This window comes from Lontra canadensis, unplaced genomic scaffold, assembly GCF_010015895.1.
Source record: "Lontra canadensis isolate GAN:19392208 unplaced genomic scaffold, GSC_riverotter_1.0 scaffold64, whole genome shotgun sequence".
Lineage (NCBI taxonomy): Eukaryota > Metazoa > Chordata > Mammalia > Carnivora > Mustelidae > Lontra > Lontra canadensis.
The window spans coordinates 3,955,530-4,027,618 of NW_022631058.1; positions in this window are offsets into that span (position 1 = coordinate 3,955,530).

Below are 72,089 nucleotides of genomic sequence, written 5' to 3' on the forward strand. Positions count from 1 at the left end.
TAGTCTCTTCAACAAATGGTGTTCAGAACATTGGACAGCCATATGCAGAAGAATGAAACTGGACCATTTCCTACACCACACACAAAAATAGACTCAAAATGGATGAAAGACCTCAATGTGAGACAGGAATCCATAAAAATACTTGAGGAGAACACAGGCAGCAACCTCTTCAACCTCAGCTGCAGCAGCTTCTTCCTAGAAACTTCTCCAAAGGCAAGGGAAGCAAGGGCAAAAATGAACTATTGGGACTTCATCAAGATCAAAAGCTTTTGAACAGCAAAGGAAATAGTCAACAAAACCAATAGACATCTGACAGAATGGGAGAAGATATTTGCAAATGACATATCTGTTAAAGGGCTAGTATCCAAAATCTATAAGGAACCTATCCAGTGCAACACCCAAAGAACAAATAATCCAATCCAGAAATGGGCAGAAGACATGAAAAGATGCTTCTGCAAAGAAGACATACAGATGACCAATGGGCACATGGAAAAATGCTCAACATCACTCAGCATCAGGGAAATACAAATCAAAACCACAGTGAGATACCACCTCACACCAGACAGAATGGCTAAAATTAACAAGTCAGGAACAACAGAAGTTGGCGAGGATGCGGAGAAAGGGGAACCCTCCTACACTGTTGGTGGGAATGCAAACTGGTGCAACCACTGTGGAAAATAGCATGGAGGTTCCTCAAAAAGTTGAAAATAGAGCTACTTTATGACCCAGCAATTGCACTACTGGGTATTTAATCCCAAAGATACAAATGTAGGGATCAGAAGGGGCATGTGCACCTGAATATTTATAGTAGCAATGTACACAATAGTGAAAGTATGGAAAGAAACTAGATGTCCATCAACAGGTGAATGGATAAAGAAGGTGTGAGATATATATATATATATATATATATATATATATATATATATATATATGATGGAATACTATGCAGCCATCAAAAATGAAATCTTGCCATGATGTGGATGGAACTAGAGGTTATTATGCTGAGCAAAGTAATCAGAGAAAGACAATTATCAATCAGAGAGAGACAATTATCATATGATCTCCTGATATGAGGAATTTGAGAGGCAGGGCAATGGTCATGGGAGGCAGGGAGGGAAAAAATGAAAAAAGTTGGGACCAGGGAGGGAGAGAAACCATAAGAGACTCCTAATCTCAGGAAACAATCTCGGGGTTGCTAGGGCATGGGGAGAAGAATAGGGTGGCTGGGTTATGGACATTGGTGGGGGGCAGTATGTGCTATGGTGAGTGCTGTGAAATGTGTAAGACTGATGATTTACAGACCTGTACCCCTGAAGCAAAGAATTACCTTATATGTTAATTAAAAAATAACAAATAAACAACAATAAAACAACAAAAAAAATCTTTTTTTTTTTTTTTTTTTAATAAAGATAGGGGACTTGAGACCCAGAAAATTTACAAGATTTGCTCAAGTTTACCCAGAAGTGGTAGGTCCTTAAATTGAACCCATAGCTTTCTGACTTTTAAGTCTTAGTACTATCATTTAGTACTATTTTCCTCATGACCTTAATACTATTCTGTCCTGCACCTTTCATTTTAACGACTTAATTGCTTTCTGTGTAGCCATTATTAAAAATTATTTAAAACTACTTTATAATATTGTTCTCTAGAGTTTTCTTCATGTTTGTCCTTCTCCTCCAGATACTTCACTGATTTCCCTAAAGAACAAAAGTGGGTCATAAAATATTTACATTGCCATTTCACCTAGGAGAGAACTAACAGGGGTGCATTATTACAGCACTAAATAAATAGCAAAGTAATACAGCATAGGCCATATTTTACTACACTGTAATTCAGGTTAGAACTTACATTTAGTACATCTTTCAGACTTCAGTATCTAAACTAACTGAATGAGGAAACAATGCCAATTTAACTAAATGAGGAAATAACGCAAAATAATTATGGAAAATATTACTTTATCTCAAGACTTTCTAATGAAGCAATTTCTTAATAAAACGTCTCTCCATCTTTATAATTTCCTCACTTCTCCAGTAACTATCTTTATATACCTGAAATTTATGGAAATGGAAAAAGAAACCTTGCATCAACCAATACTTGCTCTTGTTCAGGTATTGAAATTCTGATTTACCGTGAGCTTGATTAATTTCTTATGTTATCATTTTCTTTCCATCTTGAAGCTGACTCTATGCAGCTGTTGCAATAAAAATAGAGTAAACAGAGCCTTGGACCTCACCATCTCAATTTCAGATTTGGGTTCTATCAGTTGCTTGGTAATTTCCCTCTTTGACTGGACTCTATTTTGGAGAGAGCTAGATGTCTAGATCATCTACATTGGCACAGAACCACAACAAAAATTCATGCATTCATACTATGTGCGTGTGTGTGTATGAAGTTCTCCTTAAATATGTTCCAGTCAACTAATCAATAAACATTTATTTGTACATGCTCTATATCAAACACTACCAAAATACTATTGGAGATACAAATTTATAGCATAGTTCTTGGAATATGAAGTTAAACTAAAGATGTTAAAATGAGTAAAATATACAAAGATGTAATAAGTATTATGATTTTTAAATATTAGGCTATATCATTTAGCATGATAAATTTCCTAATAAATGGTGTCAATAATAACTTCAGTAGGTATACAGAAAAGGAGAGAGCACTTTTGGAAAGAGGTTTTATGGGAAGACCTGAGTTTTTAGCCCCTGTTCTTGGCTATGGCCACTTTTTTCTGTGGTTTCTGGTAATCTCAGATGCTGTTTCTGTATCAAACCTGCTTCACCTGAACTCTTCTAATCTTCTGCTGTCTCTGATTCTTTTCTGCCTTTTCCCGTGTGACACTTTGGGCCTTCTCTAACTCCCCATCATTGGGACCACCAGTGATAGGCTGGATGTGCTTTCTACAATGCCTATTCTACATGAACATCATGGATTTATCTCAGGTGGATGCTTTTCTCTGCCTCTTTCTCTAAATTACATCCTTCCCTTTGAGAATGTAATAATTCACTGGCCTTGGATTAAATAGTTCTGGGATCAGGCATACTTTTCTGGTCATGTCTTAAAGTATACCAAGACCAAGCAAAACTAACACTGCTGCTTGATTCAGGAAATATCTGCTTCTAGAAGATTAGACTGAATCTACTAATGAGTTTATCATTCAAGAGTATGACTAACAAATTTTTCACCAAACATTGTTTTTCTAGACTCTCATCCTACTCTGTCCCGCAATAAATTTTGCTCAATTCCAACAAGTTCCCCATTTTCCAAGACACATGTTAAATTAATTCAGCTTATGTTCAAAAACACTATTAAACATCCTTCCTTAATTTCTTCACTTTTGAGATGCTAGCAGGACTGCTAAATTGGTGTTCTACATTACTACAGTAGACCTAATAAACTTAGCTTTTTGGGGGAGTCAGTAGTCAGTACTTTCTAAATGGGTTTTCCCTTCTAATACTGTGCCCTCTTCAGCCTCATTTGATCTCAGATGGCATCATAACCAAACAGTTTAAACCATAGAAATTCTAATGATTATGGAATGAATATATTCTAAAAGCAATATGAAGGAAAGAGAAAGAACAGTGATAAGGAAATTGTAAAACCCATAAGTAACTGCAGATTCTGGTTTTAAAAATGGTTTAGTTCTGAGTCTGCAATTACAAGTTCCATAAGTACCTGAGTATTTTTTCCTCTTTAATATTTAACTTTTATAATTACTAAATTAGGTACCAGGCATCAATCTAAGTGTCTTAAATACATAATTTCATTCTATCATTACAACAAACTTTTAAGGTTTTTTTCTTTCCCTCATTTTATGACCAAAGAAACTAAGTCATAGAGAGATTAAGTTAACTTGTCTTTAGGCACAAGGTTAATAATTGACATGGCAAGCAAGGAATAAAATCTAGGTGACATCACAGCAGAAATGAGACTTTAAGCCTCTCTGTTGTACTGCTTTCTTGAAATATATAAAGTTCTGGTTTGTCTTAAAGTTGCATATAGCCACATTGATTGTGACCACATTTAAAACATTAACCAGATGGGTAATGGGTGATTTATTCTTCTTATATTGTGAATTTAAACATAATTTAATAGCTCTCACCATTATCAATTGTGCATGCTGATTCCTTACATAATACTTTTATATAAAATGTATGAGCATCTTTTGTTTGAAAATTCTGAATATCTACATATATTAATTCCATTTAACATTTTTTGTACTTCTATGTCAAATTTGAGTGGTTTAAGGTGAAAATAATACACAATATATATATATTTAAAACTCTTGATTATGATGTGACTACAAAATGCTTAGTTATTTTTAAAAACAAGCATAGATTGTCTAATAAAAATGACTAGAATGAACATAGCAAGATTATTTTTGTCACCCTGTCCTTATTTCCAAGGTTACCCTCCCTGATGTTATGATTTTAATTGCCTTTATATTACTAGACATGGTAGATTAAAATAGTAAGCCATAGTTATGATTAAAGTTTGAGAGAATGGCTTATAATTAATATTACTGAAGTGTGTGAAAGTATATACACAGTGTGGTCTTCATTTAATATATAGACTTGCATTTCTAAAGTATGAATATTTTATGATATTTAAAAAATGTCTGAATTATAATTTGTCTTTCAACTTAAATGGTAAGAGCAACATAACCCGTTTTAGGTATGATAATGTAACCTATGTTCATAAGACACGTCCTCTTCTCTGTGCTATTATACTATTTCCTAACTGACTCCCTTGCCTCTACTACTAACTTTCTCTCTGCACTAGTGACAAAATGATTTTCTTAAAATGTAAAAACAATCTTAAACCTTTTTATTACAATCATTCACTCAAAAAAAAAAGTAAAATTTAAATTCTCTTGCATGAAATTCAGTGCCTTTCACAATTAGACAATAACTACATGATATGAAAACCATTCAGGATTGTTTGTCTGAATTAATATATTTCTTTGGTGTCCTTGTGCTTTACTCCTATTATTCCTTTACTTTGGCATTTGCTCTATTCTCTGGTCTGCTAACACTTTTTTATCTTCAAGATCTATTACTGTTGAAAACTCAAAGATATCTACTTAGTCGAAATTAGGTGTTTGGGTTTCCTCAGACCTTTCTATATCTCTTCATTGAGCCTGTGATTTGTTTCTGTCTTCCTGACCTAGGATATTATGTATATGACTACTATTTACTCTTGAAGGTAGGAAAAGATTTTATTTATCTTACATTTAAGTCAAGTAACCACAGTGTCTTCAAAAATAAGGTGTTTTTTCAAGTTAAATTGTACTAAATGATGGATTCTCACTTACTATTTCTCAGGATTCCATGTGAATAGTGTGGGATGTGCTATTTTTAAAAGACTGTCTAAAAAACCCCAAAGGGTTTTTAAATTTTGTATTATTAAGAAAAAGATACTAAAACTAAAGTGGATTAACTTCATTTAAATAAAAACATAAGAGAAATTAGAACTTCTCACTTTCTAAAGAAAAATGCAGAAGGGAAAAACTTGAAATATTTTTGAAATAAAAACATTAACATGAGAAATAGAATGTGACAAGCTTTAGTATGTATGTAGATAGAACCATGAAAATAAAAGTGAGAAGTGAAACAAGTCAGAGATAAAGAGGAGAAAATAGAAGGTTAATTAATTAATTAAGATAACATGTATAATTGGAGGCCCTAAAGAAAAAAAAAAAGATATTTAAATATTTAAGTCCATAAACTGAGACCATTCCCCAGGTAACAGAAGGCTTGAGTGAACGTATTGAAAGGACATCTGAATAATTGTGGAAAATTAACCAAAAATGATCAACCCCAAGATGCAATATAGACTGGGAATGTCATCACATAACCAGTAAGTACATCTAACTAGAAGATTTTGTCTTCTAAATATCTGTTATCTAATAAAAGAAACCAGGGGTCCTGGAGAAATGGTTGACTCTTTGTTAGGAAAAGACAATACAAAATGAGTCTGGAAGATCCTGTGGCCCCATAAAAGAAGGAAATGATCAAAAAGTGATGGGAAAGTGTAAAAAAGATGTAGGGAACGCTTTTTTCTTCCTGCTAAATTGAAGTAACAAGAAACTGGATTTAACATCCTACCTGAAACATAACAAAACAATATATGAGATAATGGTTTCAAGACATGGGACACAAGGAAATAAAAATGGTGATCCCTGATAGATAGGAAACAAACAAGGTGTGTACTGTGATTGTCCCAGCTTGCACTTGAGTTAGTTTCCAGGTCATCATTGAAGGAGGGGAAACCTAAAGAGCTCACAAGAGCTCCTAGAGTTAAAGATATGCAACTGAGAGTCTAAGGCAAGTAAGATGGCTAGAGTTTATAGGGCAGAATACTGCTGATGGATCTGTTTTGAGGGTTGGGGAATGCATTCAGTGTTCCAGTGGTACACAAATGCTCCCCGGTTTTATCTTGCTGTTGAGCTCTCTCTTGTTTTCTCTGCTCTTGCACATAGTCTTACATTCAGCCAGAGATGTGTGAATAACACTCTTCAGTCTCTCACAAGAGTGCATGCATCCTTGCTCATGTCCCCAGCTTTCTAGACCTCTGCCATCCACATCAAAGCACACTATGTCCGTCTCATTCCCCAGACTGCCCTGATCAATTTCAGACTAGTCTGTCAGTTTTTTGCTTTTTCTAGTCAGGATTGCTACATCACTGGCCTTCTCCATTCATTTTCCATTGATTGGTATTGCTATAATTTCCAGTTCCCAGGAGCATGGAGTTTTTCTGCCCCTCCCAGTGTTGTTGGTTGTCACAGCACTACTTTTACAGTGTGGAAGTCAGTGAGGGAAAAGGGGTAGTATGGGGCAGCTCTGGGTTAAAACTGCATTTCAGTGATTTGTCTTAAATAAAATGCCTCTTGATTTGTTGTTTGCCTCAGTTTCTAGACCTGTTTTTGATAATCTCATCCAGTTTTAGAATTGATTTGTGAAGAAAGATTGTGTGTGTGTGTGTGTGTGTGCGCATGTGTGTGTGTGTTTCTCTCTCTGCAATTCTATAACTCTTTTGGTCAGAGTCCCTGTGCTGTAGTTCCAGACTATTTGGCTGAAATGGTCACACCAAACCTCTCTGGCTGCCATTTTTAGTCAGCATTATAATAAAATATTGGTAAGAAAACTCAAGAAACCCTCCATTGGGAGAAATCTAACCATTGAATTATTTGTAATAAAGTCTTTATATATATAACTCGAGAGGCATTATATTAATCTGTAAATAGTTGTTTTTTAGTCGCAGCTCATTTCCAGTATGTGTGGGCATAGGCCATTCACTTTTTACCTTCAAATCTCAATTTCCTTTTATAAGATAAATATAAACATTCCTTTATATAAAATAGAGTTATTTGCCTAGATTTTGGAAAAGACCTTTTTTGTAAATCTTTTTTTGTTTCAGAAATTTTATAGCCCCATGAGGAAATAGCAAGGATGTCAGTTTTCACAGCAAATACCTAGGAAGACTAAAATAAGCGTGGTTGATATGTGACTTGTTCCCAATCTAGGGAGAAAGAAGATGGGGTTGAATTCCTATTGCCACATGTGGATATTAATATTGTAATCAATACTTAATTTGAGATATATATTGGTTATACATAACTAATTTTAGACATCAGTCATGAAAAAAGTAGTACTTGCCAAAAATCTTTTTATTCAGGATATTGTAAAAGGGTTGAGAAGGGTGTGAAGAAACACTGGGATTATATATATGTCAGATATAATGGCATTGGACTGGCAAAACATAGGCTAATGTGTCTTTTGGATATTGAAACTCAGAGCTTCCCAGACTGGATATTGTGAAGCTTGAACATCATTAAGTTGAACGATTTTCCTTCAAAATTTTCCTTAAATGAATTTAATTTACTTAATTAAAGTAACTAAATATAAAATCTTGTGATGGCTTAAAGGTCAAATGCTTGCTCTATTTTAAGAAGTGTAAAACTATTCAAATTGAATGATTTACTATAAAGGAAATTAAATTCAATTATTCATTTGAGGAAACTGTAAAAAGATTTTCTTTGGTATTTGTAGTCCCTCTTATATACTGGCACTTGATACAGAATTTGCCCTAGCATTGGTCCCTGGCCTGTGACATGATGTAATACATGAACATCATATTTGTTCTAAATGCCCAAGAGTGGAAAAAAAAAAAGTTTTCCTAAGTCAGACTCCAAAAGTGGTAATAATGAGAAGAAAATAATATTTATATATGTTTATATTCTTTATAAATTACTTAAGCACTGCCCTCCACATTAAAGAGGAACCATGTCACTAAGCTAAGATGTAATGTAAGCATAAGATACACACAGGATCCGTGCAAATCAATGGATACTGTAAACAGGTCATCCTAACAAGCTATATCAGTAAACAATCTGCAATTATTATATATTTGTTCATTGGGTTGTTTACACATTTATTATTGGGCAAGTTGCTATGTACCATTGATAAAAAGTAAATAGTCCAAGGGCTAAGCTATTTATAGTTTAGTTAAAAGTTGAGATTGTTTGTGCCTCCTATGCGTTGACTTTAATGCGCATACTAATTATCTGGGGATTTGTTAAAAATGAAGGGCCTGAGATTCAGCATTTCCAACAAGCTCCCAGGTGATTGATGCCAATGCTACTGGTTGATGAATGAGACTGAGTAAAATGAGCTAAAGCATGTCTTCAGTATTCTTATACAAAATATCTCAAGAAGTCACTTTTAGAAGACATGAATGAATGGTCATGTTTTGTGGAAATTTCTCTTTTATACCATAGTTGAATGAATTTAATGAGGTGAAAAAGGCAATAATTACTAATAAATTATTCTCCCATGTACTTTTATTTAATTTTGTATTGTTTAATATTTGTATGCTCACTTGTGGTCTTTCCAAGTTTGTAAGTGCACTTTATTCATTCATTGTATCTCATACTTATTTTTTTTTTTTTTTTTACTCCCCAAACAACCAACCTGTTGTTTTATAAATAAACATTCTTTGAAGAGGTTGAATGCCCATCAAATGCAGAGGCATTTCCTTTGCCAAAAAGGCTTGAAGAATTTGACTTAGATTTGGAAATTTTGGAAGGAACATTAAATAAGCCAAGTTTAAAGAAATTATTTTTGTTCCAAAAATAGATCAATCTAGTCACGGGCACTAAGGAACCAGAAAAAAAAATAGAGTTTTGTTGTTGTTGTTGTTGTTATTGTTGTTGTTGTTGTTGTTGTTGTTGTTGTTGTTTTGTATTTCAAATTTAAAAGCTTTAAAAATGTTGGGCATATTTATCATTTAATGTTTGTCACATGAGTTTCATATGTTAGGATCAGTGTTTGGGTTGAGCATGACTTTCTCTGTCATGCTTGGACAGTTTTTTTTTTTTTTTTCTTCTTCTGCTTTTTTTCTGGGAACATTTTAATAATAGTCAGAATCCAGTCAGTCTTGGCTTTTGCTTTTTACTCCCATCCCTTTTCTGCCATCTTGCAGGCTTGGGTACTTGCCTACAGTTTTTCTACTCCTAGATATCACCAGACTGTTTATTGGACAGATTCTCTTATTTGATTTCATCTTGCTATGAAATATTAGGGTAGCAAAAAAAAAAAAAAAAAAGAAAGAAAAAAAAAACCAGAAATATTAGGATAATAGAGATACTGAAGGAAAAAATAAACTAAAAATCAAAACTTCATTAGCTGTAGTTTGTCTCTGGGGATTGGTAATCACTTCAAAACTGATATCATAGCAAATCACTAAAAAGTCACTCTTAAATAAATTGATTATAAACAACAGGAAGTCATGAGGCAGCTTCCCTAATGAATGAGTTCACCTATCCCCGCTCTAACCCAGAGAGTTGGAGAAGCTGTAGGACAGCATTCCTTTCCTGCTGATTAAAAGCCCAACTCTGTATGTAAATCCTTACTGCCCCTGCCTGTAAGTCTCAGTGAAAGAGGCAGGTGGCAGGCTCAAGAAATGCAAACTAACATAATCAGGAGTTAAGTAAGGGGTACAGAGAGAAGTAAGTTTTTGTCGTTGGGAAAAAGATGGAGGAGCATCATCTGGAAAATAAATATACTTCAATAGAATTTAGTATTGAAATTAGTAGTGTTAAATTTTCAATAGAGCCTCATTAATTTTGGCACATGCAATTAAAATTTTGTGGTTCAGTATGCAAGATGAAGTACACATGAGGAAAATGTTAAGTCAGAGGGTAGGAAATGTATCAGAATGGAAGAGAAACTGCCTCACGTTGGGGAGGAGATTTGGTCCCTCAGGCAAAGGTGTGTATATCCAACAAGCCATTAAAATCTAGGATTATGTAAAAAATCTGCTTGGTTTAATAAAGTTCTAACACATACTCGTAAAAGGACATGCACAGAGAGAAATTATTCTGTCAATCATCAAAAATATAATGCTATTATCTGTAAATGAGAAGAGAAGATTTAGGGGTCAGATCAGGGTGAGCAATTTATGTTACTGTTTCTGCAGTAAATGACAAGGGCTTATAAGAAAAATATAACTGATATTTCAAGTAACAGCAATGTTTCCTTTCTGTATGTGAAAAGTACACATACAGTTTAGGCCAGTGTGATAGAATTAGGAGGTCAGGAATTGGCTTGATTTTTTTTTTTTAAACTTCAGAATTTGTAATTTTATTTTATTTTTATTTTTTATTGTTTTATTTTTGTTTATTTTTATTTTTTATTATGATTTTTTAATTTTTTATTAACATATAATTTATATTAGCTCCAGGGATACAGGTCTGTGAATCATCAGGCTTACACACTTCACAGCACTCACCATAGCATATATCCTCCCCAATGTCCATAACCCAACCATCCTCTCCCTATCCCCCTCCCCCTGGCAAACTTCTGTTTGTGAGATTAAGAGTCTCTTATGGTTTGTCTCCCTCCCAATCCCACCTTGTTTCATTTTTTCTTTCCTTATCCCACAAACACCCCTATGTTGTCTCTCAAATTCCTTATATCAGGGAGATCATATGATTATTGTCTTTCTCTGATTGACTTATTTCACCCAGCATAATACCCTCTAGTTCTATCCACTATTGGATGGATCATCCAATTGTTGTTGCAAATGGCAAGATTTAATTTCTTTTGATGGCTGCATAGTATTCCATTGTGTGTGTGTGTGTATATATATATATATACCTCATCTTCTTTATCCATTCCCATCTGTTGATGGACATCCAGGTTCTTTCCATAGTTTAACTATTGTGGACATTGCTGCTATAAAAATTCAGGTGCACGTGCCCTATCGGATCACTACATTTGTATCTTTAAGGTAAATACCCAGTAGTACAATTGTTGGGTTGTAGGGTAGCTCTATTTTCGACTTTTTGAGGAAGCTCCATGCTGTTTTCCAGAGTGGCTGCACCAGCTTGCATTTCCACTAACAGTGTAGGAGGGTTCCCCTTTTTCTGCATCCTTGGTGGCATCTGTCGTTTCCTGACTTGTTAATTTTATTGGCTTGATTTTTGTCTGCAGAGTCATTCAGGTGACATTAGCCAGTAAACAGGTCAAATATGTGAAGGCTTTATTCATGTATGAAAATACCTGTATGAATGTTACTGACTTTCATACTACTCATTGTTCTTTGGGGGTAGCCATAATTCTGACGTGGTTCACAGAATTCCTCCCTTGGCTCTATATAATCCCTTCCTCTTGAGTGTGGACAGGACTGTGAATATGATGAATTTCACACCCATAATGAGATTACATTCTTTGTAAAATAAAGGGATTTTACAGATATAATTATAGCCCAATTCATTTGATTTTGAGTCAGTCAAAAAACTGAGATATTTTAAGTGGGCCAGAACTAAACAGATGAATTCTTCAAAAGACTTAGCTCCTCCTTGAGTCAGATTTGAAGCACAAGAGAAGTTCTCCTGGTGGCTTTGAAATAACAGTTGAATGGTGAGAGGGTCTTTAGAGGAGGTCATGTTTCAAAGAGTTGTAGGTAATATCTGGGAGGCGAAAGTAATTCCCAACTAACAGCAAACAAACAAAATGGAACCTTGGGTCCTACAACTACAAGGATTTAAATTCTGTCACCAACCTGAGTGAGCTTCTTAAGAACATTGAGTCTCAGATACATGCCAGCCAGAACAATATATTGATTTCAACCCTCTGAGCCCCTGAGCAAGAACCTAGTTAATACATGCCAGACTCCTGACTTAGAGAATCTATGAGATAATAAATGGGTGGTTCTTTAAGCTTCAGAGTAGTACTACCATTTTGGAAGAAAGTTTAGGAGTATCTTAAAAAGCTGAATTTAGTCCTTTTTTTTCTTTTTTTTTTCAAGATTTTATTTATTTGACAGAGAAAGAGAGAGCACAAGTAGGCAGAGTAGCAGGCAAATGGAGAGGGAGAAGCAGGCTCCCCATTGAGCAGGGAGCCTAATGTGGGGCTGATCCCAGGATCCTGAGATTATGACCTGAACTGAAGGCAGATGCTTGACCAACTGAGCCACCCAGGTGCACATGAACATAGTCTTAACATACAATCCAGCAGTTATGTTCCTTGGTACTTACTCAGTTAATTTGAAAATTTATGTTCACACAAAAATTTGCATACAAATATTCATAGTATATTTTTTCATAATTACTATAAAGTGGTAGAAGCAGCCCAGATGTCCTTCCATTGTTGAATGGATAAACTGTGGTGCATCCATATGATGGGCTGGTTTTCAGCAATAAGAAGAAACTAGCTCTCAAGCCATGGAAAGATAGGAAGAAACCTTAAGTGCATATTCAAAATGAAAGAAGCCAATCTGAAAAGGCTATAAATTGTATATGATTTCAAATATATGAGATTTTGAAAAAGGCCATAGTCCAGAGATAGTAAAAGAAAAAATAATGGCTTCCACAGGTTTCAAGGAGGGGAGGAAAGATAAATAGGTGCAGCAGAAGGGATTCTTAGGGGAGTGAGATTTTTATGTTACTATATTGATGTTAACTATATTTATGTTACTGTATTGATATTATGTTACTATAAAGATGGATACATTATATGCATTTGTCAAAACCCAAAGGTAGAACTGTACAACACAAAGAATGAAGCTTAAACTATAGATTTTAGTTAATAATAATGTCTTAATATCGATTCATTAATTGTAACAGATGCGCTGCACCACTGCTAGATGTTAGTAATTGGAGAAATTATGTACATAGGGAGAGTTATTTAGAAATTGTATTATCTGTACTCAGTTTCTCTGTAGATCTTAAAACTGTTCTAAAAAACATAGTTTATTTATTTTAAATGAAAAGTAGCATCTCAAATGTGACTGAATTTTGGCTTCAGCAAGAAGGCATGGTGAGTCTGTGGCACACTATTGAAAAGAGGGTTCTTGATACTCAATTCTGAAATTTTGGCATATAGGATAATGAGATCAGTGTCTCTAAATAATTCTGGTTTCTCAGGAACAGCAAGGGAAAAAAAATGGATTTCTTTATACAATGTCCTGATATTGAAATGTTGGAAATAAATTTGTTAAACATTTTTTGAACATTGTTTTGGAGCTAGATTTAGACCCAAAGCAGACAACTTTTACCTTCGATTATAGAAAATTCACTGCTTGATATAATGGTCAAAAAAAAAAAAAATAGCGGTGGCAGATTTCATTTTGTTTGGTACTCTCAACAAATGAAAACTCAGTAAATTGGTGTGTCATCTTTCAGTATTGCGTCTTATACTGGCCAGTTCCCTACAAGGTGGTCACCTTTGAAGCAATGATCCAGGGATGCTGTCTGGGATCTTTTCTTTTTGGGTTGCTCAAAAATACTCTAATTTAGTGGCAGTGAACTCTTTTCTCAAGCACGGGAAATGCTCTTCCTCTGTCACAGGAGTTACAAATTATACCATTAGAAAAGATATGTAGCAGCTGCATTAGTCAAATAGTAGGTATACTGCAGACTAAGGAGACATTTCCAGAATGAATGGTGGCCTTTAAATCCCTTGATGTCCATCTTGTAATCAGTTAAGCGATAGTACTATGGTATGGCCAACTAACTGTATTTTTCTGACCACAGAACTAATAAGAGGGTTAATTAAAAACCCAAATTGCAGACTGCTTTTAAAGAAGTGAAATTTTACTTTCAGTCACATAAAGCTATTGCAAGGAGAAAAGCAAAGAAGTGCTTAAGTGAGATCCTTAGCCTGTTAGCTGCAGTGAACAGATAAACATGATTTATAGAAGGTCATGCACTGTAACTTCTGTAATTATAATAGATGATTCTTAAAATTTTGAAAATATACTGTACTTGATTATGCTTTAAATATATACTTTCAAATTGGATACAGTTAATCCTAAATTACTGTATATCTGACTAGCAATATTAAAAGTGTTTATAATTTGATACTTAAAAAAAAATGATTGAGCATTTACTGTGAAAAATAACCAGATGGAATTCATAGATAATGCAACAATAAGATTTGGTCCTTTTTCTCGAGGAACTCATACATTACAAAAGAGAGAGATATATGCAATGTCAGGACAGAAGTTTAGGGAAAAAAATGCTTTGGGGACCCCAAGATGAGGCTTTCTTAAGAAGAGGTAGCATTCGAGCTTCAATCAAAATGGAGGGGATTTTAACCAATGAGATGGGTGTAAATACAAATAATGGTATAGACTTTGGAAAATATAGACAGAGCTTTGGGTCCTAGACAGATAATATGTTTGGTGAGGGAAGAAAGGTATAGTCAGAAAAGAAACTGAAATTTTATGTTGTTTCAAGGTAGCCCACTCTTACAAAATAAATTCCAATATTTTAAGCATAAAATTATACTGTTATCCCTGATACCTGCCAGATCATAGGCATTTAGTTTATGTATATATGTATATTTCCAAAGATGCTGCCATTATTAAGTGTACATCATAGATATTAACAGAAAAATTTCATGAATATGAAACTAAGATGATACTTTCTGGAAAATCCTGGGTATAGGAATGTTCTAAGATTTTGAATAGCATATAGTCATTACAATCTACAAAAAAAAAAAAAAAAAAAAAAAAAAAAAAGACTTGTTATTTTCAGGTGCACAAAAATCATAGGAAATGGTCTCATCAGAATCATGAACAAAGTCCTACCTATCCCAGAAGCTCAGGACCACAAAACGGGACTCCATGGATAAGGAGTGAAAAGTTTGTCGAAAGTCAGATGTGAACACATTTGTGTACTGTGAAGATTATAATAGTGTCCTTCCTTCCTCACCATTGTGGCATTTAGCTACTAACATCAGTGTTATGCCAAACACAATAAATGTTTCTGGAGGTACATCAGGAAGCACTTATTCAGCTAACTACTGAGATTTATAATGATGAGTAGATTCTGAGAAGTAAAATGGATGCAGATAAGTTCCTGATATTCAGAATTTTCTATTTACATTTCTCACATGTATTTTATACTATCTGCATATAGTTAATGACATCTATTAAAATGTCACTGAAGTTAGTTGTAACATCAGGATAAATGGATTGCTTGATTTATATATTTATTTTAGAATAATATATATAAGCAATATGTGTTTATTACCAAGCTCTGAAAAATGCAAAAAGGTGCATGGAAGGAAGCAAGAGATTATTTAGAATCCTACTACTCTAAAACAACCGGTATTAAAATTTAAAGTTCATAACTTTAGACATTCAGTCTAAATCAATGGCAGGTAGGATGCCTAGATACAAAAATAACTAGAAGGATGGGGTCAGGTTTTACCTATTATTGTAGCAAGATCATATATTTTTCTCAGTTAATTTGAATTTAGTCAAAGAAAATAGAAGCTAGATCAAAAGGGAAGAAGTTACCAAAGTATAAGATCAAGGTTTCATGACACAATAAATACAGTTGCTGAAAGATATTTCTAAAAAAAGATTCAAATATTTAAAAGATTATTAGAAACTTAAATATGTTTTCCTTTAATTGAATAATTCAAGTATATAGTATTAAGATCATAATAAAGATCATTTAATTTGCTCTTTTATACTTCCTCCCACCTCATTTCCTTTCTATTTCCCAATTTTTAATACAGATATTATTTTTTACTTTCTATAAAATAAATTTTATATTATTAAAATCCCTATATTAAAAGGGATTTTAATATTTATATTTCTTCTTCAACCACATATTTATAGCTGTTTAATCTTAGTTTTGTACTGAATTAATTTGATGTTTACACCATTACTATGCATCATTTTTCAATTATTAATTTCAATTCATCTCTTTTTAACTTGATTTCATCTTTAAATTCCTTTTTATCTTTTTAAAAAAGATTACATGACCCCCATGGAGTAAATCCTCACTTTTATCATTTGAAATGTCTGGCTAGTGTCTTTCTCTTGGAAAAGGTACATGGCTGGGTGTATTTGTGGCTAACCACATTTTTCCCTCCCCAGTCTTTGTAGGCATTGACCCACTGTGTTCTGACTTTTGATATTACAGAAGAGAAGTCCGAGTTTAGTCTAAATTTTTTTTCCTTATGGGTGACTCGCTTTTCCTACCCGGAAGCCTGAACAATGCATTCATCCTCTGTGAATCTCAATAAGTTACCATAGTTTGCCTCAAAGTGGAAATAAAGTCCTAGAGTATTGCACTCCTTTCTTGATACATTATCTTGTTTTCTCTTCCATGATTCCTCAGTATTGTTCCTCTTATATTTATTTCAGAAGTTTAACAGCTTTGGGATGTTTTGATGTCGAACATTTTGAATCATTTTTTGATATTATGCATACAACATGTGTTTTCACAGCATAGACTCAATTACTAATTCCCTAACATTTTTCCTGTATTTCATTTGTGAATAATTTATCTGTTAGTACTGTTTTAGTCAACTAGATCTGCCATAATAAAATACTGCAGATAGGGTGACTTGAATAACAGAAATTTATTTTCTCAAAGGTCTGGTGACTGTAAGGTCCAAGACCAAGGTCCGGCAGGCTTTAGTCTCTATGGACGGTTTTCTCTCTAGCTTGCAGACACTAGAGGGAGAGCGCAGGCAAACTCCCTGATGCTGCTTTTTATAAGGGCACTAATCCCATCATCAGGGCTCCTCTGCCTCATCTAAATTTAATTACCTCTCAAAGACCCAATCTCCAAATACCACTACATTGAAGTTTAGGGCTTGAACATATGAAATTTTGGGGGGGACACAAACATTTAGTGCATAACAAATATATTGAGCTCTCAGTTTCAGGATATAAGTGAAATATAGATTACATTGTTTTATATGGCATTTGTATTTATCATCTTCTCTCTAATTACTTTATTCTGTTTTTCTGTATCCCTTCAGAGTGATTGTCTCAAGCTTTTCTTCAACGCCAGTAATTTGATTTTTCTCCATATCTGTTTTGTTCTTATTTTTTCCAATGTGTTTATCAGATTATGTTATGCTTGATACATTCCCTTTGCTCTGCTTTCTCTTTTTTCTTTTAATACATGTTTTATTGAATTCAAATTTTCACTGAGTTCTAATCAAATTCCACTATTGTAGGGAGCTCTTTTGTAGAATTTGTTTCTACTCCTTTGGTTATGTTTGTTCCAGGCAAAGTTTGAGGAGATGCCAGCTCATTTATTTTTCATCTTGTTCTTAATGCAGGCTGGTAAATTCAGATTAACTATGTATTCTGACATAGTTTGAGTAATTGTTTTTGACTCCTCGTCTAGCTAATCTGGCTGAACCAATAGATATGGTCCCAGCTTTTCCAAGTTTGTAACATAATGTCATTTCCCTTTCTTTATTAGATTGTTGCTGATGAAATTATGGTTTTTAAAATATTTTAAGTTTTTTTTCTTAATTATGAATTGAAGGAGAACCCATTTGTGAGTGAGTCAGCTTTTTTTTTTTTTTTTCTTCCCTGTTTACCCAGCATCTCCAAGGCCATGGAACTAAAAGAGCAGTTATTGCAGGGAAAAATTTTTCTGAGAAGACTCCAAGAGAAGAGAGAGCAAGAAGAAAAATCTTGTATTTGTAGGTAAGTTAACAATGCTTAAGAGAAGGAATAAATTCAAGGTCTTTTTGAAGAACTTGATATGAAGAACAGAGTTTGCATTTTATCTGGATGTATTCCTCACACTTTAGAAAACAGTAGTAAATGGCCAACTAGGTGCATTACAGTCATGATGGTGAATGCTGGGTGCATTAAATTTCTGCCCATGACAGAAGCATGAGTAAATAAGAAAGTTGTTTGTTTGATAAAATATATGTAGAAGACTCAAACACATTTTGTATGGAAAAATGTTTATATGTTAATAATCCATAATAATCTATATGAGCATTATCTTGAAATGAGCTCAATTATTAAGAGGAGTGACACTTATGAACTATGTAAATTGATATCCAGTTAACTTGCTGCAACTATCTTATTAAACACCAATTAAGTGTATTAACATTCTTTACAATTTCCTATATCAATATGAATTTAAGTGTACCTTTATTGCCATTGCAATTTTGAGTTAATTACATAGTTAAATGATTTATCTTTGCATAATTATCAAGCCTTACCCTCTGTTCTTCAAAAAAATAAAATTGATAACTTTATAAACTCTGAAAGTAAGTCCCCCAAACATCACTAATTCCCTAGCTTTGTACAAATCTTTGTTTTGAAGTAAAATGCAGATTGCACATGGTTTATGGTAGCTGGATACTGATTTTAATTCTTCATTTGAAATAAAATATGAAACAACTACATAATGCACCTAAAAGCCATCATTAGATCTTCAAATTATTTTATTTTCTATTATGATTTTATTTTCTATTATGTTAACATCTTCATAGACAGATTTTTTTGGCAACTGAGAAGTTTCTTAATCAAACACGATAAGAAGGAACCTATTAGAATATTACTATTTTAGATCATTTTGGCAAGACATGGTTTATTTTGCTTCACCAATCCCTTGAATATCTAGCATGGTAACAACATTTTACCAAGTTTGAAGAAGTTGAAAACACCTTGGGGCTTTGAGGTCAGATAATTTGGGGTTTAGTGTCTCTCTCAATTTTATATCTTCAGTCATAGAAATCAGTGACATTTATGATATTTAGCCTATTTGCTCATTAGTAAAATGTGGATGGTAACAACTCCTGCATATGCTTATGCTGAATATTATATCTAATTAAATGCATATATGCATAAAATCATAATACTGTGAATAATATTAATGGAATTCTATACTCAGTAAAACCTGGCTTTTATTCCTATTGTATTTTTTTTTATTTTAGACAATTTCGTTGATTTTTATATACCATGAACCTACTGCCAAATAATTTTACACATGATTTATGAATGGGATGGATCTCAGGGCATCTCTTACTCTTGAATGAGGGAAACAAAAAAAAAATGCATGCATATGAAAGACAATTTGGTCATTCAAATTTGGTTATATACAGGACTATTGCCTTGTTTCATTTAACTCATTAAAATAAAACTTAAATGTTTAATTGTCAACCCTATATTTATACAAAGAGAACTTCTTAGACATATATTTACTTATGGTTCAACAGTCAGTGCGTTGGTGAAGCTGAATCCAAATTACTGAGAGCAGGAATGCCAAAAAAATAAATCCTAACTCCATGCTTGACAGGCAGCCATTCTTTGGAGCCATGCACGTATTTTGGCTGTGGTACCTTTTGCTTTTCTGTCTTAGAGTCACAGCTCAGTGCCCAGCAAATGTAGCCTGTTCTTCACGACATTGCTGAATGATACTCACATGTACGTTTTAAATGGAAAGGCGTAACTTTTACTGTGGACTATTTTCATGAACTCTGCCCAGCACCATTTCCTTCATCTCAGTCCTCACTTTACCTCTGTGTGGAAAGACTACATGGAAGCCAGATTGCTTCCCTTTCCTCTCCTTTCCTTGCTTAAGCAGTGATGATCACTTCTCTGTTTGGCATTGTCACTTGTTTCTTTGTTAATCTGTGCCTGTTTAAGTCTTCTATAAAACCTGTAATAAAGTCACCTATAAAGCCATCAGATGTCAGGTACAATAACAAATGACTCTGGAAACAAAAATCACCCTAATGAAATAGAAGGAAACCTAAAATCCTTGACCATGTGCTTCCAATTAAAAATGTTTCCTCTGGCTTGCCATTATTTATAGCATTGTTAATGGTGGAATTCACATGGAAATAAATGTCTTTCTTGCTGGTGATTATTCATGAGACCCATGTGCCTGTAAGTACCTCAAAGAGAACATTCTCTGTGGTGGTTTGAGATTGAGGATCACTGAGAATTGATGGAGAAGGCTGAGGAAGGATTTCACCTGTAGCTTCACAATAGTTTCATTGAGCTCTGGGTCTGACTGATAAGGACACACAATTGTGACCACTCCAGGAAATGTACGGAAATTAGTTGAACAATTCCAGTGTGACTCTGGAATATCAAAATTACAGTTTATACAGATAGTGGCTCTTTACAGTTAACTAAACAACAAAAATAAAGCTCCTTTAACTTGTCAGAAAACAAGCATTTGGATAAAAGTTCTTGTAGAACCCGTAGCCCACATGGCCAGTCAGTAGCAGCCGCATTTCCTTTCTGGTAGTTGATAGCCTACCGTCCTATTTTATTTCTTCCCAGAGTTCTTAATTTAGATAGGAATTTCAAAGATCTCTCCCCATTTCATAACTAACTGTAAAAGACATCCATGAAAAGAGAAAGATATGATTAGTCCTAATGATAGCTTTCATCGTTGACTACTCTTCAGGCATTCTACGTACGCTTCCTTCACAAAACAGCTCTGCGATGTAGGCATTTTTTTTTACAGTGATTTTACATATGAGAAAACTATACCTGAGAGACTAATCACCCCACACGCTGTTATCCAAACAGAACTATTTGTCTCTTGAGCTCATATTCCTTGAGCTACACCATCCTACTGATGAGTTAATTGACTAACCTATGAGTTCATCTTTTCCACATCATTACAGATATCATTCCTATGAACATATATCCCCAAATCCCCACAGTTATCTTGCATAATTACTTTAATACCTTCTTCTGGAGTCTGTATAAGTTTAGTCACTCAGAAGTATCTCCTGTGTTCTCAAGAATATATTGTTTCTTTTAGAGTCTGTATGTCCTCTAATTATCTGTTATTGAAGGATTCTTGCCTGGTAACTTAATTCTACTGGAATTAATGTGGAATGAACACATGAATGCCACAGTGACTTAACCTAATCTGCTGTGTCTGGTAGTACATGCATGGTGTGGGATGGCAAGGTAAACATTCACTGCCTCAAATACTTTAAGTTTCTCTCTTCTTGTGTTATAAAATGTCTCATGAGTTGAAACTCTCATGCATTGTGCAATCCCTTTTCCTTTTTTTTTTTTTTTTTTAACTTTTGCTTTTAACCCCCAAGGAGAGCATAGACAGATATAAGTATCCGGTCCCCTAAACTCATGATACATTGAGAAATAATTATAACAATAGTGATTGTACCAGCAAGAAGTTTTAATTTAAGTAAATATGCTACTTCAGTCTGTTTTATTTCACTCAAACATCCTGAACACTACCTTTTTTCCCCCCCTAAGTTAACAGTGTTCCCTGGAAGTTACTAAAAACTTGCTAAATACAGTCTGCAAAATCCATTCACATATTCTAGTCTTCTCTCTTATTTATCATTATTTTTTATTCTCTAGATAGCACTTCCATTTGTAAACCCTTAAATAGGTCTTAAAAGTTTTCATTATATAGTATTTAGTGGCATGTTCCACATTTCCCAACAATGATTCGAGTGTCTATGCTACTGTAGGTCAGTGTTTAGGGTTTCTTGTACTGCTGCAACCTAGTAAAGTTCTTGCGTATCTTGCCGAAGTCATAAACAAATGCTTTCTTTCTCTTTTATTGAAGGTTTTGTCTATTGCAAGAAACCATTGCTGATATTGTGTGATGGCCTAAAGGAATTTACTTTTTTTGGTTTAAGGCCACGACCTTTCTTTCCTAAAAGTTATTTCCTGCCCCCATTGAATGATCCAATCACTTCTGTCCTTAGTTTGCTGTTTTGGCACATTTTTGGATTCTAGTCTTCCTATATTTATAGATGTATAACGTAGAGTTAGGGGATTAAGTCCAGGAGATAAACTTGTCATCAGAGTGAAGGTGACTGGTAAAACCTCCTCCCACAGTTTTCCTGTAGATTAAGGTGAGGTTTTATAGTTTTCACCAGAGTCTTAAGGCAGTTTATGAACCAAAATAAGACAAAAATGACCTTTTATGCAGATAGTTAGATGTGTTATAAATAGGTAGTCATTTAACATTTAATAGTGAAAACCATAAAGCTTTCAGGAGGTAGTCTGGGAGAATATCCTTGTGACCTGGCATGAGTAAATATTTCTAAACCGAGCACTATCTATAAAAGGAATGCCATTAGAACTCAGAATTCCATTTGATCAAAAGACACCATGAAGAGTAAGAAAATACAAAGCAGGAGAAGATGTTTGCAATACATACATCTGGCAAAAGGACTTATACCTAGAATATATAAAGAAATCCCAGTAAAGCATTAAGAGACGGGCAAATACTTTAGAGGAGAAGCTTAACAAAAAATGGGCAATTCACAAAAGAATACATCCAAATGATTAATAAACATAAACGTAAAATTTGGCAAAATCATTCTGCATTAAATTAAAATTCCAATGAGATCAATGAGGTATCATCTACACTTACCATAATCGCTGAATTTTTTTAAAAAATGATAATACCCCATGCTGACTAGCATGTTGGACAAATGCAAATTATACTACTAATGAGAATATTGTTCAAAATGTTTGTTTGCAGAATCTACTCACAAAATGTTTGCAGAATCTACTAAAATAACACATGTAGCCTAACATTCCATATATACATGTGGATAGAGATGCTATATTATAGTGTGTCTATCAATAGACATGTCCACATTTGTGCATCAAAGAAATGGAAAAGAGTGCAGATAGTATCATTGTTCACAACAGCCTAAATTGGGCTAAGAGCTTCAAATGTTCATCATCAATAGATGGGATAAATAAACCATGGTACAGTCATGCAATGGAACACTATGCATTAATGAAAACAGTAAACTACTGGTACTTGCAAAAACCTAGATGAATCACACACATATGATTGTGAGTGAAGGAAGTCACTTACAAAAGAATACATACTGAAGATGTCCATATATATTGCTATAAAACAGGAAAATTAATCTACAGTGACAAAAGTCACAGTAGTGGTTACTTTCCTGTGGGTGAGTAATGACTATGACCAATTCAAATGTATACTCTATAAGCCTGAACCTATTTTGGTCTACATTTTGGCTACATTCATGCCCTCTTTAAGACCAAAACAAGAGAGAACATAATTCCGAGAGAAGCATAATTCCTCTCTAGCACCTGGGTCAGGTGTATTTTGTCAAATGGCATGGTTCTAGGGCTTCATATTTGAATGTTTTGTTCATAGAGGATGGATTTTTAGGACTGCAAGGACAGTAGAGATTATAATCTAACAGTTATCCTCAGGTCACTGATAAAACTCAGGTCTAGAATGGTAAGAACTTGCTTTGGGTCACTCAGCACGGGATAGAGACAGAACTGGAACTGTTGGTCCTAACTACTGGTTCCTTGCTCCTTTCCTTACTTCATGCTCTTCTTGTATACCCTTTTTGAGAAGCAATAATAAGATAAATGTCCAAAGATGGAAGGGGTTCATCAATAGGTTCTTTTCTTTCAAATAGACTGACTTACAGAGTTCTGTTTTTAGCAAGCTGTGATGTACAAATTTGCAGGCCAAATTCATTGTATTTCCCTCTTGTTTTAGACCATGACTTAGACTACAACACATGAATATTAGTGTTGTTAATCACTTACATAGCCCCATCACCTCCTCTTATGAAAGCCTCTCATTATCAGAAGGTTTTGCTAGTGACAACTTGGATGATGATTTTCTTTCTGTAGGAAAGTCAAAGGCATTGAAAGAGAGTATTTCATATGATTTCCTGAGCTCTGTGTTGTTTGTGGTATTTTCATATTAGAGGAGGTAAAGAAGTTCTCCAAAATAAATACATTATATAGTAGGCAGTGAAGGGGTAAAGCCACTTTTTTTCTGTAATCACAGCTTTTTCTAAAGTCATATAGTCCCTATAAGTGAGATAATAAAGTAACTCCACATTGGTTCCTTCACTTTCCTGGAGTTTAAAGTGTATTAATGGCTATTGGATTCAGAATAAATAAACTGGATGGAAAAATCATTATGTGAGTTCTATTTTCCAAATATCAATTTGGTTCCTAAGCACTCCAATAACTTACTCTTAATTTCCAGCTTGAAGCTTCTGAGAAAAATAGTTGAAATTTGGGGCATCATTTATTTTTCCCCTCTTGTAATAATGGGATGTGAATTCAGCGGCTGAGTTCATTGAATTTGGCATTAGCAGCTGATTCATCTCTTAAAAAAACACATATTTTACATATTGAATTTCATCCTTTGGGGGATAGAAAACAATAAAAAATGCATTGGAAAAATTAGTGGGAATGGTTGGATGAATAGACCCTTTCTTTTCTTGTTGTTGAATTCAATAGGATCATGTGAACCCCAGTTCTCTCTGCTAGGATTTAACATTGAAAATTAGTGAGCAGAACTGTTGAACAGAATTATGTCTTTCCTGGGATAAATGTTTCAATTTCCTTGTTTTCAGTTTGCATATGCTGAGACCTTTATATTTCACAATGCCACAAATAGGAAAGGTCAAAGATGGCAGATCACAACAGTAGGATATGTAGGGCAGTGTGTATGATCTACATGCATGCAAGTGTGTGGATCTTAGGGATCACCTACTGAAAAAATTCATTTTTTTATCACTAAAGCTTCTTTCCATATAAATAGGAACAATTAATTGGCACAAGTGACAAAAAGATAAACGGCAGCACACAACAAGAGCAGACCCATAATTCATACTCACAGTCCAAGGTCTTGTAAAGTGGTCCAAATATTCACAAAAGTTTAAGTTCCTACCTTGAGCAAGCAGCTAGTGAGCTCCTACTTGTATAGCTTTCTCTTGTGGCTTATTTTTCCTCCCCACGTCTCCTCCATTTCCAATTAGGGAAATCATGTAATAATTCACCCTTTTAACTGCCTTCTGCTAAAAACTAATGAACAAACTTAAAACGGATAAAATTTAAGTTTATTTCAATGGCAAAAAATATTATAGAAGTTACTGAATATAGATGTACTGAATAGATATTTATCCTCTAATTCACAAAGTCAGTGGCTGTTTCCTTCATTCCTCTCTCCCCCCTTCCTCCCTCCCTCCCCTCTTTCTATCTCTTACTCCTTCCTTCTCTTACTCCCTTACTGCTTGCCTCCCTCCCCTTTTCCTCCCTTCTTCCTTTCTTCCCCTCCATGATTTTTGTATTTGCATACCTATTGAAACCTAGAAGAATTTAATGAATACATCCATAACCTCACCTCCCAATGACAGTGACAGTAATATTTTTACATAGTGACATCCCAAATTTTGTGTATATAGTAAAAGCTTGTTGAGTGTAGAAATTGTGATAGTGGGGTCATACACACAAATTTGGTGATAATTCTTTCACCAAATAGGCATTTTAGGTTATATACTTATAAATAATTTCTAGAAGTTGTGTTATTTTGTCAACTCCCAACTTTGAAATCATGATTTACTGGTGTTCCGAGTGATACTTTAAGTATTTTGTCTTGTTTTGAGTCCAAGGTGAGCTTCATAAAACCATGCTACTTTCATAAATACGTATATTTAGTGCACCTTATTTCATAAATGTATATTTAACTCATATGTAATATTGATAATATTGAGCTGCTATTAAAAATAAACTTTACAGTGATTTGAGTGGAATGTATCTATTCCATATACTGGCACTGTATTTATTGAGTCAAGCTTCTAAGTACTTTCTCTCTTCATCTTCTATACAGTGACCAGATACACATTTTTCATAGTTTAAATTTTCTATGGTGTCTCTTTCTTGCCTCTTAGGTATCCTTTTTTATTATTTTATTTTTTTCACCATATTGAGTGTACTCTTTAGCCACCTGTTTCTTTACTACCCAAAGCAATCTACAGATTTAATAAAATCCCTATCACAATACCAACAGTATTTTTCCCAGAATTAAAAAAAAAATCCTAAAATTTGTTTGGAGCCACAAAAGACCTCAAATAGCCAAAGTAATCTTGAAGAAGAAGAACAAAACTGGTGTTATCACAATTCCAAATTTCCAGTTATATTATAAAACAGTGGTAATTAAAGCAGTGTGGTACCTCTTGGATATTTCTTGAAGAATAAGGAAAATGTCCCTTAATCTCCAATAATTATGAGACTACTCAAGAGTTCTTAAAAATACTGTGTATTTTCACATTACCATATTTTTTTTATCAAATCCAGACTGTTCCATCATACATACAGAAAACAGAACAAAACAAAACAAAACATAATCATGTACTCTCCCCAAACTTTCTATAACCTTCCCAAGCACAGATACACAACACTAACATACACACTCATTTTTCTCTTTAGTGGAATATAATCAACCATTCTTCAGAGTCCACACTATACAGCTTTCTCAGAATTGGCTATCTTGCCCAGCTCCCTCAGGAATTAGGGTAACTTTTGTCTTTGATCATGTGGTTATTAAATTTTTTTTTTAAGATTTTATTTATTTATTTGACAGACAGAGATTACAAGTAGGCAGAGAGGCCGGCAGAGAGAGAGGAGGAAGCAGGCTCCCTGCTGAGCAGAGAGCCCGATGTGGGGCTCGATCCCAGGACTCTGAGATCATGACCTGAGCTGAAGGCAGAGGCTTTAACCCACTGAGCTACCCAGGCACTCGGATCATGTGGTTATTATATGACATTAATCACCACAGGTTTTGCCACAGCCTAACTTACACTTTTGGAGGTCAAGAACTATGCCATTTTACTATGTGTCAGGCATTGCAATAGGACTTAAGGATTTTATTGAATGAAGGAGTAAATTATTGTGATCAATATTCATATTTAAGACACAGAACTAAAGTATTCTACCTCTGTGTGTGGCAAGAGAATTGCTCTGGGGGAACAAATTGATGAAAAACATCAAACTGGACTAAGCTCAAAGAAAATAAAGGACAATTATCTGAATAATTTGAAAACGATTTAGTTCATTTACTGAAGTCTTTAAAAGAGCAATAAACAGTGACTTTCTTGTATAAGGGGAAGGAGCAGGGCAATGGTGAATGTGCTGGATATTAAGAGGTTAATGAAAAATCATGACCTAGAGTTAAGTGGCTGTAGTTCAGCTCCTGTCTGAATGTATCTAAACACTCCCAAATTCTCCAGACTTTATTACTCATTTTTTAAAGCAAATTGCATTTATAACAATGAATAGTGTTCATTTGAGCCCAGAGATTTTATAGTGATACCAGGTATTTTTTTTTTAATACAAATTCACTTTAAAAAGCAAGACATTGAATTAGAATCTGTCTCCCTAGTACCTGCATTTTTCAGTTTTGAAAATGCTTGTGATTACTTTCTTAGGAAAAAGAAATGTTACATTTAAGCAGAAATGAATAAAACTGGAAAGAAGAAAAATAGCCACAAGGTTAAAAAGTTAGGGAAAAGCTGAAGGGAAACCAACACAGCTGCCCAGAACCATGGAGAAAAGCCTTTTGGGGATCCATAATAAATGAACATAGGTGATTAAATTTAATTCAGTAGTTGATGGTTCCCAGGGGCCAAGACTGGCTCTCGGTATATAAAATATATAACTCTGTGTTGGCTTAAACATCCACTGCCAGGCTATAGGAAACACACTTAATTCCACCTCTAACCATCTTTCACATGAGAGGTAATTTATTAAAGACCTTGCCCTTCCTTTTGGTATATGGTTCAGATTGCCTGTTTCTCTTCTATCATCATTGTATTATTTCCCAGAAATGGTGGTTTTTGTCAGGGAAATTTCCAAGGGCAAGGGATGAGGCAGATTGCTTCATCATTCTTTCGTTATTATGGCCTCCTGGATGAACTGAAAAAGGCCTTTTGCATATAAGCTAAAACTACATAAAAATAAGAAATATCGTTCTTTCATTCAACCAAACTTTCTGAGCTTCAGCTAGGCAGGCCATAGGGATATAGAGCTGAATAAAGGCAGCAGTACATCCGAGGCAAGCTCACACTCTGTAAAGAAGAGACACGGAACAAAATTACAGTAACTATACTGTATAAGAAGTTCTCGCTTTCCATGCCAGGCTTTGAGCAACCGACTGCAATGGTGCCCAGAGATTGGCACGTTTGTCTGGTTTAATTTTGTGTCTGCTTATCATTTGTTTTTATATAGGTAAGTGGTGAGAAACGGTTTAAAATTTTATACTGCCTACATAGTTTGGGAGCCTAAATCCAAAAAACATTAACCAGTTATGGTCGTTGAGACAGAGGAATGTTTAGCCTACTACTGATTGTCACATTATGAAGAGCGGGGCAGTTCTTCACCATTCATGATGATATGGTTGATGGAATTGCACCTAACTTCTTGGGATTTAAATAGTTTTCATAGATGGCAGGGAACAATTAACTACTCCCTGCAGAATGATTGATTGATTGATTGATAATTGCCCGAACACTTGTCTTCCATATACCTCAACATTGGGTCTTTTTATTTGAAAAGATAGGGTCAGGATTTCCAAACTGAGTTGTTGATCTATAATCCATGTTTTACAGTCATGAAATGTCGTTATATGATTATAAATATCTAAGTATAAAATGAGTTTAGTTTCTCTGAGTGTGTCAAAATGGTTGCATGTTTAAATTGCACAGATCAAGCTCCCCTTCATCTTGCCTGTGGCCATTTGTTGTAGATACCATATTGATGTAATATTTCCCTGAATCATATATATGCATTTTGACAATGTTATAGTTTATATTGGAAGAGCAAACTGTGGCTCTGAGGACCCACAATATCAGCCCATATCCACAATACTGCCATTCATATATCAAATATGAAACATTAGTTTTAAGATACACTTTAGCAGTGTAAATTCCCATAGATTTAGTATCTTAAAAAGTAATTATGTCAAAACCTCAAACATCATCTCAGGATGTTAATTTTAAGTATTGCTATCAAGTCTTACTTAATTTCTTACCCAAGGGTCTCTGCAGAGCAATAAATCATAATTTTATATTTATTCATATAATTATCATCAGTATAATATTTTAGCTCAGTGCTTTCTCAGATTCCTGTTGCTTAGCTTAGTTCTGTTTTTCCTAAAATTTCTTCCCTTCTTGGATAAAGGGTAGAACGTAAAAGTCCTTCAAAACGGATAAAGGGTATCCGTTTCTAAAAGGATAAAGGATAGAACGTAAAAGTCCTTCAAAACGGATTCAGTATTTTATCTTAAAATCTTTCCTGTCAACTCTTTCTCTCCTTGACACCCCCATTAATTCTATCACACATTTACAGAAATACTGATATGCTTTTGTTATAGGAAAAACAAACAAACAAACAACCCAGAGACTACCCATGGAATGATGAATGGAAAATTTTACTGCTGTCCCTGTCGCCTGAAGTAGAAGAGAGTTAAAAGGCTCTAGCGAATGAGGTGGAGGGGAGGAAAGTCCCTGTTCCTATGAACAGAGTCTCTCTGGGTGTTGCTGATTGGCTGTTGGTGTCTGGGCTTGTCCACAGGTAAGCACTTGAGCTACCTGGAGGTGGTTGGCTGCATTATGGTAAGCTCCTGAGGGATTATGGCACCAGGCTGCCTATATCAAGGCTATGATACCCAATCTATTCTGCACTGCTGACAGCAATCTAGTTGGCCAGGTCAAGGTTGGTCCATTTTTTTGATACAAAGTGAATAAAATCGTGTTTAACTGACAATATAATTTTCCTTGTTGCTCCTAACACTGTATATTATGGATTCATTTTATAAGCATTTAATAAAGAGAGTATAAGGTACTTTATCTCTACATCACTCATAGTCTTGAGTGTGGAAAAAAATGAGATGTTTCACTTACTTTCTCCCCACCCTTGAAATTAAACTAAGTCAGCCCTAGAACTTTGTGCTGCTTGGGCATCAGGATTTCTCAGCCTCAGCACTGTTGGCATTTTGACCCAGTGATTCGTTTTTGTTCTGGTGGCTACCCTCTGCATTGTAGAATATTTCATAGCATCCTTCGTCTTGTCCAAAAGACTATAGAAAACCTCACTTGAAATCAAGTTGGGAGGCTCTAAATGGGAAGCTCTTGTGCATGTACCTCTCCTTGCAGCCTGCATATCCAGGAGGAAGATAAGAATTGTCCTGACAAGCGAGGACATTTTTTCCTAGGAATTTTATCCCCTGCTTTTGAGAAAAAGAAGGAAGATCTCTCCCTGCCCCAGCAACAACATGCTCACAATAGCTTGCAGCCAGGGAGAAGCTGTCACATCTTCAAACTGGTTCTTTTCCAGTGAATTTTTATTCAAAACAACCATCCTCAAGTTCCTCCTAAAACCTACTAGAAGCTGATCTTGCCATTGTCTCATCTGACTTGCCTGTGGTTTGGTTTAGTTTATTTGTCTCAAATTACAGTTCCTCCACTATTCCTGAATAAACTCATTTTGCTAGTAAAACAACTATTTAATTTTTAAGATTGATGGTTGCTACACATTGGATGCCAGTAGCAACACCCCACCCCCAGTTGCCATAATCGAAAATGTCTGTAGACGTTGCCAAATGTGCCCTGGGAAGGAAAATCACATTCAGTTGAGAACTAATGTGCTAGGCTGGTAGAAATAACCAGTTTTCCATTACTGTTTGATATACTTTCTAACTCCTGTAGGGTTATGGAAACATCCCCAAAACTTACAAGAGTAAAGCGTCCAGAAATGTAGTCAGAGTCTTGGGTGGTCATCACTAAGACATTTGCATGAACTCCCTTGAAGTTTGGTGACTCTGGTTTTGGGCTACGCTGGAAACAGAACAAGCCCTGTGGAAGCTGAGAGCCCCATGCCTCACTTCCGCCCTCCCCACTTCTGCTCCATAGCTATTACCCTCTGAGTCCTGCACCACAGTTCAAAGAAGAGGTAAGTTGAGCAAAGTCCCATTCCTATCTCTCTCTCCTCCCCTAGATCTTCAAGAGACAGCCTCCCTGCCTTCTTCCTCCTGAATAGTTTGGTTGCCTAATCTTGGCAATAGAGATATATTTAGAAATAGAAATACATTTAGAAATAAGGACAGTTGAAAGTGTTTTCTGCTTACAAAGTGCTAAAGTTTTAGAAGCAAAATATTATAAGGGTCATTTTTAATGCTTTAGAATGGGAAAAGGGGGACTATAGAGAACAAAATATAACTTGTAAAATTTGGAGCTGAAATCTGTGGCTGAAGAGGCCATGTGTTATCCTGAGGAAATTGTGAGTTTCATATATTTGAACAAATGTCTTAATTTCTTTCCTTGGGCACAGACCTCTTCCTGCTTTCCAGGCAGTGGGTTTTAAGAAAGACAAGCCTCTTAGCAGTTTGAGCAATATGAAGATGGTGACTTCCTCAGACTCATCTGAAGCCTTTATTGTTGATTTTTAATGTAAAGCAGATATTGCAAACTCCGATGTTACTATGACAGGAAGGCAACAGGATTGGATATACACTTTGGAGCTAGCCTGCCAGCTTTTCATGTCCACTTCTGTCTCTCACACAATTTAGTTAATGTCCCTGCTATTCATTTTCCTCCATTACACGAATAAATCTGCCTCTTTTATAGAGTGGTTTGACAATCAAATAAGTTAATACTTTGAAGGTTTAGAATGGCACCTATAGTCCACGCTCTATAAGTGTAAGTTATTAACTCTGTTATTAGCTTGGTAAAAAGGATTACACCTTCTTAAGATGAATCAGGCCATGAGAAAGGACTAGAGAAAAGGCAGATCGAGGAAGTCATTCCAAATGACGTGGAGGAATGTCCTTAGAGAGGATTCAGGATCTATCTGTGCCTGGCCCAGACCTCTCCCTGGACAAAGCCTGGCTCATGTCCATATCCAATCCACTGTTCTGACTGCTCATGGCCTGATCTGTCAGAAGTAAAATGCACCTACTATGTAACATCTAGTTTAGCTTTAGTATGGGCGACCTCAGATAATCCCGATACCTACTTCTTCCTGACCTGAGCCCAACCAGTGTCAAAAGCAGCTGTTCCTTGGGTCTTTGGGCCAGCAGCCGGGAATTTAGGAACCCAGGCTTCAGACCTAGTTAGAGATGCTGTGAAATAAAGAAACCTTTTTAACTTCATTTCACTGAGATTTTTTAAACCTTATTTTGCCACTGAATCCTTTTTTGCCTTTTTCATGGAGAGACTCTCCACACCCTGTGGAACCATGGTTCTAAGGAATACAATTAGAGACTTGCTTTCTAATGTACCCATGCCCATTGATTAATACATGCTCTGGTCTCTGGACATTTTTGTGAATCTGTGGGTTACCTGTTTATTAGCTTTTTGCCAGCCTGTGCTTTTATGGTTTTATTTGACCACATATGCATTAAGTTGTCACCATTGGCTCTGTATATTATAATAATGTCCAGTCTTATTCACTGCTTTTCCAAATAAGCATCCTAGCTCAGAGCAGGTGCCACCTTACCTGCCACACACACTATCTTTCTTTAGCTAATTGCAAGCACCTCCCTCTCTTACTTGTATCTACCCCTTGGATGGAGGACATTTGGAGACAATTAGTGTTTCACTATAATCACTTTGGCTTTAATAATGGCTGACCATGAAAGGTTCATATTAAATTACAAGTAAATACTAATGTGTTTTTCTGAAGCTAATGAGCCACTTGTGCCTCAAGAGAAGAAAATGAAAATACTGCTGGTTTTGTGAAAGAATTGTTCAGCGCTTTCAGCATTCCTTATTTATGGATCAGATAGAAATAGCTCAAATGTAATGATTCTTGAGATATTTCAGGATGCAAGCTTTTTAGCAGCTCTCTTCTAGTCCAAGTGCATTTAATTAGGATGGGGTCAGCCACTCTGGCACACAACCCAGACTGCCCAATCAGAGCACCAGACCCTCCCAATCACACTGCAGAATTGGGAATATTACATATGATGGAAGCCAAACCAATGAAAACCAGCTCTGGGGTTTTTTTGGGGACTATTTCAAAATAAATGTCCTTTTTTTTTTTTTTTTTTTTTTTTTTTTGGGAGTTGCTCAATTGATAGATAAAAGTAACAGACTTAGTGCTTGAATTTGTTCCATGACAGAGCTCGGTCGATGTGAAGCCAGTCTTGGGTGGAGGGTGTAGTGAAATGTAAAGAGATCGTGTTTTATTATTTATTTATTTATTTATTTTTAAAAATATTTTATTTATTTATTCGACAGAGATCACAGGTAGGCAGAGAGGCAGGCAGAGAAGCAGGCTCCCCTGCTGAGCAGAGAGCCTGATGCGGGGCTCAATCCCAGGGCCCTGGGATCACGACCTGAGCGGAAGGCAGAGGCTTTAACCCCCTGAGCCACCCAGGTGCCCAAAGAGATTGTGTTTTAAAGATACTTTGTGAACCTTTGTATGAGGCCATATCGCATGAGAACTATTGTCTGCACTGATCCAGTAAGTTCCCATTTGGCTTCAACTGGTTAAAGTGAAGTTTTTTGGTCACTTGCAAGTGAAAATGTCTGACTATACAGATTCTAGTGTACACAATTTATGATAGAGCCACCTCATGAAATACAAAGCAACAGAACCGTGAGGCCCAATTTATAAGACAGGAAACCTAGCAACATTTACAGATAAAAGCCCCTTCTAAAAGAGTTTTCTGTCCCTCTTATCCTGCCCCGTATTACCCGTCAGCATTTGCATGCCCCAAGATAATGCTGAAGTTTTGTTACACGAGGGCAGTTGTGCATCTTTGAGCCCCTTCTTCCTCATGAATATTATCATGCTAGATATTACAGGAGGAAAATTAACTTTTTAAAAAATTATTTTTATTAACATATAATGTATCATTTGCCCCAGGGGTACAGGTCTGTGAATTGTTAGGCTGACACACTTCACAGCACTCAGCATAGCACATATCCTCCCCAGTGTCCATCACCTAACTACCCTCTCCCTAGGGTAATTGGGGTTTCTAGCAACCTCAGTTTGTTTTGTGAGATTAAGTGTCTCTTATGGTTTGTCTCCCTCCTGAGGAAAATTAACTTTTTTGAATGAATAATATGATGTGATTAAGTGGTAAGAGTTTTTTAATTAAAATTATTATTTTTGAATGAGTTTTGTTAGAAAGGAAATATTCGTATGATGCACAATTGTTTTCCAAAAGTGAAGACACTAAAATTTGATATTTCTAAGCACTTTGGACCAATTTAGGTTTATATATTTAATATGTATTTGTTCTTCTTTTCATTATTTTGTCATCACCTACATATTTTGTTAAACTGTTGTTTCATTTCTCTAATTTTTAATGCCAATCTTACTACAAAACTCCTTTAGCTATCTATCTCATGACTTGGTAGCCATTAAAAACATTCCATTCCTGGAGAAGTTAGTTTACTAAGCTTTACATTGTTTCCTTCTGTAGGAAAATACTTGTCATCACCTAGGTGTGCAACACAATCTGCCTTGTTATTTTAGAGCCAAACTTTCCAAACGTCCTTGTACACATGGGCCACCGATACCATAGATATATATTGTTTCTTCTTCATGGTATTTCTGATGATAAAGAATATGTACATAGCAGAGCTAGTAAGAATAAGTCATCAAATGTGAAAGAAATAATTTGGCTGGAGAAAGGAAGTAATGCCAAAGCAACGGGAGATCGTTATTTAGGAGATGCATTGCTTAAACTGTACTAAAAAATGAAGGGTATAAATAAAACCTATACCTTAGATGGAACTGTAGAAAAGGAGGTAGAACTATAGGAAGAGATAGCAAAGAGATATTCACACAAACACAGGTACGCACACCTACCACAAGTGAGCAGAAGTCACACTTCATCCTGTTTCCTCTTCTTGACTCTGTGTTCATTCCTTTTCATTTTTGCTCACTTACATTGAAAAATATACTGAAATATAAGTGATAATTCAATTCCTAACTGCAATTTCATGCAAAATATTTTTTAATAATATGAGAAAACACCCAAACATAAGAAAGAGTTCATCAAGACATATATGTGCCATTGTCATTCCTGTCCTCACTGTCATCATCACTAGCAGCAGTAGCGCCAGTCACCTTGCTCAATAAATATATATTTGGCTACATGAGAAGTGTCAGATGCTCACAGTCGCAGTATGGCAATAAAATGCAGCAAGGTAAAGTATATTTTTCATGAGTTAATTTTAGCTGATATTACCCCAGAAGGTAATATGATAATGGACATCATGGACTTAGGTTTTATCAGACATTAAGAAGACATTTCTTATGGAGTTTGTTTCTCTTGTGATTTTTTTTAAATCGGATTCCTGTTCAGTGGTTATATGCATAGAATTTCTCCCTCCCTAGTAATCAAATGCATATAAGCACAATTAAAATAATGTTAATTTTCTTAGACTGACAAACAGGCAAACTGATAACCTTGTTGAAAAGGTTTAATGGAACATAGACTCTCATACTATGTTATTGATGGGAGTATAAATGTCTATTTTTTTTGGAGAGCAAACTGGAATTCTTTATTAATTTTAAAATACACATACTCATCCAGCTCTTTCTCTTCTAGAAAAGACAAGAGTGGCATGTATATGTGTAAGAAATTTGTTGTAGCATGGTTTATAATGGCAAAACAAAAGGAAACAAAATAATCTCCATGTTACTAAATCCAAAGACTATTACATGTGCTCTTATTTGATTATTCAGATGTTCAGAAGTAATTGACACTGTTGTCATTAACTAACTTTCTTTCTTTCTCTCTCTCTCTTTCTTTCCTTCCTTCCTTCCTACCTTCCTTCCTTCCTTCCTTCCTACCTTCCTTCCTTCCTTCCTTCTTTTTTTGGAGAGAAAGAGCACATGCATGTGTGCAGGGATGGGTGGTAGGGGAGAGAGGAGCAAAGGAAAGAGAGAATATTAAGCAGGCCCCGAGCCCAGCATGGAGCCCAGTGTGAGGCTCAATCTTAGGTCCCTGAGATCATGACCCATGGTGAAATCAAGAGTAAGACACTTAACCAACTGAGCTACCCAGGTGCCCCGCCACTTATATTGTTGAAATTCTTACTCTACTTTCGTGGTATTCCAGCTTCTACTTTGGCTACTTCTCCTGTCTCATTTTCAGGATTACCTATCCAAGTGAAAGGACTTTGGAGCCTGACTGTCTGCTCTACTACTTCTTAGAGGTATGACATTGGAGCAAACTCTCTTTCCCCTTTGTAGTTTCAATTTCTCCATTGAGAAAACATGTAACAGTGTATACAATGCCTGTCTCAATAAATATAAACATTACATTTTTAATGTAAAAATTGTTGAAATTTTCCAAGAGTAGGTCTTTGTCTCTTTATACAACTTTATTTCTTGTAAAAGCTCTTGTCCGAAGATTTAGTTTTTGCGATGGCACTGTTTAAAATGAAGTGGTTATAAATAGGGGTAGTGCAGTTTTCCAGACTTAGTATCCACCATTAGGTCTGAAGGGGGGTACAGGAAGGAGAAAATGCCAGACCCAGAAAGAGGGAAGGGGTTGGGCCACCCAATAGGAGTTATGACTTATAGTTAAGTGATGTAGCCAGTTCAGAGTATTCCACTGGGAGGAAATGAAAATAAGTACTCACTTAACTTTCTTCTCTCCTTCATGTCTCTTACTAGTGCTCTCTTTGGGTTAAATCCAAGTCAGAACCAGAGACCAGAAAAATCCGTACCTGGAGCCCTCACAGATTGGCCTCCAGAAACACAGGGTAGGGGAGAGAGGGTAGAAACTGGATCTGGAAAGAAGGATGGAAGATTTTTAGCACGAGCCTTTATATCCTTGATTGCTAGTACACTTCCAGAAACATCCTTGTTTGAATGAGTAAATGAAGTAACACATTCCTCGTGGACTTTTTTTTTTTTTTTAAGATTTTATTTATTTATTTGACAGACAGAAATCACAAGTAGGCAGAGAGGCAGGCACAGAGAGAGAGGGAAGCAGGCTCCCTGCTGAGCAGAGAGTCCCATGCCACGTAGGGCTCATCCCAGGACCCTGGGATCATGACCTGAGCTGAAGGCAGAGGCTTTAACCCACTGAGCCACCCAGGAGCCCCAGAATAACTTTCTTTAAATGTTCTGTACTCAGATTTCTGTTGAAGAAACATGTGTCAAGTGTCCGCTGTGTTTGGTATTGGACTAGTTCCCAGATCTGCCCTAATGTTCCCTGGTGTTCCCAATGCACATAGCATTTATAAACTGGTCAGCATTTGCATATACAGAGCTTCTTTACTCATCGTGAAAATCCTGTCAGGTAGCTGTCTTCCTATCCCAGGGATAAGTAAGTAGTTTAAAGTCACTTCAACAATTAAGTGGCACAATGGTCTCCCAACTCAAATTTTTCTAGAGATACAAGTTTTGAGGTTCATATTTCCCCCTGATTTATATGCCATCTCATATATGTGATTAACTTAAACAGAAAATCTGTTTAAGGCCTAAAGTTTGTTCTGTAGGGTCAGTTCTTTTACTACTTTGTTTAGAAACTTTTAAAATATGCATGTCTGGAACATAGCATTTGCTTTTATTTGTTCATTCATTTATTCATTCTGCTTTTATTAAGCACTTATGTGGGACAGGTTTTATAGCAAGATAAAAGGGATTATAAGGTAGGTTGTTAAAGTTCAGACTCTTACAATGAAGAAAGTGGAGAAAAATTTGCATAACCTAGATGTCAATCACTACTGCCCTGCTCTTAAAATCTAAATCAAATAGACTTTTCAAAACTTATAGTGGATAATTGCTGTTTCCTTGCTTGCTTGCTTGTTAGTTTTGGGCCATGAGGCATTGATAGCCCTTCTTTTGAAATAATAGCCCAATTTCTTTTAGAATTCGTTATCTTTTCTCAGTTGTTTCAGTGTGAGAGGACTTTGTCTTGGCCTCCCACTATGGGTATTCAGCTCTGGTCTGGCCTGTCAGAACATTTTGTCCCCGTACATATTGTCTAATTTAGGGATAATAAGAATGCAATTCAAATAAAACCAAAACAATTCATTGACGCTTCTCTAGAGCTCTTCCAGGAAAATAGATGAATAAGCTTTTCTGCTCAAGTTAAACATGAAAAATGCAATATAGGAGATGCCCCAGCCATTTGCTTCAGAATAGAGTAAGTTCTGAAGAACTAGAGAAATAAGGTCCTGGGGATGTTTACATCTCCAGTTTTAGCCATGCTGAGATCAAGACCACACATGATTTTAGAAATTATCACCTTAATCTAGTCTGCTTTTTTTTTTTTTCATTTTTCCCCCTGTAATTTACTTATATCAACCCTTTAGCCCACCCAATTCTTACATAAGCTTTATGCAGTGGCTGTTCCGTGGAGTATGGGGCTCTATTGAGAAGGGATGCCTCATGGCATAATATAGCATTTAGTTTAAAACTCTACAGTAGATTTCACTGTCCCCCTTCGCCCCTGCCTTGGTTTATATGGCCAACTACCATTTTGTCTGTTCTCTCTCTTTTTCCTCACCAACACTCATCTTTGTTTTCTCCTACCCAATTCTAATCTGGGTAGTTTGCCAGATAAATACAGGATGCTAAGTCAAGTTTGAATTTCAAATAAACAAGTAATTTTTTTGGCTGAAGTATGTCCAAAGTATTGCATGGGACATAATCATGTTAATAACACATATTTATTTGAAATTCAAATTTAATTTAATGCCTTGTATTTTTATTTCCTTAATAAGGAAACTAGTTCTAGAGCCATTTGTTGTTTTGATCCATTCCCTTCCTCCCCTGAGGTCCTCCCTTATCTAAATAGTTTTCCAAGTTGTTTTTTTTCCTGTTTTACTGGAGTAAAATAAATATAAAATCTCTGATTTTATTATGGAACGAAGATGATTATATTACAGGTATGTTAAAAGTTTTATTTGCCTTTATTGTCAGGTACAAAAAGCCTCTTGTAAATTGGGGAAGTACATGAGGCTTGCATCTGATTTCCCACCTCCCTGGGACTCCTCACCCTCTCTGCACACCCCTGTGTCCCCAGCTCTGGCCGTCCCCCCAACATACAACAGGTGCATTCAAGCTTCCGTTCAGCCAGTGTGTCCAGTGCTTTTTCAGCTTCTCCTTATTTGTCTGTATCAAAAACTGTTCTCAGATGTAAAATGTTTTTAAACTTTTTTTTTTTTTGACAGACAGAGATCACAAGTAGGCAGAGAGGCAGGCAGAGAGAGGAGGAAGCAGGCTCCCTGCTGAGCAGAGACCCCCCCCCCCCACCCCGCCATGCGGAGCTCGGTTCCAGGGAACCCTGGGACCATGACCCGAGCCGAAGGCAGAGGCTTTAACCTACTGAACCACCCAGGCGCCCCTGTTTTTAACCCTTTTAAATCAAAATGGGATCCTTTCATTTCCATTCCTATATCTGAAATTTATCCAAAAAGATCCCATTGTCTTAAAACACGAATGACTTTTCCCCAAACCCGAAGAATGCATCTGCTGTTATTAACTGGTCCAGAAATCTGAACATTTTCTTTTGGTCTAGTTTGTATTGATGGTGGAACAGTCAACAACTTTTATTATCTTTGCCTTTTCTGGAAGTGGAAATTGCTGGCCTCCTCTTTCTGATATCTCACACATGGGGAAATTACTTATGTACCTATCGTGCTCACTCTTAAATGAAATCCTTCTCTGCAGCCGGCTAAAAAACAAACAATCAGAAACAAACAAAAACTTTATGATCCATCGGATATTTCTTTTTTTGTTGTTTGTTTGGGTACTTATTCTATGACTGTCTGCATGTCACATTTTTAGCTGAGATGTCTTGCATGTTCATACTTTATACTGATGAGTGCTCTGTGAGATATTAATGAAAGTTTTCAGAAAATGATGTTGGCAGGCTCTCAGTGCAATGCAAGGGATAACATTTCACTTAAAGATAGTGTTTTTCATGTCCCACACTTGTCTAACGCTTTTCTTTTGATGTGCTTGGAGTGATATTCAGGTTTCCATCTTAACAAGCTAAATACCTTTAGAAGCCAGGCAGGATCAGTTATGAAAGATCAATACCTATCTTACAGGAAAAATTTCAAAATTTTCAAGGAAGATATTCATTCAGTAAATCTTTACATGATGATATATTTTTAGGTGAATAGATGTGTCTAGAGAATGTGTGACAGTTACAGAGTTAGTGAACTCGTTTTCTGTGGACTCTTTCCCATAAACTTAAAAAAAAAAAAATTTCTCCCCTTAAATCTCACCTCTGTTGTGTTATGTTTGTTTGAAGGCCTTTATATTTTGTGGGATTTTTTTGGTGACCCAACACTGGAAATGGACTTGGTAGCATAGTCATAACTCACCTTTGGCAGGAACTGTCCAGTAATAAATGGCCACTTAGTGTGTACAAGGTTCTAGTTCTGTCCTTGAGACTGTGGCTCTCCATGTCAGGAATAAAGGTAGTTTGTCCTGAAAATGAATTACTGTCATGCCTATGGATTTTAGGTGGTCTGTTATTATTATAGACCAGCTAGTCTAGATTCCTTTTGAATGTTCTGAAAGCGCCAAAGTGGATGTCTCTGGAGCTTTTGAATGAAGCAAGACTTTGTGGAGTCAAAGTAACCAGAGCCCTGATGCTGGGAGGTAGCTTTGATGAACAGGTTTTTATGAATTTTTGCAAAATAAACAAACAAAATCCTACTTTTAGTGTATTTTCTAGTATTACAGTTATTTCTTTTGAAGCACTTTTTCCACCTGGTGAAACTGGTATATTAAATATTAAACCAGTAACTTGGGATTTATTACTATAAAGCATTCTGGATCATTCCAAAGTAGGCAAGGCTGATTATCAATGTATCTGGCATGTTGAACTTTTTATCGCTACCCCTACGAGTTCATACATCTTTGCCAGTTTCAGAGGCCTAAATATTTTATGCTTTCCCTCTTACCCCCAAATTTTTTTTGAACAGCATCCTGGGATGTCATACTTTATTAAGGTCATAGACATTTATTGAGCACTTGTGAGAGTTGCGTGTATAAGGAGGGAATATGTCTTCTATTTGAAAGGGTAAGATGCCAAAGTTATATTTTCTATAACATTTTGTACTTTAATGGAACCAGAGACCCAATTTGGTATAAGTCAAAGCAGTGATGTTTAAATTGTTACTTTTTAGGGGCACCTGGGTGGCTCAGTGGGTTAAAGCCTCTGCCTTCCGCTTAGGTCATGATCCCAGGGTCCTGGGATGAGCCCCGCATCAGGCTCCCTGCTCAGCAAGGAGCCTGATTCCCCCTCTCTCTCTGCCTGCCTCTCTGCCTACTTGTGATCTCTGTCTGTCAAATAAATAAATAAAATCTTCAAAAAAAAAGTTGTTACTTTTTAGCCATGTAGAAGAATATTTTGTGTGACAAGGAAACTTTGTGCTGATGACTCAGAAATCATGTCAGCTGTGGGATAGAGGCGGTTAGAAGCCAGTCTACAAATGCCATCAGGCAGCATTAGGATCCACTCTTGTAAGCAGCACAAGGAAGACTCAACACACATATCAGTGTCTCTGTGTTTGTCCAACCAAATGAAGAGGTGTAGGGTTTTATGCACATTCTTTTTGTGCCCCATCATCCTCAGAAAAATGCCTGTATTTTGGTGATACTGATAATTACCCATTCTCCTCCACATGGGTTAAGCTCTAGACCATCATTTTAGTCTCTGAAAGGTATTGGAATAACAAGTCTTAAATTTCATTTGACCCATCATTAGAACAAAGGTTTTATAGAAGTTATTTTCTTACTTTCCAGTTTATTTATATGTTCAACAAGCGTTCATTGACTTTGTAATATGGGTCAGGTGTCAGGTTATTTACTCTGTGCCTTTGGGATATAAAATAAAGAAGAAAAGGTCCATGTCCTTTGGCACACACTTTCTGTAGGAGAAATTAGACAATAAAGAAGTATTTAAATGTATGTAACTTTCGCAATATAACAGGTACTACAAGGAAAATAAATCCAGTTTATTTTATTATTAAACACATATCTATTAAGTATACATTATTGTAGGCTCTGTTCCATACTGAAAGACTAAACTTTTTAAAAATCTTTTGTGTCTAGCATATGTACTAGAACTTTGTAGGCATTCAACTAATATCTTACAAAATACATTTTTACTTGAGTTGCAAAAAAAGTGAAAAACAGTTATTTTGCCTTTTTGATTGAGAGATTGCTTCTTTCATCAAACACTAAGCAATGTGTATTCATTTATTAAGTTACTCATTTAATAAACATCAGTGACTCAATATTGAGGATAGAAGTGGTTACTTGTCTCAAATGCTAATGAGAATGGAAGATTGAAAAGTATCCAATAGATATGATGTGTTAGGGACTTATTGTGATGCCTACAAGACAAAATATCTTGTATGTGTTTGAAGACAGGAACCATGTTGGAATAAAACATGTTTTGAGTAAAAGAGAGATATCATTATACATCCATCATATTGATAAAAGTGCTATAGTAAGACAAGACCAACTATTGAAGAAGATAGAGAGACACTAAAATTATATTCTATATTCTATATATATATATATATATACTCTATATTATACTCTATACACTAGAGTATAAATCTGTACAATAGGTTCAGACTAATATAGTCTAAGCTATGTACAGCTTTCAGATCCATGAATTCCACTTTAGAACATGTACTCTAGAAGTCTTTCAAACATGTACACAGGGAAACATATATACAAGAGTGTTTTTTGAAGAATTATTAGTAATGGTAACAAAATATTATAATGGTAACAAAAATACATCTCAAATATGCTATTTAGCAAAAATGGTAAATTCTGGGATTATATAATTTATATATATAGTTTTAAAATTATACAAAAGAGATGTATAGTAACAAGATAAAAAGAGACATAAATGTGTAATATCCATCGCAGTATGGTTCTTGCAAGAGGGAAGAAGGAGAAGATCTAAGAGGGGAACATAGAGAAATACAATGAAATTTGTATTTGAAATGTTTCATCTCTAAAAGTGGAAGGAAGGAAAGAAGGAGGGAGTTCAGGAAGGAAAAGGAAAGACAGACAAGAAAAGAAAGAAAGAAGAAAAAAATGAAATAATGTTAACCTCTATTAAAACCAGGTTTTTGGGTACATAAGTTATCTATATATATCTTATGTCATTATTCATTATATTCTTAAGTATATATTCTATTATAATATATATTACATATTATATAATGCATGTATTTTATAATGTATACACACACACACATATATATGTATATATATAATAACACATAGAATATGAGAAGTATAGTCTGTTCCATGAAGAAATGACATTTTCAAGGATGACTGTTATAGGTAACATAGATCAAACGATCAGAGGAGAGAGTGCGGATATGGGGTAAGTGGCATGCAAGTGATTAGAATGTTTTCTGAGAATTTCAGTTATTGTAATCACTCAAGACAGAGATAGTCGCAAAACACATTTGGCAGCAAAAACTACATGAGAAAATGAGTGAAAAGCAGAGAAAAGCAAAACAAAAAACCGAAGTACACACAGGGTTAGGATTGTTGTTTTTTCTAATGTGATCTTGAATATCAGAGTTAAAGTAAAGGATAGAGAATGTTTTTAGACAATTAATAGACCCAGTCACAGATAGCAGGATCTGTTACAGGACCATTCAGTGTGACCCTCAATATCTTTGTCCTTATTTCTCCTATTCTAAAAGGTAGACACACCAGGTAAATTTCAGTTTTAGGAAAAACTGAAAGAGCCTCTGTAAATGTCACATATATAACACTTTTTCTTGACTGTAACGTAAGCATAATACTTGTACAGATACTAAGCAAGATCATGTGGTTGACAGTTTGTGGGTATTATTATTATTAAAAGTAGAGTTTTGATTGAACTATTTTGATAGGTTTTGATCAAGTTATTTGATCATAATTCCTTACTTCCCTAAGCACCATTGAACCTTTAGGAGAATCTATTCTCAACATACTCATAAGCAGTTATTAATGAAAATCAATAAGTCCTAAAAATCCACTGGCCTAGAAGATAATCCACATTATTTCATACCCCATCTCATAGAATGGAATTACAACAAATTAAGTAGGTATAATGGTAATATTACTAATGTTAGGGCCGATTTAATGTTAAAACCTGTTTAAGTATTAGGGCCTGTTTAGCCAGAGCGACTCCATATTGCCTAGGTAGCCATATTGTTGTTTATATCCAGGGACTTCATCCCGGGAATAAACGCCCCAGTAGTTCCTTGTACTGGTTCTGGGTATCGATTCTGGGAGTAAATGCTTTAACAATAGAAGCCACGTACCTTGGGTCTGCGGTTATGCCCTATAAAACCAGCCTTGAGTTCAGGAGGTGGTCTCTCTCTTCGGAGGCGGCCCTGGCGGGGCAGTCTGACTTCTAATGCTTGGCATAGAATGAAGCTCTGCATAACTTTCACTTTGTCTCAGTCTCATTCCCCTGGCTGGTCAGTCTAACTTCTAATGCTTGACATAGAATAAAGCTTTGCATAACTTTCACTTTGTCTCAGTCTCATTCCTTTGATAACGGACCCCAACACTAGTATAATTTATTGAATGCTATGCTAAGTGCATGACTACATTATCTTACTCAATTCTTTTTTTTTTTTTTTTAAGATTTTAGTTATTTATTTGAGACAGAGAGAGAGAGAGCAAAAAAAAAAAAACAAAAACAAAACAAAAAAAAAAACAAAAAAACAAAAACACAAGCAGTGGGACGGGCAGAAGGAGAGAGAAAAGCAGACTCCCCACTGAGTAGGGTGCCCGATGTGGGACTGGATTCCAGGACCCTGAGATCATGACCTGAGCCAAAAGCAGCCCCTTAAATGACTCAGCCACCCAGGTACCCTATCTTACTCAAGTCTTACAAACCTACCAGAAATATACAGTTGTTCCAGTTCACAGAGAAGACAAAAAAGATATGAAGAGGTTTTTCAAGATGGTACAGCTAGTAAGACTTAGAGGTGGGATTTGAATCCATGTCTTCCTGAGGCTGAGCTCAAACTTGATTCTGTTCTACTCTCTTTTTTATTCTCTGAAACCATGTGAATAAAGGATAACTATGCAAAGTCTGTTTAAATAATTAATTTCTAGAAACTATTTTCACCAACCATTGCAGCAATCAGAGGTGAAGTTACAGATAGTGCTAGAAAGTTATACTGAAATTGTGTGGTAACTGTAAGGAAAATGAGATTAGTACATTATCTTTAATGAAAATGTTCTCCCTGGCTCTACTTTCTTCTTCCAATTGATTTTGATGTTGTTTTATAATAAGTATCCCTTATTCTCTAATCATTGCCCAAAAGCAGCAGTTCTAAATTCCTAATAAGAAAATGGTAATATCCCCAAAATTAAAGAGTGGGAACCATGAAGACAGTTTCCCAAGGGACATTGTTAAGAGCCAATTGTCTTAGATCATTACAAACAGTAAATAAAACTTAGAGACAAAGCATTTTTCTCTCCCAGTGTCTCTATGAATATGAATTGGTGGTTTATTAAGTGATTCTTTCTCTCCAATGACTATAATTTGATAATGAAGGCATAATCAGGTATCACCAAAAGAAATCTGACAACACATGTGCTTAGCTTCCCTAAGCACTAGTCAAACTATCTTGAAATAGTCAAACTATTGCAAGATTTTCTTAGCGCTTAATTTCTTCATACAGCTGTTTAACATGTGTGACGTAAGCTATGCTCTTCAGATTCTGGCATGTATAGCCCGTGTTGAGAAGACTGATGAGAAGGCAGGAGAGTTCGAGAAAAGCATGACAGAAGGTCTTAGCAACTGTATTTAGATTCATATTTCATATACAAACTACTCAGAATACCCGAAGAACAAACTTCTCCAGCAAGGAACGTTATCGCTATGCCCAGACAGTTCATTTATGAGACCCTGGAGAAAGAAGACAGTTTTGTTCTTTGGCTGCAAAAACAAGATCAAGAGTTTGAGCTCCCAGTAACAAACCTCTCCTAAGTGGATTTCAGATGTCAGTCATTGTAACTCAGTCATGGCTGAAGGCAATGGGTCTCTTAAAAAGAGCCTTCTTTATACCCCAAAACAGATGTATGATCTGTTCTTTATAACAGTAGTAGCAGTCAGAGTGGGCATAATATTATTAGTAATAATAATAATAATAATAATCGCCCAGGATGCTTTTAAGTGGAAAGTAAATGTGTCAAGTACAAAAATATTATCTTTAATAACTGTAATCTTCTGGGATTACATAGGAATACTCAAAATGTATGACTCTACAGCCTGGGGATTTACTATTGATTATGCTTTTTAATCTTCTGTGGCTCGTTTTCTTTGGAATACTTTATCTGCGCCTAAACTTTAGGCCCTAGAGTGTTATAAATGTTGTGAAGGGAGTACTTTATTTGATTTGAGAAAAATAGAAACCATTGCTCTTCTTGTGATTTGTAAGCATTAATTTTTACTGCTTACTTGGGAGAGTGACTCAGTTTTTGGTTTAATTATATCTATTTTATTGGCTGCCACTATGTGGAAACATGTTTTCTTGTTAGAGATATCTGTATAGTGAGTTAACCTTCTTATAAAATGAATTCTCTAATACTGTTCTGATATCTGGGCCCTTAAATTGGATCAATAAAATAGCAATAAAGGACAAAATATGGCAAAAAAAACCCCTGTGCTTAAATAAAAATGGTTTTTTAATTTAATTTAATTTAATTTTTTTCAGTGTTCCAAAATTCATTGTTTAGGCACCACACCCAGTGCTCCATGCAATACGTGCCCTTCTTAATACCCACCACCAGGCTTACCCAACCCCCCATCCCCCTCCTCTCCAAAACCCTCAGTTTGTTTCTCAGAGTCCACAGTCTTTCATGGTTTGTCTCCCCCTCTGATTTCCCCCAACTCATGTCTCTTCTCCATCTCCCAATGTCTTCTGCATTATTCCTTATACTCCACAAGTAAGTGAAACCATATGATAATTGACTTTCTTTGCTTGACTTATTTCACTCAGCATAATCTCTTCCAGGGCCATCCATGTTGATACAAATGTTGGAAATTCATCCTTTCTGATGGAGGCATAATACTCCATTATATATATGGACCAGATCTTCTTTATCCATTCATCCACTGAAGGGCATCTTTGGTTCTTTCCACAGTTTGGTGACTATGGCCATTGCTGCTATGAACATTGGGGTACAGGTGGCCCTTCTTTTCACTACATCTGTATCTTTGGTAAATACCCAGTAGTGAAATTGCTGGGTCATAGGGTAGCTCTATTTTTAATTTCTTGTTTATTTATTTGACAGACAGAGATCACAAGTAGATAGAGAGAGACAGGCAGAGAGATGGGTGGAAGCAGGCTTCCTGCTGAGCAGAGATTCTCAATGTGGGGCTTGATACCAAGACCCTGAGATCATGACCTGACCTGAAAACAGAGACTTAACCCACTGAGCCCCCCAGGTGCCCCTATTTTTAATTTCTAAACTGTTTTCCAAAGTGGCTACACCAACTTGCATTCCCACCAACAGTGTAAGAGGGTTTCCCTTTCTTCACATGCTCTCCAACACTTGTTTTTACTGTCTTGTTGATTTTGGCCATTCTAACTGGCGTAAGGTGATATCTCAATGTGGTTTTGATGTAAACTTTATTATTGTCTAGCAATTATACATATAGTTCTATTTTTGCCTGTTGATTCATTTCCTAAGCACATTAATGTTGCATTGTGGACAACATTTGTGTCCCCTGAAATTCATATGTCAAAGCCCTCACTTCCACCATATGGTGTTTGGAGATGGAGTTGCTAGGAGGTAATTAGGGATACATGAGGTGATGGGGGTGATGAGAGAGATCTCAAAAAAAAAAAAATTAGTGTCCTTATAAGATGAGAAACCAGAGAGCATGTGTCCTTCCCATGAACGTGCACAAAGGAAGGACCACGTGAGTGCAGGGAGAAATTGGCCATCTGTAAGCCAGGGAGAGAGCTCTCTCCTCAGAACCAACCATTCTGGAACCTGATCTCAAATGTCTAACTTCTAGAAATTTGATAAAATGAATTTCTGTTTTTTAAGCCACCCAGTCTGTTTCATTATGGCAGCCTGCAAAGACTAAGATCGGTCCATAAATGAATCAAAAAAGTTACTAAAAAACAGTATATTTAAATTTGTGGTTAGCAGATAATCTCAACTGAGTTCACTTTTTGGTGGATGCTCAGAGTATATCTGTTGCCACCGAAACCTTCATCCTCCCACCCCTAGTACCATTACTGAAGTTTCTGGTTTCTGAAATACTATTTTCCAGATCTCAGAGGTTTTAGCATATAATAGGCCCATAAATTTAAGTAACCTTCATACTTAGGTAATTCAGATATGCTTCCTTAGATTCAAAATTAAATGATTACATAATCAGAAGAAATATTCACATTGTAGCTGCCATTAGGTTATTTGCTCTGCCTAGGGAATATTCTATAAAGTATATCTGAGTGTTGAGTACTCACTGTGAAAATATGAACTATAGATGTGTGCTTATGATTTTGAATATATGCTTCTGAGTCCTGCTAATGGATTTTGAAAACATATTTTAATGAAATAAAGGATAACATCATAGCCCAGATTCAGTAAGAAATCTTAACTACTGGATAAATTTGGTGACTTTTTTAAGAAGGAAAAATAAGATTCTGGGATGCCTGGGTGGCTCAGTGGGTTAAGCATCTGCCTTCGGCTCAGGTCTTGATCTCGGGGTCCAGAGATCGAGTCCTGCATCGGACTCTCTGCTCAGTGGGGAGCCTGCTCCACCCGCCCCCTTCCTGCCTCTTTGCCTACTGAAATCTCTCTCTGTCTAATAAATAAATAAAAATCTTTTTAAAAAATAAGATTCTGTTGGTAAAGTTGAGCAATGTCCTTTAATAACGAGTTATAGGCAAAGAAAAAAAATCTATAGGAATAACGGAAAGTGGCAATGGTTTCCTTTAAAACATCAAGAATGACGTTGCTTCTGAATGCATGTGTCTGATGCCAGTGTAGCCTTCTTAAGAATATTTCAAAGAGCAATTATATTGGAGCACTTAGTTAAGGTCACAGTTACTTCATAATCTTAGAATTTGTAGACATTTTAGGAAGTCATGATTAACATAGTAATGTATTTCGACTATGAAAATGAAGGATCAGAATGACCCACTAGCAAATATAAACCATTGTTTCTATCAAGAACCAGAAAACAACTTAATGTTAATATTAATGGGCATTAAAATATGTATTTTAATGAGAAGTTTAAATAGTACATGTACTATTAAAAACTGGTTTTAAACATTAAACATTAGACCCTAGTCTAATCAATGGTTAGGGAAAAGGGAACACAATTTATTTAATCAAAGAGAACCTGATCTAAGATATGATCAATAATGCTGAAATTGTGAAAATGAATAGAGCATGTTGAAAAGTAAGACTTGGATCACTGTTAACGGAGCCGTGACTTTGATAAAGTGTATTAAGCTAATGCTATTATCAGTAGCAATTTATATAGCTGTTGAATTATTTTATTTTTAAATTTTTATTTTATAAAAATAAATTTTATTTTATAAAATTTTATTTTATAAAAATTTTATTTTATTTATTTATTTATTTTTTTATAATTTTATTTTTTATAAACATATATATATATATATATTTTTCCCCCAGGGGTACAGGTCTGTGAATCTCCACGTTTACAAACTTCACAGCACTCACCATAGCACATACCCTACCCAATGTCCATAACCCCCGCCCCCAACCCCCCTCTGCCCAGCAACCCTCAGTTTGTTTTGTGAGATTAAGAGTCACTTATGGTTTGTCTCCCTCCCAATCCCAACTTGTTTCATTTACTCTTCTCCTACCACATTAACCCCCCATGTTGCATCTCCTCTCCCTCATATCAGGGAGATCATATGATAGTTGTCTTTCTCCGATTGACTTATTTCGCTAAGCATGATACCCTCTAGTTCCATCCATGTTGTCGCAAATGGCAAGATTTCATTTCTTTTGATGGCTACATAGTATTCCATTGTATATATATACCACATCTTCTTTATCCATTCGTCTGTTGATGGACATCTAGGTTCTTTCCATAGTTTGGCTATTGTAGACATTGCTGCTATAAACATTCGGGTGCACGTGCCCCTTCGGATCACTACGTTTGTATCTTTAGGGTAAATACCCAGCAGTGCAATTGCTGGGTCATAGGGTAGTTCTATTTTCAACATTTTGAGGAACCTCCATGCTGTTTTCCAGAGTGGTTGCACCAGCTTGCATTCCCACCAACAGTGTAGGAGGGTTCCCCTTTCTCCGCATCCTCGCCAGCATCTGTCATTTCCGGACTTGTTAATTTTAGCCATTCTGACTGGTGTGAGGTGGTATCTCATTGTGGTTTTGATTTGTATTTCCCTGATGCCGAGTGATATGGAGCACTTTTTCATGTGTCTGTTGGCCATCTGGATGTCTTCTTTGCAGAAATGTCTGTTCATGTCTTCTGCCCATTTCTTGATGGGATTATTTGTTCTTTGGGTGTTGAGTTTGCTAAGTTCTTTATAGATTCTGGACACTAGCCCTTTATCTGATATGTCGTTTGCAAATATCTTCTCCCATTCTGTCAGTTGTCTTTTGGTTTTGTGAACTGTTTCCTTTGCTGTGCAAAAGCTTTTGATCTTGATAAAATCCCAATAGTTCATTTTTGCCCTTGCTTCCCTTGCCTTTGGCGATGTTCCTAGGAAGATGTTGCTGCGGCTGAGGTCGAAGAGGTTGCTGCCTGTGTTCTCCTCAAGGATGTTGATGGATTCCTTTCTCACATTGAGGTCCTTCATCCATTTTGAGTCTATTTTCGTGTGTGGTGTAAGGAAATGATCCAATTTCATTTTTCTGCATGTGGCTGTCCAATTTTCCCAACACCATTTATTGAAGAGGCTGTCTTTTTTCCATTGGACATTCTTTCCTGCTTTGTCGAAGATTAGTTGACCATAGAGTTGAGGGTCTATTTCTGGGCTCTCTATTCTGTTCCATTGATCTATGTGTCTGTTTTTGTGCCAGTACCATGCTGTCTTGATGATGACAGCTTTGTAATAGAGCTTGAAGTCCGGAATTGTGATGCCACCAACTCTGGCTTTCTTTTTCAATATTCCTTTGGCTATTCGCGGTCTTTTCTGGTTCCATATAAATTTTAGGATTATTTGTTCCATTTCTTTGAAAAAAATGGATGGTACTTTGATAGGAATTGCATTAAATGTGTAGATTGCTTTAGGTAGCATAGACATTTTGACAATATTTATTCTTCCAATCCAGGAGCATGGAACATTTTTCCATTTCTTTGTGTCTTCCTCAATTTCTTTCATGAGTACTTTATAGTTTTCTGTGTATAGATTCTTAGTCTCTTTGGTTAGGTTTATTCCTAGGTATCTTATAGTTTTGGGTGTAATTGTAAATGGGATGGACTCCTTAATTTCTCTTTCTTCTGTCTTATTGTTGGTGTAGAGAAATGCGACTGATTTCTGTGCATTGATTTTATATCCTGACACATTACTGAATTCCTGTACAAGTTCTAGCAGTTTTGGAGTGCAGTCTTTTGGGTTTTCCACATATAGTATCATATCATCTGCAAAGAGTGATAGTTTGACTTCTTCTTTGCCGATTTGGATGCCTTTGATTTCTTTTTGTTGTCTGATTGCTGAGGCTAGGACTTCTAGTACTAAGTTGAATAGCAGTGGTGATAAGGGACATCCCTGCCGTGTTCCTGACCTTAGCGGAAAAGCTTTCAGTTTTTCTCCATTGAGAATGATATTTGCGATGGGTTTTTCATAGATGGCTTTGATAATATTGAGGTATGTGCCCTCTATCCCTACACTTTGAAGAGTTTTGATCAGGAAGGGATGCTGTACTTTGTCAAATGCTTTTTCAGCATCTATGGAGAGTATCATATGGTTCCTGTTTTTTCTTTTATTAATGTGTTGTATCACATTGATTGATTTGCGGATGTTGAACCAACCTTGCAGCCCTGGAATAAATCCCACTTGGTCGTGGTGAATAATCCTTTTAATGTACTGTTGAATCCTATTGGCTAGTATTTTGGTGAGAATTTTTGCATCTGTGTTCATCAAGGATATTGGTCTGTAGTTCTCTTTTTTGATGGGATCCTTGTCTGGTTTGGGGATCAAGGTGAGGCTGGCCTCATAAAATGAGTTTGGAAGTTTTCCTTCCATTTCTATTTTTTGGAACAGTCTCAGGAGAATAGGAATTAGTTCTTCTTTAAATGTTTGGTAGAATTCCCCCGGGAAGCCGTCTGGCCCTGGGCTTTTGTTTGTTTGGAGATTTTTGATGACTGTTTCAATCTCCTTACTGGTTATGGGTCTGTTCAGGCTTTCTATTTCTTCCTGGTTCAGTTGTGGTAGTTTATATGTCTCTAGGAATGCATCCATTTCTTCCAGATTGTCAAATTGGTTGGCATAGAGTTGCTCATAATATGTTCTTATGATTGTCTGTATTTCTTTGGTGTTAGTTGTGATCTCTCCTCTTTCATTCATGATTTTATTTATTTGGGTCCTTTCTCTTTTCTTTTTGATAAGTCTGGCCAGGGGCTTATCAATCTTATTAATTCTTTCAAAGAACCAGCTCCTAGTTTCGTTGATTTGTTCTATTGTTTTTTTGGTTTCTATTTCATTGATTTCTGCTCTGATTTTTATGATTTCTCTTCTCCTGCTGGGTTTAGGGTTTCTTTCTTGTTCTTTCTCCAGCTCCTTTAGGTGTAGGGTTAGGTTGTGTACCTGAGACCTTTCTTGTTTCTTGAGAAAGGCTTGTACCGCTATATATTTTCCTCTCAGGACTGCCTTTGTTGTGTCCCACAGATTTTGAACTGTTGTATTTTCATTATCATTGGTTTCCATGAATTTTTTCAATTCTTCTTTAATTTCCTGGTTGACCCATTCATTCTTTAGAAGGATGCTGTTTAGTCGCCATATATTTGGGTTCTTTCCAAATTTCCTCTTGCGATTGAGTTCTAGCTTCAGAGCATTGTGGTCTGAAAATATGCAGGGAATGATCCCAATTTTTTGATAACAGTTAAGACCTGATTTAGAACCAAGGATGTGATCTATTCTGGAGAATGTTCCATGTGCACTAGAGAAGAATGTGTATTCTGTTGCTTTGGGATGAAATGTTCTGAATATATCTGTGATGTCCATCTGGTCCAGTGTGTCATTTAAGGCCTTGATTTCCTTGTTGATCTTTTGCTTGGATGATCTGTCCATTTCAGTGAGGGGAGTGTTAAAGTCCCCTACTATTATTGTATGATTGTCGATGTGTTTCTTTGATTTTGTTATTAATTGGTTTATATAGTTGGCTGCTCCCACGTTAGGGGCATAGATATTTACAATTGTTAGATCTTCTTGTTGGACAGATCCTTTGAGTATGATATAGTGTCCATCTTCATCTCTTATTATAGTCTTTGGTTTAAAATCTAAGTGATCTGATATAAGGATTGCCACTCCTGCTTTCTTCTGATGTCCATTAGCATGGTAAATTCTTTTCCACCCCCTCACTTTAAATCTGAAAGTGTCTTCGGGTTTCAAATGAGTTTCTTGTAGGCAACATATAGATGGGTTTTGTTTTTTTATCCATTCTGATACCCTGTGTCTTTTGATTGGGGCATTTAGCCCATTAACATTCAGGGTAACTATTGAGAGATATGAATTTAGTGCCATTGTATTGCCTGTAAGGTGACTGCTATTGTATATTGTTTCTGTTCCTTTCTGATCTACTACTTTTAGGTTCTCTCTTTGCTTAGAGGACCCCTTTCAATATTTCCTGTAGAGCTGGCTTGGTGTTTGCAAATTCTTTCAGTTTTTGTTTGTCCTGGAAGCTTTTAATCTCTCCTTCTATTTTCAATGATAGCCTAGCTGGATATAGTATTCTTGGCTGCATGTTTTTCTCGTTTAGTACTCTGAATATATCATGCCAGCTCTTTCTGGCCTGCCAGGTCTCTGTGGATAAGTCTGCTGCCAATCTAATATTTTTACCATTGTATGTTACAGACTTCTTCTCCCGGGCTGCTTTCAGGATTTTCTCTTTGTCACTAAGACTTGTAAATTTGACTATTAGGTGACGGGGTGTGGACCTATTCTTATTGATTTTGAGTGGGGTTCTCTGAACCTCCTGGATTTTGATGCTTGTTCCCTTTGCCATATTGGGGAAATTCTCTCCAATAATTCTCTCCAATATACCTTCTGCTCCCCTCTCTCTTTCTTCTTCTTCTGGAATCCCAATTATTCTAATGTTGTTTCGTCTTATGGTGTCACTTATCTCTCGAATTCTGCCCTCGTGGTCCAGTAGTTGTTTGTCCCTCTTTTGTTCAGCTTCCTTATTCTCTGTCATTTGGTCTTCTATATCGCTAATTCTTTCTTCTGCCTCATTTATCCTAGCAGTGAGAGCCTCCATTTTTGATTGCACCTCATTAATAGCTTTTTTTATTTCAACTTGATTAGATTTTAGTTCTTTTATTTCTCCAGAAAGGGCTTTTATATCTCCCGAGAGGGTTTCTCTAATATCTTCCATGCCTTTTTCGAGCCCAGCTAGAACCTTGAGAATCGTCATTCTGAACTCTAAATCTGACATATTACCAATGTCTGTATTGATTAGGTCCTTAGCCTTTGGTACTGCCTCTTGTTCTTTTTTTTGTGGTGAATTTTTCCGCCTTGTCATTTTGTCCAGATAAGAGTATATGAAGGAGTAAGTAAAATACTAAAAGGGTGGCAACAACCCCAGGAAAATATGCTTTAGCCAAATCAGAAGAGATCCCAAATCGTGAGGGCGGGGGGGTGAAGGGGATAAAAAGAGGTTCAGAAAGAAAAAAAAAAAAAAAAAGAAAAAAAAAAGAAAAAAGAAACAAAAAAAAGAAAACCAATAATGAAAAAAATATAAAAAGGAAAAAATATATATATATTAGATAAACTAGTTAAAAAACGTTAAAAAAGAAAAGGGTAAAAGTTTAAAAAAAATTTAGCGGAAGAAGAGAAAAAAATTGAAAAAGAAAAAAAAATTAAATTAACTGCAAGGCTAAAGAATCATGGGGAGAAAGCCATGAGTTCCGTGCTTTGCTTTCTCCTCCTCTGGAATTCCGCTGCTCTCCTTGGTATTGAAACTGCACTCCTCGTAAGTGAACTTGGTCCTGGCTGGGTTTCTTGTTGATCTTCTGGGGGAGGGGCCTGTTGTAGTGATTTTCAAGTGTCTTTGCCCCAGGCGGAGTAGCACCGCCCTTACCAGGGCCCGGGCTGAGTAATCCGCTCGGGTTTGCTTTCGGGAGCTTTTGTTCCCTGAGCGCTTTCCGTAGAGTCTGGAGGACGGGAAGGAAGATGGCGGCCTCCCAGTCTCCGGCCCGGAGGAGCCGAGAGCTCGGGGTCCCACTCCTCAATGCGCCCTCAGGGAACAGCGTCCAATTACTCCCGTCTGCCTGGCCTCTGGCCGCGCTCCGAGCTCACCGAGCCTGCGACCGGTTCAAGGTAAGCCCGAGCTGTGAGCTCACTCCTCGGCTCCGTCTCTGTAGCCGGCTTCCCCGTTCTAATACCTGCGAGCTCTGCGACACTCAGACACCCCGATCCTTCTGTGACCCTGCGGGACCTGAGGCCACACTGGCCCCGCGTGGGCTTCACCCCAGTTAAGCCTCTGGAGCGATGTCCCTCAGCGGAACAGACTTTTAAAAGTCCCGATTTTGTGCTCCGTTGCTCCGCCGCTTGCCGGGAGCCGGCCCCTCCCCCCGGGGTCTGTCTTCCCGTCCCTTTGGATTCACTTCTCCGCCAGTCCTACCTTTCAGCAAGTGGTTGATTTTCTGTTTCTAGAATTGCTGTTCTTCTTCTCTTCGATCTCCCATTGGATTTGTAGGTGTTTGCAATCTTTAGATAAGCTATCTAGCTGATCTCCCGCAACCTGAAGTAGTCTCAGCTGCTACTTCTCCGCCATCTTGACTCCCCTCCCCTATAAAAATTTTATTTTATAAAAGACAAAGGATATTTCTTACTGGAGTTTTTATTTTCATAGAATCCATTTCTTTTGGCATAGAGGGAACTGTGTTGCTTTTTGAAAGAATATTTATTAATGAATCATTTAATAATAATTTATAGTAAGTAATCTACTGAATTTTAGATGATTGCTTAGCAAACAAATGTGAAATTAAAATTGATGAATGATCAAAATGAGAAATGTTTACCTTATTTGTGAAATCTTATGAAGAACAGAACGTAATGGGTATATTTGGAGTTATGTTAATCACACTTAGTATGATATTATGTTAATGTTAATTCTTTTGACACTATGTCAAAAGAATAATACAGTGTATCAGCAGTGCAGCCTGTAGCCAAATCTATGAGATTTCTCCTAGAAGTAGGTGATCTATTCATGACAGTTATAAATGGACAATAATCTTTACTAACTGCATGAACATTCATCAAGGGGATAATCAATTCCTATAGTTATGGCTTTATGGTGATTTGCATACTAGACTTACAGGAAATAAAGTTTCCAGATGAAAGAAATGTGTTCAGTTGGATTTAGTGTATTTCCTGAAACTTGGTTATTCATGGTGAGTTATTCTTCAAGATTTTGTCCAAGCATATTTTATGTTAACTCACACAATACATTTTGTGTCATTGCTTAGAGATAGGAAACTTGGTGTCATAGATTTCAGTGATAATAATTCCTTTCTCTAGTAGTCAATTCTAAAGAGTTTTATTTAATATCATCTATAGTTTCTTGTTTGGATCAAAGATCAAATTGACCCTTTATTTTATTTTTTTAATTTCGTTTCAGCGTAACAGAATTCATTGTTTATGTGCCACACTCAGTGCTCCATGCAATTCCTGCCCTCCATAATACCCTCCACCTGGCTCCCCCAACCTCCCACCCCGCCCTTCAAAACCCTCAGATTGTTTTTCAGAGTCCATAGTCTCTCATGGTTCATATCCCTCTCCAATTTAGCTCAACTCCCTTCTCCTCTCCATCTCCCTATGTCCTCCATGTTATTTGTTATGCTCCACAAATAAGTGAAACCATATGATAATTGACTCTCTCTGCTTGACTTATTTCATTCAGCATAATCTCTTCCAGTCCCATCTATGTTGATACAAAAGTTGGGAATTCATCCTTTCTGATGGAAGCATAATACTCTGTAGTATATATGGACCACATCTTTCTTATCCATTCATCTGTTGAAGGGCATCTTGGTTCTTTCCAGTTTGGCGACCGTGGCCATTGCTGCTATAAACATGGGGGTACAGATGGCCCTTCTTTTCACTACATCTGTATCTTTGGGGCAAATACCCAGGAGTGCAATTGCAGGGTCATAGGGAAGCTCTATTTTGACCCTTTATTTTTTATGCTTTATGATCATACCTGTTTTCTGTATATATATGTTTTTAGCAATAAATAATTTGTTTTGACCATCCCAGAACAAGAGAGAAACTTTAATGCACAAATATTTGACCACATATTTCACTTACCAAATACATGATTTCTTCCTTTGTGATTCCAAAGAAAAATTCTTTATTTGGGAAGAAAGATATATTTATATACCTGAAATAAATAGCAATACCAAATAATAAGCATAAAGAGAAAAATGATGTCATGCTTTTAGCTTATACTTTATTTTAATCTAAACCACTTAACTTCAAGAAAAAAAAAGTGAGTATTTTTTAGTATAAAAGTTAAAAATTTTACTTGGTCCAAATAATTTGTGTTGTAAGCCAGTTTAAGAAGGAGATAGTACAATCTCTAGATTTTGTAAATTAGAATGTTTAGCTTCTTTTTTTTTTAAGATTTTATTTATTTATTTGACAGACAGAGATCACAGGTATGCAGAGAGGCAGAGAGACAGGGCGGGAGAGAGGGGCAGCAGGCTCCCTGCTAAGCAGAGAGCCCAATGCGGGGCTCGATCCCAGGACCCTGGGATCATGATCTGAGCTGAAGGCAGAGGCTTTAGCCCACTGAGCCACCGAGGTACCCCAGAATGTTTAGCTTCTTTATCACTGATCACCTTTTTAATATTTTGTAAATCTTGCACATTCTGGAAAATATAAACCACACCAATCAATAGAAAGTGACTTTAAGTGATATAAAAGCATTAGAAGTACAGCCTGCACTAAAAATGACACAAAATGTTTAAGCCTTAGAATTCAAGATCTTCAGCTGGAGGTAATATTTAAAAAAAGTTATGCAGAAAGATATTCACATTCATCCAATATGAAATTATTTTTAGTTCACACCTAGTATGGAGATTATCACAGTGTTTAATCAAACAGGAAGAAAAACTCACACATATGGAGTAGAATATAAATGGTATACAAATAGAAGCTAGCTATGGCACAATAAGTAAGTAGTGCCAGGTGTATAACAGAGAACACAAGGAGAACGATCTACTTTATATATGATATGTTTTTAAAACTCTAATTATTACCATCAGGAAAGTGCAGATCAAAACTACAATGAGTTATCACCTCAGACCTGTCAGAGTGGCTAAAGTCAACAATACAAGAAGCAATAGGTATTGGTTAGGATGTGGAGAAAAGGAACACTCATGCACTGTTGGTGGGAATGCAATCCACTGTTGGTGGTACAGCCACTCTGGAAAACAGTATGGTGAGTCCTCAAAAAGTTGAGAATAGAAATACCCTATCACCCAACCATTGCACCAGTGGGTGTTTACCTTAAGAATACAAAAACACTAATTCAGAAGGGTACATGCACCCACCCCTATGTTTATAGCAACATTATTTTCCATAGCCAAGATATGAAAAGCAGCTCAAATGTCCATTGGTTGATGAGTGGATAATGAATGTAGTGGTACATATATACAACAGAATATTATTCAGCCATCAAAGAAATGAAATCTCGCCATTTGCAATGATATAGATGGAGCTTGATAGTATAATGCTAAGTGAAATAAGTCAGAGAAAGATAAATGCTGTATGATTTCACTTGTATATGGAACTTAAGAAACAAGCAAAGGGGAAAAAAAGACAAATGAAGAAACTGACTCTTAATTATAGAGAACAGACTGAGAAGGAGGGAGTGGGGAAATGGGTTACACAGGTGATGAGAATTAAGGAATATACTTGTCCTGATGAGCACTAGGTGATGTATGGAATTGTTGAGTCATTATATGATATACTTGAAACTAATATAACACTGTATGTTAACTAGAATTAAAAACTTAAAAAAAGAAAACAAAAAAATGTTCCACGGAAAACCTTTAAAAAATAAAAAAATAAAAAGTAAATTGACACAGCAAGATGACTGTCTACAACCAGGAAGAGAGCTCTCACTAGACAACAAATCACCTAGCGCTTTGCCCTTGGACTTCCTTGCTTCCAGAACTGTAAGAAATAAATTTCTGTTGTTGATAAATCACCAGTTTATGTTATTTTGTTATAATAGCCCAAGCAAGACAAAAAGTAACTTAACATACCACCATTTTTTTTTTCCTGAAGAAAGACAAAATTCAACATCTAATGGCATAAAATTCACAATGTCCAGCATCAAATAAAACCTGGGGCTAACAATTGGTAAAATTGGTTCCAGAAATGATAGGGTGATAGAATAAATGGACAAGATGTTAAAACAGCTGTTCTTACCATGTTCACATATTTCAAGGAAAAGATGAACAAGTAAAAAAGATTAAAAAAACTAAAACAATAATTGAAGAGCAATTTATTATTGCTTATTGAAGAGCAAAAATCTCCTTTACAAGGAGAAGTGCTAGGTTGATTCTAAATTTTGCTAGTGTGCTAGTACCAAAACGTAAACGTCTTAGGAAAGAAAGAGTTGAAATCTTTTAGCAATGGCTAACATTTTGTTGATGTCCAGGCTAAATGGTTAGGTGTACTTGCCAACTATTTGGATTAATTTCCTTACTATTATGTGATTCAAATATAATATAGACAGCATGAAATAGGGATAGCTCCTTAATGCAAAAGCTTAATCTGGGTGTTAGGATATTACAGTTGATACGATGTGATACTATGGGCTTATTTTTTACGTTTTCATTTTCTATATTAAAAAATACTGACTTTAATCCAGGATCCTTTGACAGCTTTGTTTGTTATTCATTGATGTGAACAGAAATTCTGGCATTTTTTCACTTACACCTTTCTCAGGAGTTGGCTAGGGCTTGGACAGCAGAGCTTCTTTTATGGAGGGGCCAGAAGTACACTAAATCCTGGATTTGATTTAAGACTCTGGGGTTTAAAATAAAGTGTGAGACTCAGTACTAGGGAGCTTCTCAGCATGAACAAAATTTAGTAATAATAACTTAGAATGGATGAACCACAAAGGGTTCTGAAGCTTAGTGTGTAAATAAGCATGCTCGATCTTAGATACCTATTTGAACTTCTTTATTTTGGAAATGTCCCAAGAACAGTGTCTCTTGGGAGATTACTAGCATTTACTAACTCAGTAGTGGTGAGAATAATGAGAATCTGATTACCATGTGGCCTTCTTAGCTGTTAGCCCAAATTGTCATCACCACAAAGTTTTCCAGAGTGTTTTCACTTCACAGTAACTCAGATTTCAAGTTTATTCATCGTTCTGAAAATAATTCAAGAGTGTTCTCTGTACATTTATTTCCCACTAATATGATGCGTCTTAAACTACATTTCTTTCTACTGTGCCTAGCCTTCTCAGTAGGAACGGCTCTGTCAGACATCCAAAAAAATCATTTTTTAATCACATTTGTAATCCCTTCTTGTAGATGGGGAATAGCAGATGTTGGACTGATTGACTTCAAGGTCAAGAAGAAAATTAAGGCACCGCCTCCCTTATAGCAGATATGGGGTACATTCCTTCCATAATGATATTTTCAGATTGTTCTGCACTTGTAAATAATACTGGTTCACACCATGCACTAGGTAGTCTCTCTCTGATCAATGAAGCACATTTTTCTCTACATGGCATGTAGTAATACAGCATCTGAATTCTTTTATTTCTACCATAACCTGGAACTCAGATTTGCCAGAGTCTGTGTTGGGGGGGGCAGGGGTGGGGTAAAGAGCTTCAATTAGTTCCTTTGGAAAGGATCTCTTTGGTGTAGTGTAAAGATGTGCAACATATGGGTAATGTAGACAGTAGTTTAAGGAAAGATAATTCATTCTGTTAGCTTAAATTAAGAAATATATATAGGAAATATAGCTATATCTCAAATATATCTAATATATCTCTGAGAAAGAGAGAGGGAGAGAATATAGAGAATAAAACCTGGCAGGCTTTGGTTCTATGAATTTAGCATTTGAAAGACCTGAAGTAAGTAAAAAGCAAAATAAAAAAAAAAATGACCTTTTTTCTTAAAAGAATTCATTATCTTAGAGACTGAGTGTTTACTGCCATCACTACGTTTTGATATTCTGTGAGAGAAAACTAATGACAGTGGAAGATGACTGTTCATTGGGTATGATGAGAAAGGAAGAGGTTGGACAGGCAGATCAGATCAAAGGAGGAAGAGGAGAGGTTTGGGAAATCATTGAATCTTAACGAAAATTGGAATCCCAGAGAAGATACAAACACTAAAGTCCATGGCATCAGGCAAACTATATTCCCAATTACATTCTGATAATGGAAAATTCCAAAGAAAATTGAGGTTAATAAGTGAACAATTACTTGAAGTATACAACAAAGGAGAAAGGGAGTGCATGTCGCTCATACATCTATTGTTGGATACCAGAATAGATATATCAGATTTCAGGGAAAAAAGAAGTTTTTGTTTTGTTTTGTTTTGCTTTTAGAGAGAGAGAGATAGTGAGTGCATGTGAGCAGGGAGTTGAGGGTAGGAGGGGCAGAGAGAGAGGGAGAGAGAATTTTGAGCAGGCTCCATGCCCAGCTCAGAGTGCCATGTGGGACTTGACCTCAGGAGGTGGAGATCATGACCTGAGCTGAAATGAAGAGTCAGACACTTAACCAACTGAGCCACCAGGCACCCCAGGAAAGAAAGTAGATTTAATTAAAATCCAAACTTGAGTTTTACAAAGACAGTGTATTGATCGATTGATTGATTGATGTACTATTCTAATCATAAGCTGTTAGTCTCCATTGGAAGTCAACAATAGGTTTTACCAATATATCATAATGAATTTTAATATTTATAACTTCCACAATTCTAGCATTAACCTTTCACAAATATATAGTTTGGAAGCAGGAAATAATATCAAGTTGTACTATTGACCCACACATAGATTAGAATTTGTTAAATTAGTGCCCATTTGTGAAGACGTTACAATAACTAATAATTTCTTATATATTCATACAGACACTGCAGGGTGATTGAGGGTAGTAATCATATTTTATAGGTGTTCACTGTTTGTTTCCATGACATTACATTGTGCTAGATGGAAAGTAAGGATTCATAACATTTATATTGTATTATTTATTGGAATAAACATCTAATATTATAACACATTGGTGAAGAATAAAACTTTGAAATGTATTTGTTATTGAAATATTACTCAAAAATACCTTTCTGATTCTAAAAACTGAATTGTACATCCAACTAAGATGGAATAACAAGGTACCAATTTGGCTCCCTGCCTGCAACAACTTACAAAAAGACAAAACTAGAAACATTGGTTTTCAGAAATATGACAGTGATTTAAAATACAAATTAACTTAGAGTGATGGGATGCAGGACATCATCTGCCTAGATTTAAGGTATATAAGAAGTGCAAGAAGGATGTATTACAAAAGAATATGAGGATTTTTGTATATGATGAACATATTCATTCATTTGATTGTGGTGATGGTTGTAAGGGTACATACATATGTCAAAACTCCTCAAATTAAGTATGTTTTAAATATGTGCGGTTTACTGTATGCCAATAATCTATCAATAAAACTGTAAAAAATATAGTTCTATTATCCTGAATTAATGAATAAGGAGATTCCAGAGTTATAATTCTAGGTATATGCTGGAGTAATATATTTTTTAAAGATTTTATTTATTTATTTAACAGAGAGAGAGAGATCACAAGTAGGCAGAGAGGCAGGCAGAGAGAGAGGGGGAATCAGGCTCTCTGCTGAAGGGCTCGATCCCAGGACCCTGAGATCATGACCTGAGCTGAAGGCAGAGCCACTGAGCCACCCAGGCGCCCCTGGAGTAATAATTTTTTAAATTATGACATTTTAACAGAACTAATAAAGAGGAATATAGACTGTATATAGACAAAATCAGACTTCTGGTATTAATATTTTTTAAATGGTGTTTTACAAGAAATGGTATAATTGCCTTATCTCCTTTCACGCTCAAAGTCAATAATATGTGGGAGAAAACTAAACGCTTGACCTTGTCTCCTTCAAGTTTTATGAACTCCTTATGTTCACAGACTATTCAACATTTATTTAATAACTTTCACTGTGGACCCAATAGGTGCCATCCTCTGTTTCCTGGGGTTAGGGGGTGTCATTTGGGCAATGTAAAAAACTGCCAACCAAATGATAAGTGATATCTCCTAACTTCATAGGATTTACACAGTAGTGGCAAGAAAGACATACAAACTAACCATAGCACAATGCTGACAGAAACACCTACTAATAGAGGTACTTTTTCATTTTTAAAATGTGCTACAGCAGTACAGATATAGGACCCATGGATTCTGAAAGGAATCCAAGAATGGGGAATGAGGACAAGGGAGGTTTCACAGACAGATGTGAGGGAACTTAACATGCAGACAAGGATGGGCTCGGATGTACATGTACAATAAAGAGTCAAGTAAGTCTTTGGACCCTTGAGATAACCATTAGGGCAACCTCCTCTCCTGGGCATCTGTCAGTCTCCATTTGTTCTACCTTATGGACTTCTAAAGAGTCACTAAGTAGAAAAGTCTAATGCTTAAGCTTAAGCTGGGTGTTCTTTATTAGCTGAATTTTGGGATAAGAGACAGCAAAAGAGCTAGAGTTATATTTCAAGCCAACTCCTTAAATCATGTGGCCACCAAATATTCCAGAGATCATAGCAGTTCAGACTACTCATAGCAATAACTCAGCAAGTCAGGTTTTTAATTACCTCAAAAACTTGAATCAACACCGAATGCTATCAAAAGCAAAATGAATGTACATTAATCACAGAATATTTTAGTCACATGGCATCTTTCATCCCAGAAAAGTTCACAACCCCTGGGTCTGTTTCTCATCACACTTAACCTGAGGAAACAGGATAGCAAGTAGCTTTGAAGAGATTTAATGGGAAAAGGTTGAGTGTTTAATTTAGACAGAGGTACACAATAGTTTCAGAAAGCAGGCACTTTCTCTTATTGGGTCTCGTACAGAATTGCTATATTGTTTTCTCTTACTGATAAAAAAGTGAACAATAGTTCATTTATGTGTTCATTGATATCCTGGGCATATAATAAATCTTGAGAGGAACTTTTAACACCCCATCTAATAGGAGACTTACTATTAGAAAATGTGATAGTTTTTATGATGAAAAATCTATGAATATGTTTATTATTACTGAATAGTTGGTTTGTTAATTTCCTAAACAAATACAATTATGGAAAAGCAGACATACAGATCTATGGTATTGATGATTTAGACAGTCGAGAACTGTTTCCTGTTCTCCAAACCACGGTATTGGTAAAATATTGTCCAACTTCTGTCCCCATGGAAAAGTGGGCCAAAGGCAGACCTGAAACCATAACAGAAAATGATACTTTCCTAGAGCATCAGTTTTCTATCAATAACAATTATAAGATAAACTCTTTATATGAAAACAGTTTTTAAGCTATATTCCTTGGACCCTCATACTCTTAAAAATTTATTCTAAGCTTTTTGGAAATGTATTTTCCTTCAAAGAATTAAATTACAAGGAGTTTCTGAAATACTTTTATCACTTTATATAATTTGGAATAAGTTTTAAGATCTCATTGTTAAAAAAAGTTATCTGCTATGTTTTAAAACTATTCTATTAAGAGAGAGATGCATGTAACTTTGAAAAAAAATGTAAATTCATTTGACCTTTGTAGATTAAATGAAATTTGAAATAAATTATGTGCTTAATAAGTTATCTCCAAGATAATTTGCCTACTCTTCTTTGCCCTTTATTATTCTGAGTGAGACTTGGTTGGAAAATTATTTCTTGTCTAAAAGGAAGGTTAACTTTGATTCAATAGTATACTCATGGATAAAACAAAAGATTGGATGTTCATTCATTCCAAAATATTTAATGGACCCTTACTCTGATCTAGGCCCCATATTATACTAGAATTGGCTCCATGTCTGTTTTCTAGTGGCTCTCAGCTGTGGAGAAAGATAAATGTAAGTAAATGCAGCTGTGACAGTGTCTGTCCAATCCTTCAGGCATGATGAAATGTATCTTTCTGATTTTTAGTCCAACTTAATTTAATTTTTATTTCAAATGTTTATTCTCTTGGGGCAGTGAGTTCATAGTGCTTATTTGTCTTACCTCAAAAACAGTCTTTACCCTAGTTTTTACTTGGGGTTCTATATTGTTTTGTTAACTTACACACTGTTAAGATGTTGAGAAGAGGTCAGGTTAATCAGTTATTACATATTTCATCTTTCCCCAAAGGCAGTTGAAACATGAATTCCTCTCTGGTATCAGAGTTTGTCGATACAGGTTTTGTTAAATTTTTCCTTGTTGCTGTTCTCCAGGGCCCATTTGATAAAACAGCTTTCTTTGTTCATTATATGTCCCTATTGGATGCACTGAGGATTTGGTTTGTTATACTTAAAAACCAGAAAGAGACTAGCTGATGCTTGGGGTTAAGGTCAAGGGGCATGGCCACAGAGTTAATTAAATAACAGGTGAAGTAAGTGGCAATTGGCTAGTTATTATTTTTTTTTAAATTTCGATTTATTTATTTAATTTTTGTTTAATTTTTTTATCTTGATGAGGATCCAAAAGTTCAGTTTGGTTTTTGTTTCCCTTGCCTTTTGAGATGTGTCATGAAAGAATTTGCTGTTGTCGATGTTGAAGACATTACTGCCTATGTTCTCCTCTAGGTTTTTGTTGGATTCCTATCTCACATTGAGGTCTTTCATCCATTCTGAATTTATCTTTGTGAATGGTGTAAAGGAATGGTTAAGTTTCATTCTTCTGTATATAGCTGTCCAATTTTCGCAGCACCATTTATTGAAGAGACTGTCTTTTTTCCATTGCATATTTTTTCCTACTGTGTCAAAGATTATTTGACCATAGAGTTGAGTGTTCATGTGTGGACTCTCTATTCTGTTCCATTGGTCTATGTGTCTGTTTCTGTGACAGTACCATGCTGTCTTGGTGATCACAGCTTTGTATTGTAGCTTGAAATCAGGCAACGTGATGCCCCCAACTTTTTTTTTTTTTTTTTTTTTTTTTTTTTTTTTTTTTTGCTTTCAACATTTCCTTGGTGATTCTGGGTCTTTTCTGGTTCCATACAAATTTTAGGATAATTTGTTCCAGCATTTTGAAAAATACTGTTGGAATTTTGTTCGGGATGGCATTGAAAGTATAGATTGCTCTGGGAAGTATAGACATTTTAACAATGTTTATTCTTCTGATCCATAAGTATGGAATGTTTTTTTCCATATTTTTGGGTCTTCTTCAGTTTCTTTCATGGCTCTGTCCCCCTTCTGTTTATTTTCCAATATATTCCCACAGAATCATGGCTCCTCGCTTCATACCTTGAAACCAGTCTCCAGAGATATTCTGTTTGTAGAGATCTGGATATATCTTCTTACATCTCAGGTTGATTTTGTGAATGTTCCAAGTGGTCTGGTAGATATCCAGCTCATTTCAGTGGACCAGTTGAAATAGGGTCCCTTAGTCCTCCACCATATTTCCCCCAGGATCTGGCTAGTTATTTTTGTTATATTATTCCAACACAGTGAATTGCAAGCAAGTGAGATAATAGATGAAAAACAAAATGGTTAGCACAAGAATGGCATATGAAAAAGATCAACGTTCATGTGGGTATAAGAGGAAGGTAGTGCTCAGAGAAGGCTTCCTTGAGCAAGAATAAATGCTTATAGATGTCTCCTGATCCTATGACTTCTACCCTATATTTGATTCCACTTAGCATGATGTTCTTGCATCATACAGCTTGCCCAAACTTTCAACAGAAAAGTTCATCCTTGAGAGAAAATCCTATTTCATTTACTTGCCTAACACAGAAATTCTAAAATATTATTGTATCCTTTTTGAAAATGTTCTCATGGATTATTAATGTGGCAAGATGTAGCTAGAATAGCATGGACTGTGGACTTAAGTATATATGGTGGGCTGAAGTCTTAACTAATTGTTGTTTAGTAACAAGAGAATTTAACATAAATTAATTAACTTCTCTGAGATTCAACTTCTTGTCTATAACATTTGGATAAAAATTTTTAAATGTAAGGCAGTTGATAGGATTCTATAGAAAAAACCTAGTGTATTGCCTAACATAGTACTAAAAAAAGTGATAGTTTAGTATTATGGATAGTAGTAATGAGGTAAAAAATAATGCCCCTAATCAGAAGATGCTCTGTGAATAGGAATCACTCTGAATATTATGAATTTTTAAAGAAATGACAATCAATCAAATGATTTTATGGCCTCATAAAATCATAAAACTGGAAAGGATCCAAATCTCTCACCTTAGATAGTAATTCTAATAACTAACAGGATTTTTTTTCCCGTACCTCAGAGTAATCCAAAACTTCAAGTGCAGAATGAATTAGCTGTTTTTCACTTTTGGAAAGTTGACATTTAGCCTTTTAGCTGAATGATCAGTAAAAACATAATTATGCTGAATTTAGAGGAAAAAATAACAGCTTTCCCTTTTCTGGATTATACATAGTTCATCAGTTCTACTCAAAATTTTTTAATAATATAGAATATGTGGTTAATAACAAAATAAAAACATTAATTTTTAATATTCTATTTCAAAATTTTGTTGCTTCTATTCTCTAATTGGGCAGATTTATGAAATAGGCAAAAATACCAATATTTTTTAGCTTACATATATTAAACTCAATAATTATCTTGGTCATTTCTTATTGTAAAATGTAAACATCATGACCTTAATCACAGATGATCATAATCAGTCTCAAATTACTCTATAATGGATGGTGCTATAGACCAAAACCTTGGAAGAAGATGAGAATAATCTAAAGGACTTTAAATTATTCACATGATAGCCTTAAACCAATAGGTAAAAAGGAAGCCTAAAAGTCTTTCAGTTTGACTTTTATTTTTTTTCAGAAAAGTATCCCAGCCATTGGTGACAAAGATAACAACAACAAAAACCAACTGGGTCCACACATCAGGACAAGCAGATGTGAATAAATAAATTGGAAAAATAATAATTATAAAAATAAAGAAGTTCAACTTGAAGCCCTACATTCAAAATAAGAGATAGTTATACTCACATACTTCAATTCATTCTCTAATCATAGTCTTATTGTAGGTTAACTATTTTTTTGTGTGTGTTTCTTTCTATTGGGAAGCTTATGTTTCTGCTAGCATCCCAGCATCTTACCACATTATCCCTCCCCTTCAGTGGCAGTGGGCTATGGGAAGGAAGGTGATACAGGTTAAGAAAGCAACCATCAGGCATGTTTGTCTAGATTTCACTTCTTTGGTTTCAATCTTAAAAGGAATGTATGTGTAGATACATGAAAGATTTTTAGCATTACTAATCGTCAGGGAAATGCAAATCAAAACCAACAGTGAGATATCACTTTACACCTGTTAGAATGGTTAGTAGAACAAAGACAAATAACAAGTGTTGATGAATATATAGAGAAAAGGGAACCCTTATGCACTATTTGAGGGAATGTAAATTGGTGCAGCCACTGTGGAAAATAGCACAGAAGTTTCTCAAAAAATTAAAAATAAAACCACCTTACGATCCAGTAATTCTACTTCTGGATAGTCCCTCCACCCCAAATGAAAACACTAACTGAAAAGAGATAATATGAATCTTCATGTTCATTGCATTTTTTGATAAGAGCCAAGTAATGGGAACACCTAAGAGTATCCATTTGTGGATGAATGGGTAGAGAAAATGTGAGACACACACACACACACACACACACACACACACACACACATATATATATGCTGGAATACTACTCAGTCATAAAATGTGAGGTAGAATTTTGAAGGCAAATCGAGTTCCTCGTATATTCAGTATCAAAACACCTAAATGTATAAAGCAAACACTAACAGATCTGAAAGGAGGAATAGACAGAAATCTGATAATACTAAGGTACTTTCATGCCTCATTTTCAATGATAGATTATACAGACAGAAAATCAATATGGAAATGTTGAATATAAACTAGTCATTAAACCTGATGGAACTAACAGACATATACAGTACATTCCATCCAACAACAGCAGAATACAAATTCTTCTCAAGTGCCCATGGAACATTCTCCAGGATAAAGCACATCTTAGGCCACAAAACAAGCCTTAAGAAGATTGAAATCTTATCAGACATCTTTTATGAGCATAATGCTATGAGACTAGAAATCAGTTTCTGTAAGAAAACTGGAAAATTCACAAATACATACACATTAAACAACATACTCCTGAACAGCCAGTGGGTCAAAGAAGAAATCAAAAGAAAAATCAAGAAAATATCTTGAGATACATGAAAATGAAAACACAACATATCAAAACCTGTGAGATGCAGTAAAAGTAGTTGTAAGAGGGAAGGTTATAGTTGATAAACATATATAGAAAAAAGAAATAATTCAAATAAACAATTTTATACTATACGTAAAGCAATCAGAAAAAAGAACAGATTAAGCCTCAAGTTGGTAAATGGAAGAAAATAACAAGGATCAGAGAAGAAATAAGTGAAATAGAGGCTAGAAAGACAATAGAAAAGATCAATAAAACTAAGAGCTGGGTTTTTGAAAAGATAAAGAAAATTCACAAAACTTTAGCTAGATTAAGAAAAAGAGGACCCAAATAAAATCAGAAATGAAAGAGGAGGGGCGCCCGGGTCCAATTCTTGATTTTGGCTCAGGTCATGATCTGGGTGTGGGAACTGCTTGGGACTCTCTCTTTCCCTCTCCCTCTGACCACCACCACCCAGCACCGGCATGCCTGCATGCTCTCTCTCTCTGTAAAAAAGGAAAGAAAAGAGAAGAAAAAAAAAAAAAAAAAAGAAATGAAAGAGGAGACATTTTTAATAAATTCCCAGAAACATACAACCAACTTTTTTTTTTTTTTTTATTTCCTCAGCAAGGCACCAAGTTATCCAATGTCTTCTGGCTCTTACTTGCCCTGGTGCTATCTCTGTGGAGTTCAATATATTGCTGTGGCTGACAGTGCAATTGTAAATGGGATTATTTCATTAATTTCATTTCCTGGAAGATTTCATATTGTTAAAATGTTCATACTACCCCAATCTACAGCCTCAGTGCAATCCCTTTCAAAATACTAATGGCATTTTTCACAGAAATAGAAAAAAAATCTTAGAATTCATATTGGACCATCCAGAACCCCGCATATGAAAGCAATCTTGAAAAACAAGAGCAAAGCATAACATTTCCTGATTTCAAAGTATATTACAAAGCTATAGTAATCAAAACAGTATGGTATGGACATAAAAAATAGATAAGACAGAATAGAGAGTCCAGAAATAAATTCACATATACAATGTTAATTTTTGACAAAGGCACTAAGAATATACAAAGGAGAAATGATAATCTCTTCAATAAATGGTACAGAGAAAAATGGATATCCACATGCAAAATAATGGTAGTGGATCCCTGCGTTTCATCACACAAAAATCAACTCAAAATGGATTAAAGACTTGAATGTAAGACCTTAAACCATAAAACTCCTACAAAAAAACATTAGGGGATAAGCCACTGGACATTGGTCTTGGCACTGATTTTTTCAATTTGGCACCAAAGACAAAGGCAACCAAAGCAAAAATAAAGATAGCATCAAACTAAAAAACGTCTGCATACCAAAGGAAACCATCAATAGAATGAAAAGGCAAACTGTAGGTTGTGAGAAAATATTTGTAAACCTCATATCCAATAAGGGGGTTAATATTCAAAATACACAAGGGGCTCATACAACTAAATAGAAAAACAAACACCAAACAAATACCCTAATTTAAAAATGTAGAAAGGACCTGAATATTTTTTTTTTTTTTTTTTTTTTTTTTTTTTTTTTTTTTTTTTTGCCACCATCAGTGGGACTCTGAACTGGTACAGCAACTATCAAAACAGTTTTGAAGTTCCCCAGATATTAAAAATGAAACTACTGTATGTATGGTCCAGTGATCTATTTTTAGATGTGTCCAAAGAAAATAACATCAGAACCTTGAGGAGATATCAGTACTCATATTCATTGCAGCATTATTCACAATAGCCAAGATAGGGAAACAGCCTAAGTGTTCATCAATGCATCAATGGATAAAGAAAAAATTGTATCTATATCAATATAGATATAGATCTAGATATATATGCCTTTTATGCATTCACTAAAATATACTTCATTATATAATGTTACACAACCCAGTTAGAAAAGAACATTAGGGGGAGAGAAGATGGCAGGGAAGTAGGAGGAGGTGCCGTTTCAACCTGTACCCTAAAGTGAGCTGATTACCTACCAAAGAACTCCAATCACCCATGAAATCAGCCTGAGATCAGAATTATACACGTCTGGATCTCTACGGGGGCAGAAGATGCCAGTGGGCAGGTAAAGTGGAGTAGGAATGTCAGACTGATATCAGAAGATAAACAAAAGGGGGAGGGAGCCACCAGAGGTGACCCACTGGAAAGTAATACCCCAGTATGAGAGTGCCCTGTGTCTGGGAACCAGCATTAACTTGGAGTCTGGTTGAAAGCACTCAAAAAGAGCAAATGATCATGGGGGGAAATTGTGGGAATCGGGGCAGTCAGGGACAGGGGCTTAAGTCTCCAGACCCAGGACAGCCATCCCTGGTGCTGAGCCAGAGAGAGTGCAGTGGAGAAACCAGGTCTTGGTCCCTGAGCCACCAGCATGCCTGAGAATGTGTGGGGTGCGGCTCCCGTGAGGGGCTGGGAGCC